This window comes from Sphaerodactylus townsendi, linkage group LG03 (assembly GCF_021028975.2).
Source record: "Sphaerodactylus townsendi isolate TG3544 linkage group LG03, MPM_Stown_v2.3, whole genome shotgun sequence".
Taxonomy (NCBI): Eukaryota; Metazoa; Chordata; class Lepidosauria; order Squamata; family Sphaerodactylidae; genus Sphaerodactylus; species Sphaerodactylus townsendi.
This window is the reverse complement of record NC_059427.1, coordinates 163,377,620-163,448,525: the sequence shown is the minus strand read 5'-3', so window position 1 is coordinate 163,448,525 and position 70,906 is coordinate 163,377,620. Positions and strand designations below refer to the sequence as shown.

At 47.4% G+C, this 70,906-nt stretch overlaps 3 protein-coding genes and 2 non-coding genes across 5 annotated transcripts in view; 3 read left to right on the top strand and 2 right to left on the bottom strand.

Annotated features, from left to right (window-relative positions):
• IMP4 (IMP U3 small nucleolar ribonucleoprotein 4) overlaps positions 1-1,542 on the bottom strand; it is a 19,656-nt gene extending 18,114 nt beyond the window's left edge. Inside the window, exon 1 of the mRNA XM_048491167.1 lies at positions 1,413-1,542. Within this exon, the coding sequence (XP_048347124.1) occupies positions 1,413-1,415 (3 nt within the window). The 5' untranslated portion in view covers positions 1,416-1,542. The remainder of the gene's footprint in view (positions 1-1,412) is intronic.
• A 1,797-nt stretch (positions 1,543-3,339) lies between these two features.
• CCDC115 (coiled-coil domain containing 115) lies at positions 3,340-21,038 on the top strand. Its single transcript, XM_048491168.1, has 6 exons — positions 3,340-3,457; positions 11,383-11,511; positions 12,427-12,530; positions 15,729-15,841; positions 18,914-19,075; positions 20,806-21,038. Exons 2-6 carry the CDS (start codon positions 11,383-11,385, stop codon positions 20,931-20,933), a joined length of 636 nt encoding a protein of 211 aa, XP_048347125.1. The 5' UTR covers positions 3,340-3,457; the 3' UTR covers positions 20,934-21,038.
• A 25,112-nt stretch (positions 21,039-46,150) lies between these two features.
• On the top strand, positions 46,151-46,222 carry TRNAE-UUC. Its single transcript has one exon. It is a non-coding gene; the product is annotated as a tRNA-Glu (tRNA).
• Positions 46,223-47,929: 1,707 nt separating this feature from the next.
• TRNAE-UUC lies at positions 47,930-48,001 on the bottom strand. Its single transcript has one exon. It is a non-coding gene; the product is annotated as a tRNA-Glu (tRNA).
• Positions 48,002-48,832: 831 nt separating this feature from the next.
• Positions 48,833-68,627, top strand: LOC125429644 (adiponectin receptor protein 1-like). Its single transcript, XM_048490934.1, is given in 9 exon segments — positions 48,833-48,917; positions 50,282-50,478; positions 52,498-52,656; positions 54,508-54,679; positions 57,463-57,649; positions 61,077-61,245; positions 61,248-61,266; positions 63,020-63,213; positions 66,091-68,627. Coding segments are annotated over 8 exon segments (1,128 nt in total). The 5' UTR covers positions 48,833-48,917; positions 50,282-50,379; the 3' UTR covers positions 66,220-68,627.
• Positions 68,628-70,906: the final 2,279 nt, after the last annotated feature.

Here is a 70,906-nt window from a genome sequence, read left to right as displayed (position 1 = left end):
ATTCGAGCAAACCAACCCACCACCTGAAGTCTGCTCAGAAGCCAGGAAACCACTTCTCCAATCAAGACATCTTTTGACACTGTCCACAACAGTAGATTTAGGCTGAAGATTCATTTTGAAAATGGAGCAAGCTTATTTTCTGCTGCTCCAGAGACTAGACAAGGAGTAATGGATTCAAGTTACAGGATAAGAGACTCCACCTAAACATTAGGAAGAATTTCCACACAGTCAGGGCTGTTCAACGGTGGGATACACTGCCTCGGAGGGTGGTGGAGTCTCTTTCTTTGGAGGTTTTTAAACAGCAGCTGGGTGGTCATCTGTCAGGCATGCTTTGATTGTATATTTCTACATGACAGGGGGTTGGACTGGATGGCCCTTGTGGTCTCTTCCAACTCTATGATTATCCTCTATCATTCTAAGCATAGTTCATTCATGCATTTCAAATGGGCTCCAATATGCCCAACCTTGTGACCAATTCTGGACACCCCATTTTGGATTTGTATCCTAGAAAAGGGAGGAAATTAAGAACATAAGAGCCCTCCTGGATCAGAACAGTAGTCCATCGAGTCACATGAAGCTGCTTGAATTCATTGAAGTCGGTATTGTCCACTGGTGGCAGTGGCTCTCAGGGAGAGCTCTTTCACATCCTCCACTGCCAGATTATTTAAACTAGGGGTGCTTGAAATTGAACCCAGAATCTGCCACATGCCAAGCAGATCACACTACGCCACGGCACCAAGTCCACCACACTGTCTCATATAGCAGCCAACCAGTTATTCTAGAGCAGAGGTCTGCAACCTGCGGCTCTTCAGATGTTCGTGGACTACAATCCCATCAACCCCTGCCAGCATGGCCAATTGGTCATACTGGCAGGGGCTGATGAGAACTGTAGTCCGTGAACATCTGGAGAGCCACAGATTGCAGACCCCTGTTCTAGAGGCCCAACAACAGGACACAAACAGGCCTTCCCCTGATGTTGCCTCCTGGCACTGGAATTCACAGGATAACTGCCTGTGAACATGGACGTTCCCTTTAGTCACCATGACTAGTAGCCACTGATGAACAAACCCTCTGGGAATCTGTCCAATCCCCTTTCCAAGTCATATATGGTTGCTGAATCCTTTTGGCAGTAAATCCCACAATCTCACAGGAACAGGAAGAAATTCAAAAGTTAAGGCACCCAACGGCCAACTTTAAAAAAAAAATCCCAATTTGTTCTGATCCATATACAACAACATCAATCAAGCTTTATGATAGTCATAGACCAGCATAAGGTCGATAAGATACAGACAATTGCAAAGATAAGACATACTGAAACAATAAATATGTTTTTAAAAGAATCTGCTGGGGTGGGGGGGGAGAGGAAATGGGGACCCAAGAAAGGTAATGGGATGAGTCGTTTAGCCCCTTACCATATTACCCCGAGACCACGCGAGCCTCCACCATGTGAGTTTGGTTTCCGCCTTTCTCCAGGATCTCGCTCCTCGTTGGCCTATAGGAGAAGAGGACGCGAGCGAAGGCGTAAAGGTCGGTTGAGGGTAATTTCTAATAAAGAGCGCCTGCGCAGTTGTTCTCAAAAGGCTGAGCGGGAAATTAATTAGACTTCCGGTTCCCGACTTCAGTGGCCAGGAAGCTTCAAGTGCGGGGGGAGAGCTTTGGCTCCTCTGTTCAAATACCTAGAGTTACAGGCTGCCTTCTTTTGCAGGGCTGTGAAATAATGGGGACAGGTGGACAAGGTCCGACCTAAGCGGACAAAGTTGTAGTCCCGCGTCTTGTTGCAAAATCAAAGGGTGGTTATATATAAAGTATATTTCATTTCATTTCACTTTATATTTATGTCCCAGCCATCCCCGAAGGGCTCAGGGTGGCTAACAACATCATAAACAGGTATGTGATTATACCAATATAACACTGATAAATTATATAGGACTAAAATAGAACCAGATTAATTATATCATATATAATTACATAATATAACCACCCCAACCTTTTTTCACTCGCCTACCCCCATATTAGCAAACCCATTGCATTTTTTTTTGCATGCCCCCAAACACTCTGGCATGTTCCCCAGGAAGTAGGCGTACCCCAGGTTGGGAACTACTAATTTCGTGCATTTCATCCCAGCTTTCTTTGAAGGAGTGGTGCGGGTGGCGTGCGCTCTGGCTTTTAGACTCACCACAACCCTGCGAAGTAAGTTAGGTTAAAGACAGAATGACTGGTACTCAGTAAGGTTTGTAGGATTTGAAACCAGACCTTCTGGTATCTAGTATGAATTGTCAATTTTCATCCCCCAAACAGAAAAGAAATAAAAACCATAGCAAACAGTGGTGATGAGTCTACCACTGTTTGTGACAGGTTTCCAAACACCTGAAATTTTGCCAATTCTCTGCACTAGCATAACAACCCAATGGATATAACCACGCTGGGTGTATTTAAATACTTGTATTTAACTTCTTCTTTGTTTGCCTTCCCAAGTGACCAGCATCCCAGTTCTCTTTTTCCTTCTGAACCTTGTTTTTCTATTGAATCATATGATTTTTTGGAAGGGGGACTTGACTCTTTCAAAGTGTGCGACCAAAGGAAGGATCTGAGTGTGAGTTTTACTGCATGTTTAAACATCAGTGCCACACGAGTACACAATTTAAGCATGAGAGACAGCGTGGTATAGTGTTTAAGAGTGGCGGACTCTAATCTGGAGAACCGGGTTTGATTTCCCACTATTTCACATGAGTGGCAGACTCTTATCTGGTGAACTGGATTTGTTTCCCTGCTCCTGCACATGAAGCTTGCTGGGGTGATCTTGGACCAGTCACAGTTCTATCAGAATTCTCTTACCCCTACCAACCCCACTAGGGGCCTGTTGTGGGGAGAGGAAGATAAGGGTTTGTAAACCGCTTTGCGACTCCTTAAGTAGAGAAAAGCAAAGTATAAATTCAAATATTCTTCTCTTTTTGCCCCGCATATAGCAGAGTCTATTAGAAGCCGGAAGTGTCTTATGTACTAATCTCTTGGTATACCTCTATGGAGTGAGGGACGCTTACAGATATTTGCAAAAAGTCGCAGGCCGACCTTATTCAAGATGGCCACCGCCGCTGCAGTGAAAGTAGCAGGCCGAGTTCTGCCCTTGACAAAGATGGTCGCCGCTGCAGTGAAAGTAGCAGGCCGAGTTCTGCCCTTGACAAAGATGGTTACCGCTAAGCGTTCTGAAATAGGGCAAAAGGACAGGCCAGTTTTCTGACGTCGCCTTCCCCAGTGAAGGATTATTGGTCAAAATAATGACTGTTGATTTTCGATTGGAGGTTGGGGAGAAAGAGGTGGGAGCAATTTGGTCGTGGGCGGGTCAGCTGAGGCCAGGAAGAAGTGAATCGGGAGAGGGAATTCAGAAGAGACACCGTGGAAAGGGGGAAGTTTTCCATGAGCTGAGCAGTTGAGGTTCACCAGTTTGCTTCTTAGTAAGGTATTGGGGGTAGCATTCTCAGGAGGGGGAGCTACTTATGCTATTTTATTTATTAAAAGCTCAGGTCAGGGCCACTGGAGAAAAATCCCCCCAAATGTAAAACCTTTATTAGGAATAACTTTTTAAAAATGGCCATTTGGGGGGATCCAACCCAGCAAAGTGGGGGAAGGGGGAAATAACTGCTGTTGTTGGTTGTAATGTTAATAGGAAAACCTGGGTAATATGTTTGTTGTGGTTCCGACCAGAATTTGCCTTGACCTGGATGGACCAGCATAGCCCAGTCACATCTTAGACGCTAACCAGGATTGTCCCCAGTCATTTCTTGGGTGGGAGACAGCAGAGGAAGTCCAGGGTTCCTAAGCAGAGGCAGACAATGAGAAACCACCATTGCTTTGAAAACCCTGCTCGGGCTGTGACTTGACAGTATTTCCCACAGCAACCAGCATAAAATAGCACAACGTGCAAGCTTTTTAGTTCTGCAAAACTTTTGCTTTAGGATAGATGTTAAAAGGGAGCTGCATCAGGGTATAGTGCTGCTGAATATGGAGGTTCTACCTCGTTATTACAGTTAAAAGCTGTTGGTTTACCTTTGATTAATTTGTCCAGTTTTTGTTTTAAAACCATCTTAAGGGACAGGCTGTTGCCACATCTAATAGTAGTGAATTTCACAGCTTAAATATGTGTTCTATGAAGTGGTATTTTTTTCTGTACTGACAATAGATCCAGGTTGGAAAATTCCTGTGAATATGGGGGTGGAATCTGGGGAAGGGAGGGACCTTGGTTAGTGTATAATGCCATGAAATCCACTCTCCAAAGCATCCTTTTTCTCCAGTGGAATTGAACTCTGTTGTCTGAAGATTAATGGTAATTCTAGGAAATCTTGAGATTTTACCTAAAGGTTGGCATCTGTAGGTGGGAAAACATGATCCTTAATATGGTTCCTGCATTTGGGAAGTTGAAGAGTAAAAATATGGGCAAACAATACTTTCGTTCTTTAAGGAATCAACTGGAGTGATTACAGAGCTAAAGAGAATACTATTCCTTTATATATATATATATATATAGTCTCTTCATCTTATGTGGCCCTTCACAGGTTAACATGTTATGGGACCTTGTGAACCAAATTCAGTTGGGGTGTGTAGTCATCCCCGCAGGGTCGTCGCTAAGGAATAGGCGAGACGCGGAGGAGGTTTCATCTGGTGGAGAGCGTCAGCAACAGGAAGCATGGAGTTTGCATTGATCCTGACAGCCTAACTCTCCCCATGCTGGTCTCGGGCACCTTTTTTTATTAGGAGTTTCATTGTAGAGCGTGTAAAGGGAGGGTTGGGTAGGGAGATGGCCGGGAGACCGGGAGGACCTGGAGATCATCATGTGATGCATGTGATCTCACCTGGCGCTACGTCTGTGGAGAGGGGAGCGTAAAGCGTCTGAGCTCTAATCCTCACCTGGGGGCAAGACCATTGTCCCTCACCAGTGGCCGGTGAAAGCCAGAACAGTTCATGACCCGTTGACTCATAGGGGATGAGGAGTGGGGGTCGTCTTGGTGCGACCAGCAAGCCAGTAGCGTGAGTCCGCTAGAAGAATCCCAACAGCTTCTACCACCCGGTGCTGCTGGGTCCAGCAGTGCATTACTTACATCTCCTCCTTTTTTTACATTTTAGAAAAAAAGGGGACAGCGAGGAAATGCTAGAGGCCGCATTTAAAAGGGACGCTTTTGTCTCCCTCACCATGCGTCTGGTCAAGCCTGACCAAGCTGCTTGTCAGTAACATTGATAGGAACTTGGCTGCAGGGGGTAAAGGGAAATTCGAGGGGAACTCTTCTTGCACACGTTACAGGCAATATTGAAGACACATTGAACAGAAAACAAGATCCGGAGCAACGAGGGCACACAATGTCCAATGCAGAGCTGCACAATAGCACTCAACTATCCTCCCCGGCAGCCAGCCGCCCAGAGTGGGCTGACCCACCAACAAGCAAACATCATAATTTCAAGATTAGATACAACTTCTTGCAGCTCCATTATACCTTCATATGAATCAATTGGGAATTATCAGAAAGATTAAAACAACACATATTATGTACATTCTCCTCACAACCCGGTGATGTAATAGCAACAATAAAGTAATCAATAAGCGTACCACGATTCAGGGGTCAGCTTGACAGAGGAACTCCTGCTGCTTTCGGAGGCCAGAGCTGCGTCCAGAGCAATGGAGGTAGAATTGATGGGCTTCGCAGAAGAGCACAGGCCAGCCCGACCAATAGTCTTGGTTATTTTAGTGAAACAAGTCCGGGGGGGCTCCCACAAGGCTGAGGAAGTTCTTGAGGGAGACAGGTGGCTCCGCTTCTTGGAGAGGCGACCCAGCTGGCTCGCTTCGACAAGGAGGGATCGAAAGGCAGAGCGAGCGGGCTGGCTGGCAAGGCCCGGGTCTCCTGGGAGTGGAGTCACAAGGTGTAGCAGAGAGTCCCGAGCAGACAGACGAAGGCGGAAATGCAGCAATAACAAATAACATAACTTCAAAAAGAATTAGGGCATGCAATAGAATTTAAACAATAAAACATGGCTAAACGATACATAGGCTGGATGATGTGTACTTGGAAGGGAAGGCAACCCGTGGTTGCATAATTGTCCAATGCATGGCTCTTGCTGTTTTGACTACCAGAAGCTACAGAAGGCGATAAGCGTATGCAGAGTCCATGGATTTCTACTCAAGAGCCGTATAGGGAGAGCTACTGATAGTCTTTAGCATTGCAGGTTCAGTGATTCTCACGAAAGCAAGGTTGTGAGAGAAGGCGTGGTTCCAACAATAATATCCGCCGCTGACTGAACAGCCGGAGAGTTCCGGCGCGGGTTAATCTATCAGGAGATGTTCCTGCAGCTTGCAATTTGAAGTTTCAGCCAGGGGGGGGCGGCAGAGAGGAGAGAGAATGGCGGCTGTAGATTGAGGAGCAGCTTACTACACAGCGTCAACCTTTGAGCCATACAGCTGGCCCAGGCTGCCATTCCCCCTAGAGGGGCAGCCAGGGTTCTGGCGATCCTCCGTGGAAAGAAATGGGTGTACTGGTTCCAGAGGAGTCCCTCTCCCATCTTGGCCCAGGCTGAGGGCAGTGATCGGGCTCTCTCAACAGGGCGCAAGCGGGGTCGGATCTCTTCCAGGGGAGGCCCACGCCCATCTCCGGGATGGGGGGGCTGGCCTGGCATGGCGAGAGCCCCTGGACTCCTGTATAGAAGAGAAAAAACAATGACGCGACGCTTAATGCCCCAGTGGGTTTTGCGCGGTACTGGCTGAGTTAATTCAATCTTATAGATGACAATGGAAGAGCCCGAAAGCCCTGAGTGGGGGGGGGGGGGCAGTATTTGGGCAATTTTGATAGAGAATAGAGAAGAGTACTTTGGATATGGTCTGCTGGATGCAGAGGATGGGAGACCTAGATTGGGTCAATAGGGGAGACTACTCCCCTTTCTTTCCGCTTGTTTTGGCCAAGCTTTCGTTAGAGCGCTTAGTTGGCTCCATTCCGGACAACGTATCACTTGCAACATTCAAGGAAATTGCTAAGAGATACAAGGCAGGGGAATTGCCGAAGAGAGCTTAGGAGAAGGGAGAGGCTCATATCCAGGTCTGATGTTTGTTTTGTAAAACGATCCCAATCACCGCCTAAGGTGTGTGGGGTTTTTTTTTTGCAAAGCAATCCTGGAACAATTCACAATTATAGTCAATATGATATCGTATTATAGCATCTATAGAGGAAAGATACAGGAGAAGATGCAAAGAAAACAGTTCCTGGGCTTGGAGGTTTGATCACAGGAGCAAATTGGAGAGGGGTTTGCAAAAAACCCTTTATCAGATCCCTAGATCTAGAATTGGTGGGGTCACGTCAGCCCATTAGAAAGAGGGAGGGTGTGTGTGTGCAGAAAGGGAAGGCAGGGGGGGGGGGGGGAAGGGGTTTGGAAGTCAGCTCTACCTTCCCCTCCCGGTAAAGGGGAGACTTGGGCTCTGCTTGAGCTCAAACCTTACCTTCACTAGCGTGAGGAGGCTGTGTGCAAGATAGGTGTGGCTGAGAGACCCCTTGGCACTGTGACCCAGCTAGCCAGGGAAGCTCAGCAGAGAATGTGGGAACATGAAAATGATTTTGGCTTCATATAAATGCAAGCTTATGCGCGCCAATGCTTGGCAGTGTAGGCTCAGATGAATGAAGGAAAAGAGTTCTCAAAGGAGAGGAGAGTTTGAGGAAAAGTTTTGAAGGTTTAAACTAAGATGGAGGCGTTCTTGAAGCAGGTCCCACTCGGGTATCCTGGGGAAACCGCACGACTGAGCTGTGTGTCCCGTTTAAAGTGAGATGCTGCTGTATAATGGTGCTAAACCTTCGCCAAGGCAAAGTGGCACACATAATCACCAGAAGGAGAGAAAACTTTAATTGAAGCACAAGAGTTATAGCTTAGAGAGCAATGGAAAAATCCCCCCATGAGGGAAAAACTTTAGGGGTCTCTTGAAAGGGGCAAGCATTATACCTGGAACATACATAGGCATACCAGAGCACATATAAAATGTAACGAGGAGGATTGCAACTCTGATTTGAGGATTTTTTGCTCTCTCTGAGAGTACTGACGAGTTTTGTTGCCACTCGGGAGCTTTGAGCTTAGAGGGCTTTGCACAGGCCTCAAGAGGGGCTATGAGATCTGGTTTGAACCTTACAGCTGGAGAGCTTGGCCAAGGGAGGCTTCTTCTTCTTGAAAGGATCTCCTGGCTTAAGGCCATTTGTGCGAGCATCTTCTCCCCTTTCCATGCCTCATTGTCCTGTAAGATTGGCTATGTGGGGCATTCTCCTGAGGAGGGCTCAAAGCGGCAGTCCTTCTTCCGTCAGCATTTCTTTCTGCTTACGCAATTCAGTGACTGTGGACTCTGCAGAGATTTTGAAATCGCGTGCCATTCTGGGAGCACCTAGGCCCAGGAGGCATGGTGACTTTGGAAGTAGAAGCTGCCAGTAGAGCAGGAGAGTATAGGCGTGGGGAGGGGAGCAACAGAGATTTAGGATTAAGCTGAACTTAGATTAGAACTCAGAGTGAGAGCATAGAGGCCAGGGGTGTTCCCAGGTGAACTTCTGGCGCAGTTTCTGCTGGATGTTTGTCCATACTTGGATGCCGTGGGATGGCTCCCTGGTGCATGGGAATTACCGATGACACCCTGGGATGATGAACAACTCCCTGTTCAAGCGGCGAAGCTTTTGGCAAGACCAGCCTAATGGTCTCCATCGCGGGGATGGGATCACTATACTGAGCTGGAGCAGCTGGCAGATCTCATGGGGGAGCTCCGGGAAGGGGGGGCTTGAGAGTGCGGATCTTGGACTTCCGGGCACAGGGGGGGAGATGTTCCGAGGCTGAGACCTCCCTCAGCCCGAGACATTGGGAGAGGCCTCCCGGACCCTAGACTTTCCTGGGGGGGCCCTCCTGGGGAGAGACCCTCACCTCCGTCCAGGGTTGTAGGCCCCTGCACCCGGGAACAAGCCTACAATTCCTCAGGAAATGTCCTGGCTTGCCGCGAATTGAAACACTTCGTCCTCCGGGGCTGCCTCATGGCAGTGTAGCCCAGGAGGCGGCGATTCTAGAAGGCTGGGCTTGATGGGCTTTTAAAGCATCCGGTGACTCATCCTGGCAAGCTTTGAGCATGTCGGCCAGCCTTTCGGGGAGTTCCCTTCCCTAGGACCTGTGATAAGGCTTATGACACTCCAGCTGAGGCGTTCTCCCAAGTTGGCAAGCGCTTTAAGGAGTTAAGCCTGGGCCTCCTGGGCCTCTGTCAACACACCTGTTCTCTTTGAGGGCCTCCTGGAGCCCGTTCTACAAAACTCAGCATAGAGGTCCTTTTGAGGCTTCTGCCGGGTGCTAAGAAAAACTTTGCAGGTTGGCTGTCCGGGTATTGGGGACTTTCAAAAAACGCCTTATGTAGAGCGCCATTCAGAGGCGCACCGTAAGGGTGGGCCACCGGGCAGGACGAGTCTTTGATTGTTGGGGTTACTGGAAGGCATCCGAAGCCATACCAAAGCGTAGAAGGCTGTTGTGTGAAGAAGCGCCGCCCGGCTGCCTGCCCTGCTAAAAGCATTGCTGGCGAACTTCGCTCGCCCAGATCACAAATTGTGCAGGGCTCAGGAGGGCATCGCGAGAAGTTGTATCTTCCAGTGCGTCGGAACCATTAAGTGATTCCTGTGACCGCCTTCTAGCATGCCTTCTCATATGGGGGCTGGTGACTCCCCTACGTCCCTTGCACCCGGCTTATGCGAACTCGAGTGAGGATGTTGTAGCTTAAAGGGAGGCGATACTTATGCCTAGAGCAACCGACCCGCCCGAATGGCCACCATCGACGCCTCCCCTCGGTATCTGTATTGAAATGGGCCGGAAGGGGCAATAATGCAAGAATCTACCGGACATCGCTCTCTCCGTCAGGGTTTCTTCTTTCTTCCTGCAGATCGTCATTGGCTAATACGCTTCAAGCAGGAGTTTTGAAACCAGCGCCATTAATACGATATGGCGCTGACCGAGATGCAGTGGCTTCTGAGAGAAAATGAAAGGCGAACAAGCAGGGAGGCGGCTGAGCAGCGGAGAGGATTTGAAATGGGTACGAAGGAGTTAGGGGGGGCAGAAGGAGGACAGGCGTCCAATTTAGCCGGATAGAAAGAAATTCCGGGTTGAAAATTGAAGGTGAAAGATCGAAAAGGAGGCTGACCCGCCCATAGCAAGGGGAGCCACCATAGGTCTGCAGGCTGATGGCGACAAAACATTGCTGTCTCCGCGTCCTGTAGCATGCAGTGACATCGGGCGCCACAGGCTCTGTCGCGAAAGAAGTGCGCCCGGGATAAGCTTTCCCAGTCAACAAGATTCAATGTCCCCCCCCCTCTGGGTACCATGGACACTCGAGCTTCAATCTCCTCAACCAATTTTACGCGAGCTCCCTTCTCTTTACTGGGGACTCCTGCCGCATTTCGCTAACAGCTTTCCCAGTTCGGGTCAACGCGTCTTGCTTGTCATATAAGTCTCTGCTTTTGCAAGCTCCCATACTCATCCGGTGTTCCGGGCCCGGACAGAGAGTGTCCTAGGATCAGCGTGTCTCTCCTGATCGCTGCGCCGATGATCAGAGGACAAGGCTGGCTACCGAAACGGTGGTCCCTGGATGCTTGCCGATCCAGCCCGGACTTCGGTATCAGCGTGACCCTTCCCAGGCTTAATTTGCGAGCAGGGTGGAGGAGTTCGAGGATTCCCGAGGGTTTGAAGCACCAGCTTTCAGTCATCCCCGCAGGGGTCGCCGCTACGCGAAATAGCGCAGGACGCTTGGAGGAGGGTTCTCATCTGGTAAGAGAGAAAGCGTCGCCAGCTTAACAGGAAGCCTTGGGATTGCGTGATCCCTGACAACTCTCCCTGTGCTGAGTCCTCTGGCACCTTTTATTAGGAGTTTCATTGTGAAGTGTAAAGGGAGGTGGGTAGGGGAGATGAGCGTGGGAGATCAGGGAGACCTGGAGACTCATCATGTGATGCATGTGATGATCTCCTGCCTACAGCTCTACGTCTACGTCTTGATGAGAGGAGCCGTGAAGCCGCTCTGGAAGCCTAATCCTCACCTGGGGGCAAGACCATTGTCCCTGCGCCCGGTGGCTGAGCCAGACAGTTCATGACCCGCACCTCATAGGGGATGTGAGAGGTAGGGGAGTGCGAGATGTCTCGACCAGCAGCAAAGAGCCGTGGAGTCCGCGATGGCGTCCCAACGTTCTACCACGGTGCTGCTGGGTCAGCAGTGCATTACTACAGGGTGGAGCATAGGCAGAAGGCACAGTGAGGAGGCCAACATTGTGTGTGTGAGTGGTTATAAACGTGGGCCTCTTCTACAGGGCAGTAGGATGGGTGTGAACAAATGGAATTACCCATATTTTGTTTTCATTCCAGATGGCTCCAGCTGAGGACAGGGGACCACGTCAAGTATGCGAGGAGTTGGACCAGACCATCCTTCACCTTTTTGATGTTCTGGAGTCCCTCCAAACCAAGAGGGAATCTTTTAACTGCTTGGTGGAACAGGTGACACCTTGGTTTGGGGAGCTGCCAAGCACTTCTGTACTGTGGGATCCCATTATTCTCACCATAGTGCATTTCCACTGTGGCTTATGGATACCTGGCACAGAAACTGCCTTTTTAACACCTTCTTCCCTTACAAAGTTTTAGGAGAATAGTTCATAAGAACATAAGAACAAGCCAGCTGGATCAGACCAGAGTCCATCTAGTCCAGCACTCTGCTACTCGCAGTGGCCTACCAGGTGCCATTGGGAGCTCACATGCAGGATGTGAAAGCAATGGCCTTCTGCGGCTGTTGCTCCCGAGCACCTGGACTGTTAAGGCATTTGCAATCTCAGATCAAAGAGGATCAAGAGTTCCTAAGAGCTAGACACAGACTCTTTGCAAATGTAGCCAGCACAGAATGGCAAATCAAATCAACTTTAATGAGTATGGTCTTAGACCAGCAATATAACTATAATACATAACCACGACACACAGTTAAAACATTCATCAAATGAATTGCAATGTTTCCAAAGTACAAAAACAACCATGATAAAACAGTTATGCCCCTTTATGATGGGACACTTGCCCACTTGTTTACAACGAGGCTGTGTTTTTGGCAAGCAAATGAACAGAATTTTGCCACAGCACCGGACATATTAGGGTCCTTATGCTCAAGCATAACTTTGGTCAGTAAAAAATCTATATCAGTTGTGTGAGTTTGCGTAAACCCAGTTAGCAGGGGGGAAACGTTGGCTCATTCCGCACATGCAAAATAATGCACTTTCAAACTGCTTTCAGTGCTCTTTGAAGCTGTGCAGAATGGCAAAATCCACTTGCAAACAGTTGTGAAAGTGGTTTGAAAATGCATTATTTTGCGTGTGCGGAAGGGGCCGTAGATAGCCTTATCTCTAACTTTGTCTGTTTCTTCACTCTCAGGGTTGGTTCTCCCTCTCCAAGTCACGTTATGCCATGGGTAGCAAGTCTGTCTCTGCTCTGCAGTATGGACCTCAGATGGCACCCCTGGTGCGAGTGAACACGAGGTGAGAAGGCAGCGAGGGCCAGATCGAGCCCAGATGTGTGAATTACGTGGGAAGTGAAAAGTGAATAAGAGAAACCAGAACTGAGAGTTATATGTAGAGACTTGGGAACCATTAATAATCATCCTGAAAACAAGGTACCCTTGTAGATCACCTTCAGGTTTTAAATTGCAGGCAGTTGGGGGGGAAAGTTAGAAATTATATTTTGTATAGTTTGAATAGGTAAATTAAATAATGCCACACTAAAAGTATTTTTGGCATCTTTTTTTCTGTATTTTATGAGATTTTGTTTTTTGAAATTTCCAGTATATGAAGAGAATTAGAAATGGATTTTATTTTCTCTTTGCTGATAATTTCTCAGCAGCTGTGGAATATTTACTGAACGATCTGTTTTTGGACAATGGTTGGGAGATCATGTTATTTCAGAGCAAAAAATGTATAACTGTGGATACTACATTGTTGGCACGTATTAGTATGTATACCATGTAGGATTTTCTTTTATTTTGTGTTTAATAAAGATGTTCATGGCTTTAAAAATAAGTGAATAAGAGAGAGAACTACTTGAAGTTCTTGAGAAGAACGACGTTCTAAAAAGTGATAGATGTACCAAACTGTTAGGACTGAATGGTTTCTGCTTCCCTCTGGACTGATACTAACATAAATGGCTGGGGGCCTGGAGCTGATCTAACCTATTTCTTGTTTAGCACTTGGGACAATTTTGGATAAGAAGAAGAAGACTTTATTTACAGTCAGTGACCAGATATATTACAAATCTCCAAAATATCTACAACAAAACAAGAATGCAGATCTCTCTCCCATGGGGATGGGGCGGTATAAAAAACTGAAAAATAAATAAATAAATATTCCAGCACTATCCATCTAAATATCATTATACTTTGTAAACACACCAAACAGCATAAAAATACTAAACAAAACAAAAATATCTGAAGGGGATACCATATTCAGATCATTTTTTTCTTTTTCATAATGAATAGACAGAATTTTGCTACCCATTTAGTAATATTCTCCTTATCTTGTAATAGTTTTTCACAACAAACTTTATCAGAACAATATCTCATCTTGTGTAGTAGATGTGACAGGCATTTTTTCCTTGCCTCCTCATAAAGGGGACACTTTAATAACGTATGCCCTATAGTTTCTACAGAATTCAGAGAGCAAGAACATAACCTTGCAGCATAAGGTATCTTTTGATATTTCCCTTCTAAGACAGCAGAAGGTAAATGTGCACTTCTTGCAAGAGTAAAAGCTCTCCTTAGATCTTTGTTATCCAGATAAGTTAAATAAGGAGCAGGGGCAGTGATATATTTCTGTGTATAGTATGGAGGACAATCTGAATATCTTGCCAGATCAGACTGTCGTGATACATCTTTGATTCTTTGGGTAAGTTCACTTTTAAAATGATCCCAATTTTTGATCATATGGTTGTTATATGGAAAATTTGGGATAGGCTTGTGGTGATTTCTGTAGTTCTATGAAAGAACAGAGATGGTACAGAATGGACTGAATTCAGCCTCTTAGAGAATACGCAGTCAGATGATGCCAGACCCACTAAGCGAATAGTTTGCGGGCATCCCTCTGTCAATGCATGCGAGATCAGACCTTACACACTGTGACTGCACACAGCTTTCCACTCTTTTTCTTTTAAAATTTTGTAGAGCCCAGCCTGATGAAGAGTTCTGGTGAGCTCAATAGCTCAAACCACCTTTTATGTCTGTTTTTTAGTTGGTGCTAATAAAAAGGTTTTCATCAGATCTCAGAAGCTATGCTTGGTTGGCCCCGATCAATATTTGGATGTGAGACCACTAAGAAGCTCAAGGATTGCCATGTGGAGGCAGGCAGTGGCAAAATACCCCTAAACACCTCTCAGTGTGAAAACTTTACAAGGTGTCAGGACTGAGCCTGTCAGTGCCAAATGGCAGGGTGAGGTGGTTTACCATCCTTTGATGTGGGGCGAAAGTCTTGCGCCTCCGCCTGGGGTATCCTGGACACAGATCTTACCAAGGAAGGTGTGAACTGTTCCCAGGCTTGCAATGCTTTGTAGTAAATGCTTTGTAGTTTGTAGAGGGGGGGTTTGAATCTGCGGGAGGGGGCAACCGAATATAGGTAGTGTTAATTAAAAGACTTTAGAACAAATGTACAGTTTCTGTGATTTTCAGATCCGAGGTCTGACACAAGGTCACCGTAAGTCTACAACTCACCATTTTCCACCACAAATTCCACCATGTGCTTTGTTTTTCTTGTTTATGTTTGATTGGACTGGAGCTAATTCCCCATGTTAATCCAAACGTATGTTTGTGTGTTTCTGGAGTGTGGTAACAGCATTTTGACTGGAACTGGAGCTGCTCCAGAGCCAACCTATGCAGAGTTACACCACTCTATCGCGAGAAATTGGAAAAGTGAAGAACTTCCAAAGATAACGGATTGCACTAACAAGATGATAGAATGTATGGGATACGATAAACTGTCAACGATAGTTAAAAATGGAATGATAGATTATTTTGTTAATGATTGGAAACCATTATTGGAATATATGGATAAAATGGAAAGACAATCAGAAATTCTAAGTTTATGTAAATGTTAAAGGAAAATTAGAAGATTAATGATATTAATGATATACCCCCCAGTTTATGTTATAAGAAAGAAATGTATATATATGGTTTAGAAGTTTGGTAAGATGAATAATAATAGCTAAATATGGGAAGTGATTATATTTGTGTTATGAAATGTACTTATAAGAGAAGTAATATAATAGGTAAGATATAAAAGTAGAAAATATTACTTAGAACATAGTAATTTTTAGATTTGGAAAGTTGTGATAACGTGTTTTTGTTTTTTGTTTATTTGATGGTTTTATGTGTGTGATGTCATAAATGTTTTGTTAAATGTCAAATAATTTTTAAAGAAACCTAATAAAGATCAATTAAAAAAAGAGTTACACCACTCTAAGTCCTGTTGACTTCAATGGGCTCAGTTGGGAATAACTCTGCTTAAGGATGGTTTTCCAGATTCTTTAATCACTTAGTGACGTCGTCACACTGAAAATGGTCATGGAATTATTCCACGTTGTCTGCTCTGTATTGTTAGCTAAAATGGTGACTTCCCTACCACTTCAAGCTCAAGGATGAGCTATTGCTGCAGTATATGATCAGTCTCTCATCTGAGTTTCTCTGCTCAATCCAGACAGAAGGAAGACAGTCAGGTGGAGTTTCATGCGGTCTTGGAAGCTGCAGATGTTTCAAAGCCAAAGGCTGAAAATGCAGATGTTGTTGAAGAAATCGGCCCCAGCGACCAAGGTGAAGAAACAAAGTTTTTAAGGCCTTCTGGTCAGGAGAATTAGGAAATGTAGGTTGGAATTTGAGGGAGCAATGGTGGACCAGCCCATGCCATCCAGCCATCTCATCTTTCCCTGCTGTTTCTCCCATTGCTACCTTGTCTGCCTGTTCACTCACAGTGTCACCAATAGCTCTCTCTGCAGTGGTACTTCAGTCGCCCTCCCTCCTTCCCTGCCTTTGTTTGTTTATCAAGTTGCCAAGCAACTCTAAAAGTACCAGCTGAAGTCTCATAGCCCTACAAGCAGTGGTGGGATTCAGCCGGTTCGCACCACTTCAGCAGAACCGGTGGTTAAAATGGTGCTCGTAAACAACCAGTTGTTAAATTTGAATCCCACCGCTGGAACCAGTTGTTAAATTATTTGAACCCCACCACTGCCTACAAGATTTGATCTTTTCACTCTGTAAGGGAAAGTTCAAAAATTCCTGTCCCCACCCCCACCCCGTTCAGACTTTCATTCAAACCCGGAGGCTGTCTCTGTAGAAAAACCTCCTCAATCTGTACATGGCCCTGATCTGTTACATCTCTCCCACTGGAGTAATGAAAAAAGCAATTTGTATACAGTTTAGAACGGCATAGCAGTATAATCTTAACACAGATAACAGCTAGCCTTGAAGTATTACAAGGCCAGTTACCTATCTAGAATCTAGAAATTGCTTTTTTCATTTCTCCAGTGGAAGAGATGTAATAATTTTTCCAAAACATCTGGTTATTGTGTTGTAAAATTATTTTGGTTACTTATAAGTACATTGCTACTCCAGTGGGAGACACAATTTTTGAAGTATTTATTGTAGCCTGGTTGGTACAAGTTTTCTTCTTTTCACTTTGGTTGTGTACCTTCCCCTTTTGCATAGCATGGAAGAATGGCAATTGGGGCCATGCTGGCAGGGGCTGATGGAAATTGCTGTCCATGAACATCTGGAGTGCCATAGGTTGGCCATCCCTGATTTACTAGAACATGGCTGATAACCATTACATTCTAGTTACATCTGCTCTTTAGATCCAATCATCAGCCCTACTTTCCACATGCTCTACAGAATATCCGTCTTCCATTTGGTTAACCCACATTGAAGAAAAAAATTAAAACAATCGTGATATCTTTGGAGCATCTGAATATGGCATCTGAAACATCAGCATATGAAATAATAAAATGCAGGCTGTTTGGTATAGAACAACAGGAACTCATTTGTGCCGCTAAGATAATCTGTTCCCCATCTGTTTGGGGATCCTTTTAATCTGTTTGGGGATCCTTTTAAGTTTGGGGTCTCTAGCCCCATACATCTACCACTGAACTGTCCCACAGTAGCAAACAACTTTTATGTGAGCTAGATTTAATGCTCTACTCTCAGCCATACTGTATAAGTTTCAAAAAGTTCCTTATTCAGCTAGGCTTTGCCCCTGCAGACTTAAAAAGAAGAGTTTGGATTTGTACTGCCCCCTCTTCTCTGCTGTAAGGAGACTTTAAGGGGCTTACAAACTCATTTCCTCTCTTCTTCCCACAACAGACATCTTGTGAGGTAGATGGGGCTGAAAGAGTTCCAAAGAACTGAGTAGTTCAAGGTCACCCAGCAGGCTTCATGTGGAGGAGCAGAGAAACAAATCCCGTTCACCAGATACTGCTATGTGGAAGAGTGGGGAATCAAACCCGGTTCTCCAGATTAGAGTCCATCTCTTAGCCACTGCACTACGCTGGCATCACAGCACAAGATCTACCGTATTTAGTGTATACTTTTTCATTATCCTTCCTAATAGCCAGGCTAAATTTTTGAACCCTTTCCAGAAGAAAAGGGCAATCGGATAAAGCTAGAACATTATTTCTTTTGGCAAATTGGAATCCATGAATAGAATTGGTCGCAAAGTTCCTGCTACATGCTAGGAGACTTCAACAGCTTATTTCACTGGAGTGCTGTGTGGTTTCCGGGCTGTATGGCCATGTTGTAGCAGCATTCTCTCCTGATGATCCTCTTCAGAGGATCTGAAGATGCCAGCCACAGATGCAGGCGAAACGTCAGGAGAGAATGCTGCTACAACACGGCCATACAGCCCAGAAACCACACAGCACCCCAGTGATTCCGGCCGTGAAAGCCTTCAACAATGGTTATTTCACCTTTGAAATTTTATTGATTTAAATATCTTTTGTTTATGTATTCTATTTATGTATTCTTTTTTTATATGCCAATAAAAGTTTTGTTGTTAAACCCATGCACAGCAGCGTCCTACAGTAGAATTCATGAAAAAAAAATCTAGGAGCAGCAGTGGCGTAGGAGGTTAAGAGCTCGTGTATCTAATCTGGAGGAACCGGGTTTGATTCCCAGCTCTGCCGCCTGGGCTGTGGAGGCTTATCTGGGGAATTCAGATTAGCCTGTACACTCCCACACACGCCAGCTGGGTGACCTTGGGCTAGTCACAGCTTCTCGGAGCCCTCTCAGCCCCACCCACCTCACAGGGTGTTTGTTGTGAGGGGGGAAGGGCAAGGAGATTGTAAGCCCCTTTGAGTCTCCTGCAGGAGAGAAAGGGGGGATATAAATCCAAACTCTTCTTCTTCTTCTTCTAAGTAAAGAATGAGCATACAAGATGAAACAAAAGAGTTGTAAACTTTGAACTGCATTTTTTAACACTGAATTTTTTCCTTTCCTTTTTGAAATAAGCTTTTAATGCTAATGGGAAATAAACTTTGGTTGATTAAAATTTAATATTTTTCTTAATATTTTAAGTTAACAATTTTATTGACACTTTTCTAGTCACTTTAACTAAGCAATTCATTACATTTTCTGTACCCCTTTTTTTTTTGCATAAGGATGTTAAAAGTGGGCCCTGAAAGATTTGGCTTTGACTAAGCACTGGTCTCTTCTGCAACTTGGAGTCTCCAAGACACTGGAGTACATTTCCCTGACCTTTCTGGAACAATACTGCTTCTTAGTTCAGAGGTTCTGACGGTGTAGAAATATTTGCGTGAACGACCACCAATTTTGAAACAGGAGTGCTGCATCTCTCCTCAAGCTGCCTATACTTAAGATATTCTTTTCATATTTCAGTTTTACGACAGCGAAAGGGTCTAGGGAAAACAGAGGCTCCGATCCGTCCTCCGGAGGACATCTCTCAACCTGCGGAGAAGTTAGAGAAGCAAGATCCACTAACGTGGTTTGGTATCCTTGTGCCCCAGAGTCTGCGGCAGGCGCAAAAGACCTTCAAAGAAGGTGAGGGAAACAAGAGGGGGTTTTTCCCACTGCATCCAGCCTCATCCCCCCCTTCTCCTTCCCAGACCTACCATGCCCCCTCCCCTTGAGCTAAGAAAAGACTTGTGCTAAGAAAAGACTTCTTCGGTCTAAGAAAGTGGGCATTTGTATCACAGGACCATTTAACTGTTCCTCAGACAGCCAGTCGAGCGCATAGCAGTCGGATTATTGGGGTAAGACCCGGGAGGCTTGGATTCAAATCCCTACTCTGCTATACTTGGTGAGCATGGGCCTCTCTCTCTCTCTCTCTCTCTCTCTCTCTCTCTCTCTCTCTCTCTCAACCTAACTCTCAGGGTTGCTACTGTGCAGATAAAGTGGAGTAGAGGAGAACAATGTGGTAAACTACTTTGAGTTTCCACTGTGGAGAAAAACAGTGTATAGATAGCTAAATAAAACGAATGTCAATATCTCTGTGGAGAAGCCGCCACTATAAGTGTTGAGCAGAGGCAGAGCGCTCACGGGGACACGTGGGAGCCTCCGTCGGCTGAAGGAGCAGCCTGGCTGGGCCACCAAGGGGCGGCCCGCAGCAGGCTCCACGGCAGGCTCCCACTGGCTAAGGTAAGTGGGGGGTGGGGCAGCTGGAGCAGGTGTTGCCCTGGGTGCCATCCTCTCCCCCGCCCCCCCCCCCCCCAATGCCTCTGGTGTTAAGCTGTGTTGGAAGCCAGAAAATGCTACAATAGTACATCAGGACTTTCTTTTTTGCTGCCAAGACAAATCTGACTTACGGTGACCCCTGGTGGGGTTTTTGAGGCAAGAGACGTTCAGAGATGGTTTGCCATTACCCACTCTTCCACATGAGCGGTGGACTCTTATCTAGTGAACTGGGTTTGTTTTCCCTGCTCCTCCGCCTGAAGCCTGCCGACCTTGGGCTGGTCACAGCTCTCTTCAAACTCTCTCAGTCCCACCTACCTCACAAGGTGCCTGTTGTGGGTAGAGGAAGGGAAAGGAGTTTTTAAACTGCTTTGAGACTCCTTACAGGAGAGAAAAGTGGGTTATACAAACCAACTCTTCTATCTAAATACTTGCAAGGGCCAACCTGGTTCAGCTTCTGAGATCTGACAAAACCAGGCTAACCCGGGCTATCCAGCCCAGGGGACATTAAGACTATAGGGATGGGTCAAAGATTCACAGTGCAATGCAGACCTGGGCATTATACAGCCCGCGGGCCACATCTGGCCCGCCGGATGACCCTAACTGGCCCCCCTGCCGTGCTGGGGAGCGAGGCACCTTTGAAAGCCCCGCAGAAGCCGGTTGCCTTGGCTGCCGGCTTCTGCGTGGCTTTCAAAAGCTCCTCGTCCCCCTGCCTTTTGGCCCGGCCCTCCACAATATTTTCTGTTTCTTATGCGGCCCCATGGAAAAAATAATTGCCCACCCCTGGTGTAATGCATGGTTGGGCAATGCTGGTACTCAATCAAAAGCTGCCATTGGCAGCAGATAGGGACTCCACTCTGTCCTTGCATCACTTTGGCAAAAGTCCCTTATGCCAGATGGTGGCAGTCAATTCCCTGTAATGCAAGAAGTGCCAGTAAGAAGAGCCGTCTGGGGACTCTTCCCGACTGGATGTCCTCTCCATAAACAAACTGGTTTCTGTTCACCAGAGGGGCAAGTTTCCAGGATCCTATTTCCTGGCCTTTTTCAATTCTAGAGGGATGCAACATTTACTCCAGCCTGCCTCTCTCTCCCCCTCCCAGGAATACACTTGGCTGCAGAAATTGCCTCGATGCAAAGTGAACTTGAGGCCACTCGACGACAGTACCGTGCCTTGCTGGAGGAAAAGCAACGACTCTTAGCCAGAGAGAATATTCAGGACCAGCCATAACTCCCTCACCGTTGAAACGCAGCTGGTGGCCCATATTTATTGGTTGCGTCTCTTTATCTGTACATAATGTTTTGATTAATAAACAAGGACCAATATTAGTGGAAAGCTTGTCAAGTCGAGATGTTTTGTGTCTGGGTTTTGAAAAGGCAGCGTCACTGAAAAATGTAGTCCAGGGTCTGTGGTTTTTAGTCATAGAATTAAAAAGTTGTAACGGCTCCTACAGATCATTCAGTCCAACCCACTGGACAATACAGGATAACCTGTAGTGATGGCGAACCTTTTTGAGACCGAGTGCCCAAACTTCAACCCAAAACTCACTTATTTATCGTGGTAGTCAGTGGCTTTGCTTTGAAGCAACCATGCAATGCTTCGAATGGGTGAATCACGACCCTAGGAGGATTTATTCAGAAGCAAGCCCCATTGCCAGTAACCAAGCTTACTCTCAGGTAAAGGATCGTGCTTTAATTCTTCCCATGAAAATCAGTGGGATTTTACAGCACTTAACACGGTTACCTACATTGCTTCCCCAAAACTAGGTCTGAGGTTTAATGCTAATAATCTCCCTAAAATAATTACATTATTATCACACTGGGGGCCTAGCAGGGGGAGGGGTGCGGGGGGAGAGGGAAGCAAAACTTTTACTTTCTGAAACCCAATAAACCTCCCCACCACAAAATAGAAGTAAAAAGACAGTCAAGGAAGGCAATCCTAAGCAAGAATGCTGTGCGAGGGGTGGGATAACTTCAGGAAAGCTAAATTTGTGGAGCAGTTATCTGATCTGCGTTTTTTCCTTCACATGTCAACCCAGCACTTCACTTAACACAAAAATGCAACAGGAACAGAAAAATAAAAGCATGGAGAATATTTTGAAATGGACCTCTCTGTCCCATATTTCTGTCCCAGAGCCCTTAGAGGATGGGGCGGTATATAAATATAATAAATAAATAAATATTTGCCTCTGTCAGAATGGCCCTAATTCTGACAAAGGGGGCGGGGAAGGGATGCTCAGGGTGGTAAGGGATGCTCCTCTCCCTTTCCTGCCAGTTGGTTGGGGCCTGGTTTAGCTCAAATCTTTACCGGTGTGAAATGCCTTTTGTCTTTTGTACATTTGCTTTGATCCTGTGGGAATGGGATTGGCATTGCGAGCCTAGGGACCTTGCAAGATCTCTCCTCCCCGCCCTGGACTCCCAGGCACTAAAAGCCCCATCACTCTCTCTTCCAGGGGAGGGGGCCCATTAACAAACAGTTCACTCCAATCAGGGTGAGCGCCTGAATCCCACCACTGTGCCTGCTCTGCTATTAGCAGACGCACTCCTCCCCATGGAAGCCCCTCACCCGGACTTCTGCTTTTTAATCCTACCCCCAAAGTTTTAGTTTGGTCCCAAAAGTTAACATGCCAAGAAAAGCATGCCAGCCTCCAGTCTCCCAAGCTTTGTGGGGAAGGGGGGTACTTGTGGGGCAGTAGATGGTACATACAGCAGATCAGGTTGACTCAAGAGGACCTCCCTGAAGCTCAGCCCCAGCCGGCAGAGAGCCTTGTGCACGGCCAGGATGTGCAGCATGACTCCCAATGCGTTTGCTGACAGCCGCCTCTGGCTGGGCAAGGAGGAGATCATGACATGCGTGCCCACAGAGAGGGCTCTGAGTGCCGCCTTGGGCACCCGTGCCATAGGTTTACCATCACAGACCTAAAGCATCCCTCATAAGTGGTCATCCAGTCTCTGGTGAAAAACCATCAAGGAAAGAGAACCCTTCCCATAGTGTGGGAGCTAGCATAGTGTAGTGGTTAAGAGCAGGTGGACTCTAACCTGGAGAACCAGGTTTGATTCCCCTCTCCTCCACATGAGTGGAAGGCTCTTATCTAGTGAACCAGATTTGTTTTTCCACTCTTACATTCCTGCTGGGTGACCTTGGGCCAGTCCCAGGGCTCTGAGAACTCTCTCAGCCCCACCTCCCTCACAAGGTGTCTGTTGTGGGAAGAAGAGAGGAAAGGAGTTTGTAAGCCTCTTTGACTACTTAACAGGAGAGAAAGGGGGGATATAAATCCAAACCCTTCTTCTTGACACCATCTCTGGGCAACTAGTTCCACCTCTGAAACACCCTTTTTGTTGAAAAGTTAAAAAGTTCTTCCTCATGTCTCACCGATATCTTTCACCCATAATTTAAACCCATTATTGCAAGTCCTGTTCTCCACCACCACCAACTGGGACAGCATGCCAAAGGGCAGGATGAGACCCAACAGCAATTTATAAAAGTCTTGGAGTGAGGTGGTATTTTTTTCCCTTGTGTGTCCATTAGCTCTTTTCTGTAATGTTTTGGAGCAGGTGAAAATTGTATGATCCTGTTGCTTTTGTAAGTTGCTTACACGTACAATATATTTTCAAATTGTATGGAACAGATAGCATCCAATGATGTTTTAACCTACAAATACAAAGACTCCAGGTGTGGTAACCTTCCTGAAACTGAGTGGGGGTAGACCTGCCCAGTAATCTGAATAGGAATCTATCTATATATATAAAAATCTATCAGTGCGTTGTTCTGCTGACAGGTAATCTCCCAAACTACTGGACCGATTGCTTTGAAATTTTCACACAATGTCGCATTCATGCGCGGCCAGGTTTCCATACTGTTTCCACACCTCCTGTTGTATACATGTCACAACTGTGCCCGTTATTGTGTACATGCCACACCTGTGACAGTTGGAACCACAGTTCTGTTCCGCAACAGCGCCATCTGCTGGCTGTCAAAGCAACACCCTCTGATACAAGGAAAACAACCATGCCTTCCTTGAAAACCGCTGCCATCTGGAGTAAAATGGATGGGGTCCGCCATCTGGACATGGCCCACCCACCCTAGCGGAGGAAGGGGAAGGTGAGGGAGGGTCCGGGGGTTTGCTGGACTAAACGCTCTGAAATTTGAACACAACATAGCCCATGCCTCCCAGCATGTTTTCAGCTACATATTTCGCCTGCAAGGGAAGGGAGTGAAAGGGACAGGATCAGCCACCTGGACATAGCCCACCCACCCTAGCAGAGGATGAGGAACTTTAGGGAGGGTCGGGGTGGGTTGCCATGCAAGGGAACGGGAGAGAGGGAGGGGAACAAGGGGCCCCTTGCCCCTCCCCTCCCTTGCAAGCATTGTGCAATGACACATGTTCAAACAGTTCGCTTCCCCTTTTCTTTCTTTTCCACTTCACCAGACTTAGCCACAGCAACGTGTGGCCAGGCCCGCTAGTTCTATATAAGTACACAGCTTGGTAGCCACATTTTCTCCCCTTCTACCCAAGGGCCAATGCCTATATGGAGGCATAACCAGGAAAGAGATACAGGCCCACACTTGAGAAGGACTTGCCAAACAATTAATTAAGCCAACATGGTGTAGTGGTTAAGTGCGATGGACTCTAATCTGGAGAACCAGGTTTGATTCCTGACTCCTCCACATGAGCAGTGGACTCTCATCTGGTGAAATGGATTTGTTTTCCTGCTCCTACATATGAAGCCTGCTGAGTGCCCCTGGCCAAATCACAGTTCTCTCAGAACTCTCTCAGCCCCACCTACCTCATGAGGTATCTGTTGTAAGGAGAAGAAGGGAAAGGAATTTGTAAGCCGCCTTGAGTTTCCTTACAGGAGAGAAAGACAGGGTATAAATCAAAACTCTTCTTTAGCATCTTCCCCAAGTCCTTGTCTGTTAGCCTTTGTTGGGTTATTCACAGTGCTCAGATTGGGATCTAAAGCTGGTCATGGGGAAGAACCAGGGACGTAGGTATAGATTTTTTAGGGGGGGGGTTCGGGGGTAGGGCCACACCCATACCCGCCCCAGGGCATGGCCACTCCTCCCCAAGCCCCGCCCCTGGCCTAGCGCTTATAAAAGCAGCTCTCTGAGGTCGGGGATGGCAGACTCCCCTGCCCTGGCCTCCCCTGCCCCTCCCCTCTGGGCTGAGGCATAGAGGGAAAATGGAGCCTGGTGCAAAATCTGAGTTTTGCGTGCCCCCGCCCCCCGGGGCAGCCGCTGTGATGCAGGAATCCACCCCCAAACAGCATCACTTTCAATGGTGTTTAAACAAGATCCACCTTAAAGGGAGAATCTGGGGTCCCTTTGTTAAGCAACACTTGGAAAGAATTTCGATGCTGTTTGGGGTGGATTATCCCCACCCTGAAACAGCATCACTTTCAATGTGGCGTGAGTGGTTAAGAGCAGGTGCATTCTAATCTGGAGGAACCGGGTTTGATTCCCTGCTCTGCCACTTGAGCGTGGAGGCTTATCTGGGGAATTCAAATTAGCCTGTGCACTCCCACTCACGCCAGCTGAGTGACCTTGGGGTAGTCACAGCTTTTCGGAGCTCTCTCAGCCCCACCTACCTCACAGGGTGTTTGTTGTGAGGGAGCAAGGGCAAGGAGATTGTAAGCCCCTTTGAGTCTCCTACAGGAGAGAAAGTGGGATATAAATCCAAACTCTTCTTCTTCTTCTAAACTGGGGACCTCAGATTCTCCCTTTAAACCCATACCGAAGGGGGTGGATTTAAAAGGAGAATCTGAGGGAGACATTTGGGGGTGCCTGCTGTCAGGGGTGCCCAATGGGTTAAGCTAGAAGCACTTCAAACTTTCAGTGGGTATCTTTAGGAGTCTCTCCTAGCTTGATACCACCCAGATTCAGTGAAGTTTTGGTTCAGGGGATCCAAAGTTATGGACCCTCCAAAAGTGTGGTAGGCCTCATCTTCTCTATTATTAGTTCCCATTGGAAACAATGGGGATAGGGGCACCCCAGCTTTGGGAGTCCTTAGGCTTTGGACTCCCTGGACCAAACTTCACAAAACCTAGGTGGTATCAATAAGAGACTCTCCCGATGATCCCTCCCAGGTTTGGTGAAGTTTGGTTCAGGATGTCCAAAGTTATGGACCCTCAAAGATGTAGCCTTCATCTTCTATTAGCTCCCATTGAAAACAATGGAGGATGGGGCACTCCCTCTGGAAGTCCATAGCTTTGGACCCCCTGGACCAAACTTCACAAAACCTGGGTGGTATCAGTAAGAGACTCTCCTGACAATGCATCCCAGGTTTGATGAAGTTTGGTTCAGGGGGTCCAAAGTTATGGACCCTCAAAGGTGTAGTCCCCATCTTCTATTAGTTCCCATTGGAAACAATGGAGGATGGGGGCACCCCTTTTGGGAGTCCATAACTTTGGACCCCCTGAACCAAACCTCACCAAACCCGGGTAGTATCATGAGGAGAGTCCCCAAACAATCTCTGAAAGTTTGGTGCTGCTAGCCCAAACAATGCACCCCCTGTAGGCCAAAAACCGAAAAAGCACTAAAACGTTTTAAAAATCCACAAACGGGTGGGCGGAGCTTTGGACATGAATGGGGGGGGTCAAACCCGAGAACCCCCCCCCTTACCTACGTGCATGGGAAGAACCCACCCACCCCCGGATTCAGCTGGCACAAGACTGGCTGGCAAAGGACAAGAGATGATGCAGGGTGTTGTGTGATTTCTGGGCTGTATGGCCGTGTTCTAGTAGCATTCTCTCCTGACGTTTCGCCTGCATCTGTGGCTGGCATCTTCAAAGGATCTGATCAGAGCATCAGATCCTCTGAGGATGCCAGCCACAGATGGAGGCGAAACCTCAGGAGAAAATGCTACTAGAACACGGCCATACAGCCCGGAAACCACACAACACCGCAGTGATTCCGGCCGTGAAAGCCTTCGACAGAGGATGCATCGATTCAATTTATTTGCTACCTCCTCTGCAAGGCTCTGGAAGGTTTACGGTGTCATAAAAAGATCCCATCTGCATTAATAACTTTGGTAAATATTACTTCCCTGAAAACCATCTAAATTTCCCAGCTGGTGCTACAGGGAACCCCAGGCTGCTCATAACAGATAACTGAATATTATTTCGAAACAGAAAGGCCCTGCTGTGGTGCAACATGTAGGATAGTGGGGTCAAATGATCCTTGAATAGGCCTCTTTTTGTCATGCTCTCGAACGTGGAAATAACAGAGACCGTAGGCAAGTCCTAAAGCAGTTTATTTCTACAACGCGTAGAGTAAAAAAGAAAGCTGAATCTAAGGCTCATTCTGCACATGCAGAATAATGCACTTTCAAACTGCTTTCAATGCTCTTTGAAGCTATGCGGAATGGCAAAATTCACTTGCAAACAGTTGTGAAAGTGGTTTGAAAACGCATTATTTTGCGTGTGCGGAAGGGGCCTTATTTAGCTTCCCAGCTTAGATTCAGAGATTATATCCTTCAATCCCCCCCCCCCCATTTGTCCTACCCCAAATGTGTCTTTACAAATTCTACAGCATTAGCACTACAGAGCTTCAAAGGATCTGGGAACCTTTCACACCTTCTTTGCAAGCACTGCAGCCATGGTAGTGAGGTTGCCAAGGAAGGGAAGGGGAAGGGAGGAAAAGCTATGTTACCTACAGGAAAACATTTGCAATTCCCACACAGCAAGACATCTAGGCCCTGACAGGCATGGACCTGACACTTTTCAGACTTGTAGTCTGTGCTCGTTCCGCACATGCAGAATAATGCACTTTCAAACTGCTTTCAGTGCTCTTTGAAGCTGTGCGGAATAGCAAAATCCACTTGCAAACAGTTGTGAAAGTGGTTTGAAAACACATTATTTTGTGTGTGCGGAAGGGGCCACATGTGCTTTGTTTCAGTCTCAGTCTATAACCGGGTTCCTCCAGTGTAGCAATCCCTTGACGTTTTTAACTCTTGAATAGCTCTCTGTACACATCTCTCACCCAGTTCATGCATGCCTCTGTATGTACATTCTTATCCTAAGAGAGAGATTTGTGTGGGAGGAGGTAAGAGTATGGACTCTCTTTTACTGAAGAGTATATATTTCCACAAGACAGGAAGTCTTGAACTATCCTGACAGTGGAAGAGTTCAGCATCGTGGCTGGTCTTTAGAGAAACTACCGCAGCATTTGGTACAGTCTGGCCTACCAGCTACTGCTCCTTAATATTCTTTCCTTAATATTCTCCTTAATATTCTTTCCTGTCCTGTTCCTGAACAGATAATGCGTATGCAGCTTTGCTGCTGAACTAATTTTTACTTCAGTGCATTGTCGAAGGCTTTCACGGCCAGATTCAACTGGTTGTGGTGGGTTTTCTGGGCTGTGGGGCCGTGGTCTGGTAGATCTTGTTCCTAACATTTCGCTTGTATCTGTGGCTGGCATCGTCAGAGGTGTATCACAGAGAGAAGTCTGTTAGAGAGAAGTCTGTTACACACTAGACACAGTGTGTAACAGTTTTCTCTCTGTGATACACCTCTGACGATGCCAGCCACAGATGCAGGCAAAATGTTAGGAACAAGATCTACCAGACCACGGCCACGCAGCCCAGAAAACACACAACAACCAACTAATTTTTACTTCATTTGTGTGCCTGGGTTTGCGTACCGCTTTGAGGAGCGTAACTACAAGAATGATGGATGCACTGAAGATAGATGTCTGTGGTTCTGAACTACTCAGATGCACTGGTCCTGTCTTGACTGTCCCTGATTTTAAACAGACGCTTGCCTAATGCATCCTATGCACATTGGGGTAGTGATATCTAGGTTAGACTACTGCAATGCACTCTTCACGGGGCTGTCCTGGAATGTTTGGAAATAAGATTCAATACAGAATGCTGCAGTTGTGAGTGCAGACTGGTAATACCTAGGTTTGATTACTGCAATGCATTCTACATGGGGTTGCCCTAGAAGACTGTTTGGAAATAATATTCAATACAGAATGCTGCCGCTGGAGGGTGGACTGAAGTGGGTTGCAGGGACCATGTTACTTCCGTCTTCATGCACTGGCAGAAAACAGAGAGAGAGATCCAAAGTTTTGATGCCACTCATCCAGTCTCAGATGGTGGGGCACCCAAAGCATGGCATCCAACGATGACCAAAGAGGACAGATAGGTTCATATGGGAGAAGGTGCTCCTTAAGATATGTTGGCCCCAAGTTGTGCTGGGCTTTAAAGGGCAATACAAGCACCTTGAATGGAACCCAGAAGCAAACTGGAAGCCAGTGTAGATGGAACAAGATTCTTTTGTTTCATTTGGCATACCCCCCAATAACACCAGCCCTCTTCTCTGGATCTGATGTTGTGTGCACTTATAAGTTTTTATTGAGCAACTTTATACATTATTTTAAAAGTGTTTTTTAAATCTTTAACAGCCAAATCCAGAGGGTCGAGGCCAAAACAGCTTTAGAGAGTTGTGGAGGGCTATGCCAGTCTTTGTACCCTCTGCCGTTGTAAGGGGCACCTCCACTAGGAGAGAGGGCACAGACACTGGCATCTCGGAACTCCATGGCAGCATCTGGGAGCTCCGTGGGCCAGGGCATTCCTGAGGGTGGAGCTGACTTTAGTTAGTTTCCATCCAGGCTTTGGAACTGAGAGCCCTGTGGCCCATGGCTCGGAGTTATGCCATTCGAAAAGGTGACATAACTCCATTTTGGACTATGGGGGGCTTTTAAGGTGGCTAGGGGATTTTTCTTTGTTGCTGCCTCCCCATGCTGCCTGAAAGCCCTCTAGAGGTGGTGCGGCGGCACAGTAGCGGCACCATCCCTGGCTGCCTCAGCCCTGTGGATTGGGCTGTAAATATTTTGTTTGTTTGTTTGTTTGTTTATTCGATTTTTATACTGCCCGATCCCCAAAGGGCTCCGGGTGGTGAACGACGCAATTCAAACAACAAGCAGGAGCAGGTCATACAATACATAGGCTCCATCCCATAATCATCAATAAAATAACCTAAAAACTCATATAAAACATCGAATAACAGTTAATACAGAAATAGACAAGAGGCGTCCAGAAACCCCAATTTTAAAACCTACCCCCAAAAGGGGGGAACGGTGGGCCCCTCAATATGAGGGGAGCCTTGATGTAACAGCACCAAGGCAAAGAGCAGTAAGGGGGCACCATATCAGCGGCTGGACACTCCAAAGGCCCAGTGGAACAGCACAGTCTTACAGGCCTTGCGGAACTTGCCAAGGTCCCGCAGGGCCCGGACAGCTGGAGGAAGGGTGTTCCACCAGGCCGGGGCCAGTGCTGTAAAGGTCCTGGCCCATGTGGAGGCCAGCCGCATCATTGAGGGGCCGGGAACCACCAGCAGATTGGCCTCTGCTGAATGCAGAGGCCGAGTAGGGACATATGGGGTAATGCGGTCCCGAAGATACGAAGGTCCCAGGCCGCGTAATTCATATTCACTGCCTTGGGAGACCCTATTTGGATGTAAAGATGGCATGAAAACTTTTACAACAATAATAACCTCCAGGCTAGACTACTACAACTGCAACTCACTCTACATGGGTCTGTCCTTGAGGCTGATCTGGAAGTTAAAGCGGGTTCAACATGTGGCTTTCAGGATCCTCACAGGACCAACAGCGAGGGAGCATACGACGCCCATCCTATGCCAGCGGCACTTGTTGCCAGTCGAATCCCAGGTTACGTTCACGGTGTTTTGACTTTTAAGGCTCTGAGCGGTCTTGGACCCCCATGCCTTCAGAACTGCATCTCCCCATATTGCAGAATAACCAATAAGCGATGAATCAGGATAACCGCGCAAATAAGTACTTTGATATTGTACTGATTCATCGCTTATATTGCGGACGCCCTATTGGTCACTCCAAAGACGTTCTTATTGGTTATCCTGCATAGTCCTAGGATGTTGTATTTGTACACTTTATAGCATGTTGATGTTATGTATAGGATAAGAGTACTGTATTTGATGAGCATGTCTATTGTCTATTTCACTTGGTATATGTTTGAATTACACTAATATATATTGCAGTGTAGTAGTGCATCACGTTGTTTTCTCTTTTTATATTTCAAGAAGCCACGAGGCAAGCAGCGAACTTTTGTGCTCATGTGTATCAAGTTCGCACTAAGCTAGCTATATGTGATCTTGAGATTGTGCTTAACTTTCTGTCAAATTTTTAATTTAAAATTGTTTGTACTGTGTAGGTTTTATTAATACTGTATATTAGAACTAGAGGTGACTGGTTTAATTTTAGTAATCATAATTATGGGATTTGTATTTGCATCTATGACTGGTCTATGACTGCAATTTAATCAACTAAAACTGAACAAGAAGCAAAAGAAAGAAGATTTGTCTCCATCTATTTTGTACAATGGTTTAAAAAGGTATAGGTTGTTCAGTCAGAAATATTTTAAGAAGGGCTCTTCAATTAGGATTTATCAATAAAAATCTTGGCTTCTGCCATAACCGATGATCTTCGCAACGTTTAAAAATGGCTTGCTATTACACAGGGACAATAACGTTCAAGGACTGAACAATTCTGTGAAAATAAAGCAAGTCGGCTTTGTGTTTCTACAAGAAAGAGAACCGCAGGACGGCAGGAGGCGGAGAAGCAGCCAGATTCAAAGAGTAGCACAATGCTGGGAACTCATTAAAAATTGAGGATTGGCCAACTGCATTGCAAGATATTGTATTCAGTGGGAAGAAGAGGAGGTCAGATGAAAGAAGGCATGGCCTATTCTTTGGAACAGCAACACCTAAGAGAGAACATTTATGCTTGCTACGGCGTGAGCAGAAAACGAATATCAAATCATATTTTAGGTGAAGAATTTTTCCGTGGCCTGATAGAAGATGATGCAATATTATGAGCTTGTTTTTAATTATATCTGTACCTTTCCTCTCCATAAGCCAGGAGAGAGGAGTAACCGTCACTTCACTGAATGGCAGTCAATTAAAATAGAATCATCCAGATTCTATCATCTTTCAAGCCAAAATGCTACATAAAATTCTTCTGTTCACAAAATCCAAACAAAGAATATTTTTGGTACGCTGATCAGACATTCAGAATCTGGTCAGTGCCCTTTGGACAAAGACCACAGAAAGGTGGTGTGTAAAGTGCAGAATTAATCACACCAGTTTCCCGTGGGAACTTGAGGTACTTTTGACTTTTGGGCTGACTTTTCCACAAGAAACTTTTTTAGAGGTAAAACAGACAAAGGCTCATTCCGCACATGCAGAATAATGCACTTTCAAACTGCTTTCAGTGCTCTTTGAAGCTGTGCGGAATAGCAAAAGCCACTTGCAAACAGTTGTGAAAGTGGTTTGAAAACGCATTATTTTGCATGTGCGGAAGGGGCCAAAGAGCAAATATGGCTGCCAATTGGCCATGCTGGCAGGGGCTGATGGGAATTGTAGTCCAGCACATCTGGAGCACCATAGGTTGGTTACCCCTACCATAGAGTCTACCCTCCAAAGCAGCTATTTTCTCCAGGGGTACTGATCTGTGTTGCCTGGTGGTTGTTTGTATTTCTGGGAGATCTCAAAGTCTCGCCTGGAGGTTGGCAACCTAAGAGAAAGCCAATTACTTTCCAGTGCCTTTCAAAACTGCTTTACTATTAGGAACTGTAAATGAACCTCAAACAGCAATTGTATCGGATGCCTATGAATCAAAGAATAGGGAGAACTGAAAACTCACAACAATGGAAGCCCAACTAAACCGGAGAGAAACAGGCCAGACAGGGTGGGAATTCTCTATCTCCCTCCCTCCCTCCTTCCCTCCCTACACATTGTGTGCGTGCGTGTGTTCAAATTCAGTCAGTGCTTTGAATAGAACATTTTGCTTTTTATGACTGTTATCTCAATCAAAATCCCATGGCTGTATAAAGTTAACAGCAAAATGCTCCTCGTAAAGTATTTATTGTCTTTCAATTTTATTTATTGTCAAACCTCTGCGCTATTTTACACCCCATCTTTACAGCAGAACCCTACCAAAAGGAAGTAATGGAGTCCCAAATCCCCAGAAGACGTCGATGATAAAAGATAGTTTACAGATCTGCAGGTGTGGGTGAGTTATCAACGTCTACACTGGGGACTACGGAGGCAGCCATGCATTATAAATATGTAAGCACTTATGTGACGTGGAGTTCTTCCTCTCAAAAAGGAGCTCAGAGACCAGCTATTATTTATTATGTAGATTTTTATTCTTCTGTTCTTGCAAGGAGATCGGACCGGACCGTATTCATCATTCTTCCCCTCTTCATTCTGTTCTCACAACAACCCTGCGAGTTAGGCGATGCTGAAAGAGAATGACCAGCCCGAAGTCACCCAGGAAGCTTCCGTAGGAGAGTGAGGATTTGAACCTGAGCTTGCCAGATTCTAGTATAAACACAACATCACGCTATTGTACTTCTCCCATGAAGCCAAAGGAAATGGCAAAACAGACTGTATCATTTCAGACTGCAGATAGAAGATCACAGCTATGCATGTTCCTTTATGGGGGGAAAAACTCCCCTCAATTAGAAAACTAGCATAGCGGGCAGGGGGGTGGGGTGTCTTCTATCTCCTCTTTGTTGTCTGTGTAGTTTCCCCAGCAGGAAATGGCTCCTCTGGAGGGTGAACTCTATGACATTATACCCGGCTGAGGTTATCTCTCCCCAAACCCTGCCCTCTCCAAGTTTTGTCCCCAAATCTCCAGGCATTTCTCAACCCGTTTTACTGTCCCCTCATTTCAACCACAGTTACCCTGTTTCCCCAAATATAAGACATCCCTGGAAAATAAGACGTAGTAGAGGTTTTGCTGAAGTGTGAAATATAAGGCATCCCCCAAAAGTAAGACGTAGCAAAGTTTTTGTTTGGAAGCATGCCCGACGAACAGAACACAGAAAAATAAGACATCCCCTGAAAATAAGACATAGCGCATCTTTGGGAGCAAAAATTAATATAAGACACTGTCTTATTTTTGGGGAAACACGGTATGAATCTGGCCCAGTCAGCAAAGCCCAGATTAAAGTGTGTTCAAGGGTGTTTAAATCAAGGCAACTTTTAAAAACATTCACTTCCTGGTTGGGGGGGGGAGAGAGAAAGATCCAGGGCGTTTTCGCACACACTGTTTGTTGCAGATCTGGCATGTGAGGTCGTCGCAGTATCACACATCTGTTTGCACACACTTAAGCCGAAATGTGTCCCGACCCCCTTTTTGTGCCACATTCCAGCCGTTGTTCCACATTTTTCCTGTCGCTCGATACTTGTGCAACTTTTTGGGAAAACGCAGTTTCCCCCCACAATTTGGTGCCTAGTTGCGAAAACAAAAGTGGAGCGAAAGTGGATCAGGCGGCAGCGAGGGTTTACCAGCGTGGTGGATCGAGATTTGATCCATCCAATGGGAGTGCTTGACGGGGCATTCTGGCTGCGCACGCCAGACATTCCTTTGTTCCTTTTGCATCTCACCTCCGACTTCCGATACCGTTCGGTCGTGCAATGCGCAAATTTGCAGCTCACGACCCACCGAGGCCGCGTGGCCCGTCTGCCGCGGTGATATTGGCTCCAGCACGGTGACTTCGTCAGCTCGTCGCTCCTGCCCCGTTACCGCTGGTGCAACGTTTAGAAGATTCTCCGCTTAACGGGATGGGAGGAAACTCCGAAGCGCACAAGCAATGCGGCCGCCATTTACCGGGTAAGAGGTCCGGGTAGAGCAAGTATCATGGCGGACGGAGGAGACGTAAAGGACCTCATTGCCGTGTGGGGGGAAGAGGAAGTTCAGCGCTTCGCTGAAGTCCACCTACCGCAACTTGGACGTGTTTGAGAGGGTGGCGAGGAGTTCAAATAAAGCGCCGGTGAAAGGGGCGGTGTTAGACAACAGGACGCCCGCTGAGTGCAGGACCGAATTACGGCAAAGACTTTGACAAGGGACTTTAAGCGGATACACCAGCACAACAGCACTTCAGGGAATGGGCCTCGGACGATGCCCTTCTATGAGGAGCTCGAGCAGATGTTGGGGGGGGGACAGGCACCCGATCAACCTCCCCGCATCAGCTCATGGCTGCGACATGAGTGCTTGTCGTCAATACACGCTTCTGCAGACGCCTTTGCCGCTGTAGGGATTCCACCCAGCTGCTTTGGGAGCAGAGAGACTTGGAGACCATAGACACGTAGACCCCTGCAGGTTTCCACCCCATCGCCTACATCCCAGGGCAGGCAGGTGCGAGTTTTCCTGTACCTCTGCCTGATACCCCCGGGTGCAGCGCCTTGCTCTGTTGTGCCTCTCTTGTGATGGGGGCACTCCAGACTGTGCACGCTTCACTTCTGGGTTGGTTTAAATGTGGTCCCCGCTCAGTCCTATTTCTCTGTAAGGCGCGGATGTGCTGGGGAAAGCATTGCTTGCATTCCTGCTGTCGCTGTTGATGCACAGTGCTGTGGACTACAGAATTGAATCCTCAATTGTCCCCTCTCTCCTCTTTGGTCGACGTTTCTGCACGCAGCTACTGAACTTTTACGCTTTTCGCCAACAGTGTCTACCTCTGAAATCAGCAATTCTCCAGAGGACGATGCCACGCAGATCCCTATGTCGCAGATGAGTGGTGAGTTCATTGGCTGTTTAACCTGCTGGTGTAAGGCCATGCTTTGTGGTGTTCCCACGACATCCCTCCATCACAGTGCGCCAAAAGTGGGGACGGGTTAAGGGACAGAGCTGTTCATGATGGAATTTTCCCCAAAACAACAGTACACTTTCAATGGTTTCCTGCCAGGGGAGTGATGCAGGGAGCAATGTTCCCTCACAGGCTTGGCGGGCAGGTGCCTACTCAACACACTCCGCGCCACGCAGCCTTACCCTTCAATGTGTGCCAGGGGGTGTGGGCAGGTGGACCAGTCACAAAGAGCTGAAGTGGAACTTTGCCTATGCATCACTGTGTGCGCTTGTGAGCAGAGGAGATGGACAGAGGAGTTCCACATCATCATGTTCCACGTGGCTTTGGCCTTGCTCTGCCAGCACTGAGATGTGTTTGCTTTTTGCAACATTTGCATCCTTCTCAGACATGCCAGTTTTTGGTGTGGGGAGGGGTGGGGGGTTCTGATTTGCTGACCTGTGTGCAAACCAGATCATTTTTCAGGAAATGCTGGTGTGGGAGCATTGTTTGAAGCAGCGGTCTTGGAACTCTGGCCAGACATATGTTCACACAGTGCGGCTCAAGGGAGCTTGGCCACCTTGCAAAGCTTGATGGTGGTTTTCTGTCTGCCGTGGTGTACATGAGCATCTTGATGGCCGTGGCTTGAAGACCCATGGTTTACCGCCAACACGGGCAGTGTGTCACGCTTTTGGAAGAAATCATGTGAGGCCACCACAATAGGGATGCCTCTTAGCCATTGCATGTTAGTGCTGCGTGTCTGCGCCCTGCCAGGGTGGTGTGCTGCTTTAACGATAGTGCGCCAAATACCCTGCAGCACTCAGCACTCACAGCACAATGCGTTAGTGATTGTCCAAAAGGAAGAACAGTGATGAGCGCGACCTCATGTTCTTTCTCCTTCATGGCAGCTCTCTTTGCAGACACCTCTGGTGACATGAATGATGTCCTTGACCATCCTATTGCTGGGTGTTCCGGTGCAAATGAAGGTGCGTTGAAACACAAACCCCAACCCCACCCCTGCGATTTTTGTGGTAGGCACTCTGAGAGCATCGGACAACCACTCCATTGCAAGAACAGAGAAGACACCATGCCGCAAAAGTAGAATAGAATAGAATAGAATAGAATAGAATAGAATAGAATCTTTATTGGCCAAGTGTGATTGGACACACAAGGAATTTGTCTCCGGTGCATATGCTCTCAGTGTACATAAAAGAAAAATACATTTGTCAAGAATCATAAGGTACAACACTTAATGATTGTCATATAGGTCTAGTAAGCATCAGGAAACAATCAATAGTAATGAAAACATAAAATGTAAAATCATGAAATAAAATGAATGAAATGTCAGCACAGGCTATAGTCATACAGTCATAAGTGGGAGGAGATAGATAATAGGAATAATGAAAAAAGTAGTGCAGTAATTATATAATAAATATATAATAAATAGTTTGACATTATCGAGGGAATTATTTGTTTAGCAGAGTGATGGCATTCGGGAAAAAACTGTTCTTATGTCTAGTTGTCTTGGTGTGCAGTGCTCTGTAGCGACGTTTAGAGGGTAAGAGTTGAAACAGTTTATGTCCAGGATGCGAGGGGTCAGTAAATATTTTCACAGCCCTTTTTTGACCCGTGCAATATACAGGTCCTCAATGGAAGGCAGGTTAGCAGCAATTGTTTTTTCTGCAGTTCTGATTATTCTCTGAAGTCTGTGTCGATCTTGTTGGGTTGCAGAACCAAACCACACAGTTATAGAGGTGCAGATGACAGACTCAATGATTCCTCTGTAGAACTGTATCAGCAGCTCCTTGGGCAGTTTGAGCTTCCTGAGTTGGCGCAGAAAGAACATTCTTTGTTGTGCTTTTTTTGATGACATTTTTGATGTTAGGTGACCATTTTAGGTCATGAGATATGATGGAGCCTAGAAATTTAAAGGTCTCTACTGTTGATACTGTGTTGTCTAATATTGTGAGAGGAGGTAGGATGGGAGGGTTTCTCCTGAAATCTACCACCATTTCTACGGTTTTAAGTGTGTTCAGTTCTAGATTGTTCCAGTGGCACCACGAGGCTAGTTGTTCAACCTCCCGTCTGTATGCGGTTTCATCGTTGTCTCGAATGAGACCAATCACTGTTGTATCATCTGCAAATTTCAGTATTTTAACAGATGGATCGTTTGAGATGCAGTCATTGGTATACAGAGAGAAGAGAAGTGGTGAAAGTACACAGCCTTGGGGGGCCCCTGTGCTCATTTTACAGGTGTCTGATGTAATTTTTCCTAGCTTCACCTGCTGTTTCCTATCTGTTAGGAAGCTTGTGATCCACTTACAAATATGCCCAGGTACTGCTAGCTGATTTAGTGAGCTGCTCATTACTCGTGCCCGTTCAGCTCTCACTGCTTGAGTCTCAATGTGAATGCTAGGGGTTCTGATTCAGCTTCTCTGCAAACCCTGGGATGCCTATGCAGATCTGCTCATGTGCTCAACAAGAAAGTGTGTCTCCCTCCATGCGAGCCTAGGGTAGATGACAGTGGATTCATAAAAGTTCCTTCCATAACCTGGCTATTAATTTTGCTTCTTCTCACAACAATGTCCCCTTACAGGCTCCACACCCATGCCCATGATGGAACTGACTTCACCAGAGCGGAGAATGACTGCTGACAGGCGGCGTGTGCGGCGTGTTGGAGTGCTCGCTGACTTTGCGAAGGCCATGGTGGAGCAGGGGAGAGGTCGAGGCAATGGAGACGGGGAGAGGCGCCGAGGATAGGCGGGGAAAGAGGGAGGTGGCGTCATTCATGCAGAGCAGCGCCAGAGCAAAACAGTGAGCTGTCATCAGCTGGAGAGCTGGCCATACCCGAGCAGGGGAATGACATTATGCAGGAGACCTTGGATCGGCTTTGCTGCAAGCGCATGGGCTCCTCGGATGGCAAGGGTGCTGGGGGGTTCATTGAAGCCTCTGCTCCTGAGGTCAGCATCACACACCTTGCCTGCCCCAGCGTTTCAGCAGTGCCTGCCCGACTTGTGCAATTGCTGGCCCAGCTGCAAATCTCAGTGGAGATCGCGGCAGAGGTGACTTATCCCACTCTGGCCGAGGGACACCGACTTGGAGTCCTGTGTGGGCGCCTGGCGCCCCTCCCATCACAGGTTGAGGAGCTCATGATGGTTGGGAGACCTCCTGAGCTGTGCTGCACTCAGGTGGCTTGCCAAGAATCACAGCCAATGCACAAACGCGTTGAGGAAGCCCCAAAGCCAGAATGGACCTGTGAGGACCCTCCAGTTCCCCCTGTTATTTCTTTGTCTGCCACCACCACGGGCAACCCCCCCTTCTATTACATAGGTTAGCAAGCGATGTGCGTTTAGGCATCAGAGTTTTATTTGTTTTATATTTTAGAAAACGCTACACATCCGTGCCCTCTCTGGTAGGTTGCCAGGAGAGGATGGTCATGGAAAGCAGAAAATCCTCTGCTTTGCAGAGATGTAACAAGCAAGCGACCCACCCCCCCGTTGTTTTCTCTGTCTGCCACCACCACGGCAAAAACCCACCCCTGCTTTTACATAGGTTAGTGGTGTGCGTTTAAGCATCAGAGTTCAATTTGTTTTATATTTTATGAAACGTTACACATGCCTGTCCTCTCTGGTCGGGTTGCCAGGGAGAGGATGGTCATGGAAAGCAGACAATCCTCTGCTTTGCAGAGATGTAACCAACAAGCGACCACCCACCCACCCCGTTGTTTTCTCTCTGTCTGCCACCACCACGGCAAAAAACCCACCCCTGCTTTTACATAGGTTAGTGGTGTGCGTTTAAGCATCAGAGTTCAATTTGTTTATATCATATTTAGCGTTACACATGCAAGTCCTCTCTGGTGGGTTGCCAGGAGAGGATGGTCATGAAAACAGACAATCCTCTGCTTTGCAGAGATGTAACAATAAGCGACCCACCCCGTTGTTTTCTCTGTCTGCCACCACGTATTTGCCGCGCAAAACCCACCACCCTGCTTTTACATAGGTTAGTGGTGTGCGTTTAAGCATCAGAGTTCAATTTGTTTTATATTTTATGAAACGTTACACATGCCTGTCCTCTCTGGTCGGTTGCCAGGAGAGGATGGTCATAAACAGAAAATCCTCTGCTTTGCAGAGATGTAACCAACAAGCGATAATAAACCATGTGCCCAAGCATTTGTGAAAATTGCAATTGCCTTTATTGTGTGAGTTAAGCAATGCATTAACAGTTAAGACAACTGAGGGGCACGGGAGATGGGTTAGGGAGTTTGAACTTGTTCGCTGGATGCCGCGCCATGTGGTTTGCCTGCCTTCTCTGCAGCCCTCCGCTTTTCCAGGAGCCTCCTGGCAGCCCCCTTCCTCCTGTTCATCCACTTCTCAACCACAGCCAGCCTGCGCTCCAGATCCTTGTCTGAAGAGTGTGGAAGATATAACACAGTGAAAAATTTAGATGAGGCAAGGCGCGGGGTCTGGTTCCTGCAGCTTGTGTCCACATCTCCCCCCCCCCCTTCAGAGCTTGCCAGTACCGCAAGCCATCCCGCTCCATGAAGATAAATCTGCTGCCGCAAGCCGCTTCCCCCCCCTCCCCCCGGTTAACTATACTCACAGTTGGCATCCAGCGATGGCTCTGTCTGAGTGCCAACTGCATCGATGTTGTGGTTTCTGATGCCAGAGCGCCCTGCCGTGGTCAGAGCCCCTCTGTGTCCCCAGACATTCCTTGGAAACATGGAGAGATTGCAGAGCCAGTTAGCATTTGAAGATGCTGGACACAACTCTCTCAGTAACAAGGGCAACGTTGGTATCCCGCGGCAACACCGTTCCCAAAGAACATGGCACTCTGTGACAAGTAGGCTTACCCTCATCCTCACTGCACTGCACCTGGGTGGCCCCCTCGCTCCTCTCCTCCTTGGTTTTGGTGGGGGGCAAAGCTGCTCCTGAAGGAAATAGGGGGATGCATGGCTTTAAGCTCCAGATAGCAACATAAATCTAATTTTTAAAATTGCGCCCTCTCCCACATTCAACAGTGCTCCTCCTGTCAGTGTGTGCAGCGGAAATGCACTGTCAAACACCTGCCACGGTTGTTGGGAAATGCATTGCATGCGCGTATGTGTGCTTGAGTGGCAGCTGTTGGACAGTGAATTTCATAAACTCTCCCTCTCCCACCCTCATTGAACTGCAGGCCAGAATGTAGGCCTCCCATCAGACAAGGGTAGGCGTTGCAAACTGCATGCAAGTTCCCCTATTTCTTAACTTTCTTAAGTTTGTAAAGTTCTTTTTCAGTTTTTAAAGTTTGGCTTAGACTCCACACATCAACTTTCTCAATTTCATGGCAGCCTCAACCCTGCATGGTGGGGCAGGGAATATGGCGGCTCTTCAATGTGTCCGCTGTTGGTTAAAGAGTGTAACCTTTCTGCGTTGATGGAAAACCTTTGGCCTTAATGCAAGCTACAGGAGAGGAAGAGGCGCCTGAAACACTCACGTCACAAATGTCTTTGCTCCCACCATGATTTCAATGCATGCTTTGCAGCTGGACTATAAGGCCAGACAGAGAGTATGCGTAATGCGGGAGGGAGATAAACGGCGCTCACATGCCTGCTTTAATTTGCATGAGTAGGGAAGTGGTAAGGGAAGAGCAGAAAGAGTGTGCCCTCCGGCCCCCTTCCTCTACTGCAGCATGCTCAAAGGGCATCACATTCCCCTCTCACTTGCCCACCCTCAGAATACTTCACTTGGCGTGGCTGGATCAGACACAGCCATTAAATGCTGGGGGTGGCCAAGGTAAACACAGCAATTCCATTTGGGCTTGTTCATGAGAACCTGAATTGAAAAGGTAAGGCTTCACATCACCAGCTGCACACGTTGGGGGGGGGGGGTGCACCACGGCCCGGGAGTGGTCTGGCTGTTACCCTCCAAAGCCACCGCTGCTGAGTGTTCATTGCTACCTGCAATTTGCTCGTTCACCAAATCACTCCTCTAAGCGTTGTGCTCAAGCAGGCCCATTGCCGCAGAGTGCTCTGTAACACTAAAGTAGAAGTCACACTCCTACAAGCTAAACTCAAAATCTCACTGCACATGCAACGCATCTTTGAAATTGCATTTATCTTAAAGCTGCATATGTCCCATACTGAAACGAAGTTTCCTGATGAGTGCTGGTGCAAGATTGGTTGGCTCACAGTGGTGCTCAGATTAAAGCTAGCAGGTGCATTTGAAACCAGAAACTGGTTTGTCTCTGCCAGAGCATGCTGTGGAAAATCACCAAACTCACCCCCCTTCATTTCCGATGTCTGCTCGGGACCACCAGCCTTCAGCCAAGCCTCGCGCATGAGGGAGTAGTGCTTTGGCCTCCCAGCGACGCTTGGTTCTCCACTGCAGGCCGCTCTCAGCTTTAAGAACTCTTTTTTGAGCGCTTTCCATTTGTTCTGGATCTGAGTTGGGCTCCTGTTGTGTCCTCTCCTTGCCATGGCCTTGCTGAGGCCAGAGTAGATTTTCCTGTTGGGAGCCTTACCGCTCCCCACCAGGTTGGCGCCACCCCCCTGCTGATTACGGCCAGTATCATCCCCCCCCCCTCCTCTTCAGACCAGTTCACACCTCAAGAGGACGACATATCGACCATTAAGTGAGGGCGATAGAAGTGCGAGAGGGGGATGGGCCAACAAACCCTTTGCGCAAACGCCTTTGAAGGGCAGCCTAGTGAGCTAACGGGAAAACGAGGTGGCGTTGCATGGATAACCCGGAACTTCCTGTCCGTCATGCCTCCAGCGGACAAGCGTGAAACTGCTGTTAAGTGCTCCCAGCAAACAAGCATCCGTGCGTTACGCAACGGGAATGCAGGCAGTGTCCTATGAACTTCCAGTGCACAGCCTTTACTTAAGGCCTCAATGTTCCCAGACATAACCATTGATAATACAATTTCCCGCCCGCGTTTATAGGTCAGGGCTGTCATGATCCCATCGCGGAGCTTTGGCAGGGAGCATTGAATTCCAGGAGATATTGCCCCCCCCCCCTGCCCGCACAAACCACCGCATCTGTTTTTCACGCCTCCCAAAGGTTGCACCGTGCCCCCACTAATCAACTCATGAAACAATTCCTTTAGCAATTGAAAGGTGGTTCACCTGGATGCTCTCTCCCAGTGTGATGGAGAGGGGGGGAGATGTGTGGTAGAATTGAGAGACCGCAGGCATGTAAGTTTGGTTTATCAGTAAAAAAACTTTATTATGGCAAAACAAATACACATTTTGCACATCAGCGCACACACCAGTGGTACGAGACATGAACGGATGCCCATTCAACGAGGAGACTACTGCTGCACAGGGCGGTTGCAGTAGAGGTAGGTGGCCAGGGCATTCCTCACCGCCTTCCCCCTTGCCAGATGCTGATCCTCAGAGTAGGACCCCTCACCCTGCTCAATTATGATGGGCTGCTGCTCTTCCATCTGAGTTAGCAGGGGGCCAGCCCGCCATTCACTCTCCGGAGAGTCCTGATCTTCCGCTTCGCATAGGTTGTGTAGAACAACACAAGTGGCAACCAGGGAATTAACCCTCTCCACCCTTATGGGCAACTTGTGCCACAGGCACTTCCACCTCCCCTTTAATCGCCCAAAGGCACTCTCCACAACACATCTGGCCCTGCTCATTCTTCTGTTGTATAGAGCTCTATCGGCGTTGCGTGGATGAAGGAATGGCTTTACAAGCCACGCACCTCCAGGGGAATGCGCCATCCGCCAAAATCAACGGTGGGACAGCCACGCCGTGAATGGACAATACAGGGTTAACTGGGAAGAAGGCACCCCTGTCCATGGCCTGTGTGAAATGGCAACCTCTGAAAATGTGCGCGTCGTGGCTTCTACCGGGGTGACCAATGTCCACCTCAAAGAAGCATCCTTTGTCATCACAAACAGCCATAAGAACAATTGAGGCCACCCTCTTCCTGTTGATGTAGTCCGCAGGGGCGTCCGATGGGTTTAGAATCTGTATGTGGCACCCATCAATTGCTCCGACGCACTGTGGGAAGCCTATTTTGGCAAATCCACGCATAACCTGGAGGTTGTTTGGAAAAAACAGACAGTTAGTTTCATGGCGCCATTGCTCTGTGTCTCTGAAGAGCGGCAGCGTGAGGCACATGAGTGTGCTATGGGACGACTCAGCGAGCATGCCCCTTGCTATGGGCGCCACTCTCCTCAGCAGAGATCCTGCTCTGAAGTTTCTTCATTTCCTCTCTTCTCTATTTTTAAAACAGAAAAGGCAGGAGGGCCAATTGGCTGAATGGCCCTCCCTGGATTAAAATCTGGGCCCGTCCTGGTACCGCAGCACTGCCAGTACAGGCCCCAGTTTAAAAAGATGCTGCCGCACCAAATTCACACATAAACCTGCCTGGGTTGTGGTTGCCCAGTGCCTGGCAGCTGTATCAATACAGTGTGCAATGCCAGGCGCTTAGCCGAAACCGCCCCTTAAGGAGTGGTTTCAGAGGGCGGCATTTCCCCAAGATACTCAAATGCAACAACAAATTCTTAACGCCATATCTGCATCAACCCCTGCGATCACGGTGAGTATATCTGCCCCAGGGTGGAACCCTCCCCAGCCCTTCCTCCCAAAGACAGACCCCAGAATGTTCAACTTTTTTGCCCTCTCTGACCTGAGCGCACCCCACAGCTCCCTTTTTCTTCCAAAATTAGATATGCATACCCACAATTCCTGGACGGTCCGCTCTGGGCTCGGAACCTCGCAAAGACGCATCCCGATGACGTTGTTGAAGCCTACCCACCACGGGAGTCGCCTGCCCTTCGTACCCCCCGTCCATTTCCGAATAAAATAAAGAAAGGGGAACAGGTGTCCCCCACTGCCCGGCCTTTGTCTAATCAAACTCCAGAAAATTCGAACCTGTACCTCAGGCCCACCAGACCCAAGAGACACGCACCCAAAAAGTGAGAGTGTGAACGACTGGTAGCACTATCAAACCCACTGTCAGCCTACCTTCTCCACTGGATCCGCAAACCGGACAACCCTCTTGAACAGGATGTTCTTCATGGCTTCACAGAATTCATGGACAGCCTCGAAAGCGGTGGTGGTGCCCACTCTAAACTGCTGCCGCACCTCCCTGAAGGAGTTGGGACTGGCCAGATACCAGATGGCCATCCCCACTCGCATCTCCACGGGCAACGCCGCCCGCATGCGTGTGTCTTGGCGCCTCAATGCTGGTGCTAGGCTGTCCACGATCCTCTGGAACGTTCTTCTGCTCATGCGGAAGTTCTTCATCCATTCCTCATTGTTCCATGATGACCACACGCAGTTATACCACCAGTCCCTGCTACGGTGCAGGTACACCCAGAAGCGGCGCGGTGTTGGGGCGGCGGCCAAGGCAACCCAACGGCGAGACCCGCGCGCCCTGCGCCCACTGACCGGCGATAGTGCAGAAGTCTGCGGCAAACTATCATGCACAGCCATGGCGTGCATGAAGGCTTGCGCTGCAGACACGACCCTCGCCCAGTGGCACAGCAGCGTCACAACCAGAAGAAGCAGCTCTGTCTCCTCTGTGTCAGGAGGCATTGCGAGCTGATGGCTTTCCATCTGATTTTAGGCACACAAAGCAGTTCTGTAGCCAAAGCGAGGCACAACTGGTGAGGTAGCAATACCTCGGCTCCTTGGTAACGCGAGAACTCGAGGCTATGATATGAAATGGCGACGAGATCACGTCTCAATCAACGCGAGACGTATCGAGCTAACGGCGGCCAATCAGGGGCTTCATCCGCCCATGTCACGTCCTCACGTGACAACGAGGCAACGCCCTCACGGGTGACGCAAGGAACGTTTAGACCACCCCCGGACCCCCCCCCCGGACTGCGCGCCAGCCAATCAGATTCGTCGTTTGCACCGCATTCCTGTGAGGTGCAAAAACACGGGACTCGCGAAGCAAGCGGAAGATGCGTGACTACAGGGCCATGTGCAAATGCCATCGAGCGACGAAACTACATTAAAAAGGCAAGGAATCAATGCGGTTCGCTTTTATTCTGGAATATATATATATATAAACCTTTAATGGCATAATTAAAACAGCAACAATATACCAGAAAAATGGCGACCTCAGTGTAATGATACAATCTCCAGTACAGTTATAACCGTTTGCTGATGACAGAGCACAAAAAGTTAGCCAGCGCTTCCAATACACTTGCAGAACCACAATCCAACATTTTATTCTGGAATAAAAAGTGTGTGCGAAAACGCCCCCAGTGTGTTTTCTCTTGCTGAGACAAAGCATGTGTTTTCCTACCAATGGTTTAATTCTTTGATTAATGGTTTTGACTGGTTCTTTAAAGACTGGAATAATGTTCAGTGAATGGTGAGGGGGAAGGCAAAGTGAGAGAAGGACAGATATAGATCTTTAATGGATTTGCCAACCTCCAGCTGGGATCTGGAGATCTCCAAGAATTACAACTGATCTCTAGATGACAGGGACCAGTTCCTCTGGAGAAAATGGCTGCTTTGGGAAGTGGACTGTATGGTATTATACCCCATTGAAGTCCCTCCCCACCCTATAATCTGTGTTCTCAGGCAACATCCCCACATCTCCAGGAATTTGCGAGCCCAAAGTTGGCAATCCTGAATTAGGAAAAGGGTGCAAGTATCCTCTGATAAATGCTGGATTTAACTATGATTTAACCAGGAGGAGCAGCTGATGTACAAAGGTGAGCAGGGCAGGTTGTCTTGGGAACAACCTGCACAGATTAGAAACAGCAGTGTGGCTAACAAAAAGATTCTCAGCACAAGAAAAGCCAACGCTTCATTGAATGAGGGTGTGATTCTCTAACCTGCTTTCGATAGACTCAGTTCAAACGCAAGAATCTCCCAGCTCTTTCCCATATGGTCTAGCGGTTAGGATTCCTGGTTTTCACCCAGGCGGCCCGGGTTCGACTCCCGGTATGGGAAAAACAGCTGTTTTTATGTTCTGGGAGTTAGGATGCAATAATGTATTCTGGAAAAATGAGTAGCAGCCTAGTAGCCGTGTTAACTGTTTTCCCCAAAAAAAGTGAACGAGAAAGAAAATGTTAGGTCAGGAAGTTGTGTTTTGCATCTGTGATTCCACCATGAATGTGACTCCGGTTTACCACACTTTCCCACCTCCTACCGAGCTCTTAAGAGGCTCATCCACGACTTCATGTGGAAGGAGACAGAAGAGGGGGGGGAACTCGTTTTTCTGTTTTGCATGACCTTGAGATGGGGGGGTGGGGTTGCTATAAAGCAAAGTGAAATTCCACAAAGAGGAGCAAGAATTCTCGCTATCAGGGCATAAATGTGCTTCTCTTATTCCCCGGCAAGGATCCTGGCCCATGAGTTTCGACATGCGCGAATCCCTTGAATTGTGTTAATGTTTTGGGGGAAGTAACTTTTATTCCTGCCAGGAAATTTAAAAGACCAGCACTTTCTTGTTCTTCCTCTAGATGGCAGACTTGAGCTACTTCGTGCTATATGGGGGAGTGGGAGGGTAAGGGTGTAATTCTTTTGCAAATGGATGGCTCAGTTTCGAATGCAAGTAATAATAATAAAAAAGCTAAAGGCTCTTCCACTCCTCTCCCAGATTCTTCATGGTTGTGTGGAATAAGTATGAACAAAAAGAGGAGGCATATAGGTGGTCACTGCAAACACACTTTGGGACCGGAAATCTTAGAATGAGCAGAAAGGTCCAAGTTTAGAGAGTGGAAACTGGTTCCAGGGTTTGTTCAATTTGGGAACGACTAAGAAGAAGAAGAAGAAGAGTTTGGATTTATATCCCCCCTTTCTCTCCTGCAGGAGACTCAAAGGGGTTTACAATCTCCTTGCCCTTCCCCCGCCCCACAAACACCGTGAGGTAGGTGGGGCTGAGAGAGCTCTGAGAAGCTGTGACTAGCCCAAGGTCACCCAGCTGGCGTGTGTGGGAGTGTACAGGCTAATCTGAATTCCCCAGAGAAGCCTCCACAGCTCAGGCAGCAGAGCTGGGAATCAAACCCGGTTCCTCCAGATTATATACATGAGCTCTTAACCTCCTACGCCACTACTGCTCCTGAGAAGGTTTTGGAACCACCAACTGCAACTCCCTCTTCCTCTTCGATATTTTTCACTCCTACCATTGACATGTTTGATGAAATTAATTGAATGAATGAATGAATGAATGAATGAATGAATGAATGAATGAATGAATGAATGAATGAAATGGGGTCATAAAGTTCCATCCGGTGAGTTCGTAGGGAATTCTACTGTGTGGGATGAAAATGCAATTTCTTTGAATGCCCATAGGAGGCGGTAGTAAACTGCTTCACATGAAATTGGTTTGCCTAGAGACAGTAGATGCTTCATGTCTTTTTCCATATGGTCCAGTGATTAGTATTCCTGGTTTTCACCCAAGCTGCCCAGGGTTCGACTACCAGTATGGGAAAAGGTTGTCTTTTTGTTTTAAAAATGAGAATTTGTTCCATTTCCTAGGGAGCCAAGTGATCCGTGTCACTCAAAAGCTGCCCCTTTGAGGGGGGAAAAAGAAAAATCTACCTAGGTTTGGAACACACCACTGACATTTCCTTCTTTCTGTCCGGTCGGTATAGTTGTGCGGACAGCCAGCTTCACTGAAGCCAGGAAATCCTGAAACTTACAAAAGCTCTACTGTTCCCATACCGGGAGTCGAACCCGGGCCGCCTGGGTGAAAACCAGGAATCCTAACCGCTAGACCATATGGGAACTCTTGTAAAGAGACCTTCCTAATTGGCACTCATCTCAAGCAATCGTTTGCCACCTTGTGGCTGCAAAGAGAACTGAGGTTTTGCAAATCCACACCACAGTCCTTTGCACCAGCTCTCCTCTCCCTCTCACAGGCTGCAGGGCCTGCACGAGTCCACGTCTGCACAGCAGAGCTCCCATTCCCCTCTGCGCCTGCAAACCTGTCCCCGGGTCTTCACAATTGCTTGCATCACTGGGTAGGAAAGGCCTGCAATATACACCACTGCCATTACTGCATACACAAGTTGTCGAGAAACGTTCACTGGCACACAGCATCCCCGTGAATGGGCTTTGTGAGTGATGCAGAACATTATTATCATTTTGTATTCGTTTCATCAGATGGCATGGGTTGGTGAACGCTCTTAGTCTGGTTTCTCGGTTCTGTCTGGCTTGGCTTCAGGTAGTATACCTCCAACATAGCTCTCAATGTCATCAAAGCATGCAAGCCCCTTCCCCACGACCAGGGGGTGTCGTCGTCGTCATCATCATCATCATCATCATTTTGCAAGGCTTCAATCAGGACGGGTTGCCTCCTCTCCCGCACTGGTCCATGCCCAGCCTACTTAACCCTCTCCGCAGGACCCATCCCACGCACTGAATGCATCCCTCGTTAAGCGTTGCTGTGGCAACAGTGGGAGGAGGAGGATTCCAGGGCTGGACGGAAGCATTCTCTCTTGGCTTTGGAACGCTGGACCAATCCCCGCGGCAGGGGATGCTCTCCTTGCAGCAGGAAGTGATCCCAATCTGATTGGCAGGAAACGAGGCCTATCAGGAAGGGAGGCGGGGCTTGCAAGGGGACCAGGGTCCTGATGCTGCTGCCAGGGATCTTGGGTGAGAGAAATGATGAAAGGACTGGGCGAGTAGAAAGGAAGGGAAGGTAATGGAGGCATGAGGCGTGGAAAGGGGAGGGCTGGGCTAGAAATATGAGGTGGCTCTCAGGGGGGTGATGGAGCTAGAGGGGCATTTTCAGGGGTTGCAGAGGAGAAGGAAGGAGTCTGGAGATATCCAGGGGCTGGCTTGGAGGGGGTTGTTGATGTGATGTTACAGGGACGGGTGCAGAAGAATGTGACCGCGCATGCAGCGAACTCTTGACCACTTATTGTCCGCTTGCCACACTACGCATGTAACCAAGCAAGAAGCGGGCAGCATGGTTTTATCACACGTTATCGGCCGTTCAGCAGTTTAAGGGGAAAGAGGCACAGTAGAGCTCTACTGAACATGCAGCTGGATTCCACAAACCACTGGCTGTCCACATGGTTACATGGGCTCGTGGGTCAAGTTTCAAACAGGGATGGGTTGTCAGTGTCAATGGGAATGGAAGTGAGAAAGTATTGGGTAGAATGAAGCAGGCAGTCTGTTAGTAGATGTAGGAATGAAAGCAGAAGGCATGGAGACTGGGAAGGATGGAGAGAAGAGAGTTCCTTATCCTGGGACCAGAACACACCTGACTATTGGTGAAGCACTGCTGTCTGTGTGGATTATGAGGTAGAAGGGACAAGGTGTAGATGCTCAGTGGCGTAGGAGGTTAAGAGCTCGTGTATCTAATCTGGAGGAACCGGGTTTGATTCCCAGCTCTGCCGCCTGAGCTGTGGAGGCTTATCTGGGGAATTCAGATTAGCCTGTACACTCCCACACATGCCAGCTGGGTGACCTTGGGCTAGTCACAGCTTCTCGGAGCTCTCTCAGCCCCACCTACCTCACAGGGTGTTTGTTGTGAGGGGGGAAGGGCAAGGAGATTGTCAGCCCCTTTGAGTCTCCTGCAGGAGAGAAAGGGGGGATATAAATCCAAACTCCTCCTCCTCCTCCTCCTCCTCCTCCTCCTCCTCCTCTTCTTCTTCTTCTTCTCCTCCTCCTCCTCCTCCTCCTCCTCCTCCTTCTCCTCCTCCTCCTCCTCCTCCTTCTCCTCCTCCTCATTTTGGGGAAGTGATGAGACTATCATGGAGGGACAAAATGTTGCCAGTTCATGGTCCCATGGGGGGCCATAGAGGTGATTTTTGGGTTTGCAGCAGCTGCAGAATTATCCACTGGGGTCCAGCGATCAGTTCAGGATTTGGGGATTCATCCAGTGGGTGGGATTCAAACAATTCAACAACCGTTTCCGGTGGTGGGATTCAAATAATTTTAACAACTGGTTGTTGGCAAGCACTATTTTAACAACCGGCTCTGCTGAAGTGGTGCAAACCTGCTGACTCCCACCATTGGCATCCCTTTCCCCACTCCATCCCCTCTGCTTTTCCACAGAGACAGTGGGCACGATGGGGCTGGTGGCTCACAGAGGGAACTGAGCCTCTGCCCGTGAAGAGGCTTCAACTCTGCAACCCCCTTCCCCCGCTGCCATCATGAAGAGCCTGAAGGAGAGGGCCAGATGGTGTGTTGGGTACCAGGAGGAGGAGGCCATGGAAGAAATGAGACCTTTGCTGCAGGAAGACAGCAGCCAGGTGAGTGCAACGGAGACGTGGTCCTTGGTCCTCTTTCTCAGGCACAATACCTGAAATTCCAGGTCTTGTGACAGAGACAGGATTTCCACTGAGTTCCTAACAAACAAGTCCATATGGATTCTGGGAAGGCAGCCTCCGTCACAGGAGGCATCTTTCACTCTTCTGTGCTGATTTTGACTGCCTCCTCCCAGCCCCAGTTTCATTGTTCCCTCTCCTGATGATCTGTAACTTGTAAAAAAAAAAAGTGGTCGTGGTGTATTAGACCAGCATCCATCTGGACTCCCAACAATGGATAGCTACATTTCTCTGGAAGTTCATAAGCAAAGTACAATGACCATACAGGTGGTCATAAGAACATAAGAACAAGCCAGCTGGATCAGACCAGAGTCCATCTAGTCCAGCTCTCTGCTACTCGCAGTGGCCCACCTTTGGGAGCTCACGTGCAGGAGGTGAAAGCAAGGGCCTTCTGCTGCTGCTGCTCCTGAGCACCTGGTCTGCTAAGGCATTTGCAATCTGAGATCAAGGAGGATCAAGATTGGTAGCCATAGATCAACTCATTGTTCTTGGTCCTTGTTCTTGGTCCTTGTTCTTGGTGCTCAGCATCTCATGCACCAAGGTATCATCACTTTGAACACATGGGTTCCTTTTAGCTGTCTTGTCAAGTAGCCATTGTCCACCACAAAGTGGTCTAATTCCTTTTTTTTTATATCCAAGCCATAACTTTCTGGAGAGTTGAAGCAAGCTCTGAGAAGGAAGTTATGATCACGCTTTTCTCCCCACCACACTTTTTAGGCATAGAATCATAGAATTGGAAGAGACCACAAGGGCAATCAAGTCCAACCCTTTGCCTTGCAAAGTACCCTTGATAGATGGCCATCCAGCCTCTGTTTAAAAGCCTCCAAAGAAGGAGACTCCACCACACTCTGAGGCAGCTCATTCAACTGCCGAACAGCCCTGACTGTCAGGAAGTTCTTCCTAATGTTCAGGTGGAATCTCTTTTCCTGCACTTTGAATCCATTACTCCTTGTCCAAGTCCCGTAGTGTCGAATCTACAGCACTCCAGATGTTCGTGGACTACAATTCCCATCAGCCCCTGTCAGTATGGTCAATTGGCAGGAGCTGATGGGAATTGTAGTCCATGAACATCTGGAGTGCCATAGGTTCGCCACTACTGTGACCTAGTCTCTGCAGTTCAAGGAGCCTCAATCTGGATGGCCCAGGATAGCCTGAGCTCCTCAGATCTCAGAAGCTAAGCAGGGTCAACTCTGGTTAGTATTTGGATGGGGCGGGACATGAAGGATGTCCAGAGAACCAGGCAATGGCAAAACCACCTCTAAACAAGTCTTGCCTTGAAACCCCCATAGAGTCACCATAAGTCAGCTGGGATTTCAGCAAAAAGAAAGGAGAAGATTCTGAATTATCTTTAGGATAATTATATTAGGAGCAGCAGTGGTGTAGGAGGTTAAGAGCTCGTGTATCTAATCTGGAGGAACCGGGTTTGATTCCCAGCTCTGCTGCCTGAGCTGTGGAGGCTTATCTGGGGAATTCAGATTAGCCTGTACACTCCCACACACGCCAGCTGGGTGACCTTGGGCTAGTCACAGCTTCTCGGAGCTCTCTCAGCCCCACCCACCTCACAGGGTGTTTGTTGTGAGGGGGGGGAGGGCAAGGAGATTGTCAGCCCCTTTGAGTCTCCTGCAGGAGAGAAAGGGGAGATATAAATCCAAACTCTTCTTCTTCTTCTTCTTCTTCTTCTTCTTTTCTTTTTCTTTTTCTTCTTTTTCTTCTTCTTCTTCTTTTTCTTCTTCTTCTTCTGCTTCTGCTTCTGCTTCTGCTTCTTCTTCTTCTGCTTCTGCTTCTGCTTCTGCTTCTTCTTCTTCAGATGCCAACAGCCATTTTTAGAACTGTGTGTCAAAGAGTGGGAAAGCCCTAGATTTTATTCCACACCTTCTCACTTACCTATTCCTGTTTGGTTGTCCTCCTCTGACCTGCCTCATTCTCTTGTATGGTCTCTTCCAGGATGGCGTTGAGATGGGTGTCGAGCCCACAGGTTGGGGTTCTGATGACCCTGAGCTGGAAGAAGAGGAGGCAGCAGGTGACCCGGATCCTGTTCGGGTCCTGATGCTCCCGATTCAGGCTCATCACGCCATGGAGAAGATGGAAGAGTTTGTCTTGAAGGTGGGTGAAATATTTCGGAAGCCCTGTCACAAAGCAAGGATTCCTGGCTAACCCATTTCCCTTTGTTTCTTCCCTTGGGGCTACTGTTCCACTACCTTTCCTTCTGCAAGGAGCTCCAGCCCAATGAAAACGGAGGCTGCTCGTATGTCACAAGGGTGCCCTAAGTAGCTGGCATTGTGACTTCACCAATCGCTCACTGTCCCCTTCACCCCCACTCCAACTTCACCAGGCCGGGAAGACCGACGGTCACTCGCGCCTGGGAGAAAGTCTGCATCAAAACAGCGTGTGAATTCTTCTCGGGGAAGAGGGTGTCCTCTCTGCCATGACAACCCGGGCTGAACCAGCTCCAGGGCTGGTTCGCAGAGGGGCAAGCCCATCAGTTTGTTTCACCTGGAACCAGGGAGAACACCAGCCGCAAACCTGGAAACAACCCGGTCCCACTTCCCAGAACCGCAGCTCCGTGCCCTGCCTGGGTCCCCTGAGGGCCTATACCTAAGAGGGATCATGGGTAGGAGAGCGGAGGCCAAAATAGAGACCATTGCTGTTGTAACAGATGCCGGAGCTTTACAAGAGGACTCCTACCAGATTCGGGCAAGTGAGACTGTTGTGGAGGGAGCAGGGAGGGAAGGGTTAACGTCGCGGTGAGAGCCATTTGTTGACGATCCCTAGAGTTGCCAACCTCCAGGTGAGTCCTGGAATTCTAACTCCCGGAATTATAACTGATCCCCAACAGGGCCAGATTAAGACCTTTAGCGGCCCTAAGCACTGAAAAGGTTATGGTGCCCCTGTGCTGTATAGTACTGTATATGTAATCTATATATATATAAATCTATCAGTGCATTTTTCTGTTGACAGGTAATCTCCCAACCTACTGGACCGATTGCTTTGAAATTTTCACACAATGTCGCATTCGTGTGCGGCCTGGTTTCCATACTGTTTCCACACCTCCTGTTGTGTACATGTCACAACTGTGCCAGTTATTGGGTACATGTCACACCTGTGACAGTTGGAATCACAGTTCTGTTCCGCAACAGCGCCATCTGCTGGCGGTCAAAGCAAAACACCCTCTGATACAAACAAGTCAGATGCATACTCTTTTTTGAGTTGCAGGGGTGACAAGTATTTGACTCTGGGTACTGTGTAAAGTGGACAATAAAGTAAAATATGGTCTACTCTATAGAGTCAACACAATTCCCTTTGCATATGCATAGCCTTTGGCTGTAAGGGGTTTTAGTGAATCTCCCTGTTGATACGGCTGATGGAAGGGCATTGCAACAGGCCAACATCATTGCTCTACGGAGCCTGGGCACGGTTATCTGGTGCAGGTATTGAGCCCCCTTATTACCAATGTAGGTGATACCTAGAGCTAAAGGAGAACAAGTCCTGGAAGCCTTTTCGAGTAGGATCTGATGTTCCTGGTCAAACAGCCTTCTCTTCAGAAGTTGAAAAGTCTCTTTAGATGGTAGCATGGCCAGATAATCCAAAGAATAGCCTAATTTGATAATTTTTGTTTCTATAATGGCTACTTAAAAGTTGCACTGAAAAGGGGTTATATTTTATGTTACATTAAGGCTGCATCCATATATCACAATCTACTGCACTCTTATTATGCTGTTAGCAATCATCTGAAACTCGATTGGCTGGTCCGCACAGGAGAATCCAGCTAAATAACTGCTATAGCTCATCCAGTTGAATAACTGTTGTAGCTCAACAGCAATACAGGCATCTAGTGATGTGCAGATGCAACCCAAGTCCCAATGTATTGACTGTGATCTCAGCACAGAAGACACAACTGGACTCTTGCGAGCTGATCAGAGTCTTGCTTTCTAGCCTCTTTTTCCTCCTCCCCAGGTTTGGGAGGGCCGCTGGCGAGTCATGCCATACGACGTCCTGCCTGATTGGCTGAAGGACAACGACTTCCTCTTGCATGGACATCGGCCGCCCATGCCCTCATTCCGTGCCTGTTTCCGCAGCATCTTCCGCCTCCACACTGAGACCGGCAACATCTGGACACACCTCCTTGGTCAGTCATAGCGAGTGACTTGTGTTGTACTGCCACATATAGCAAAGAAGGGGGTGGGTGCAGAGGTGGGATCCAGCAGGTTCTCACCAGTTCCCGAGAGTGGGTTACTAATTATTGGTGTGTGCCGAGAGGGGGTTACTAATTGGGTCTGCTTTTCCGTTAGAAATCCCATTAGGTCCAAAAATCATAAAGTCCTGTTGTTTCCTATGTGGCTGGTTAAGGTAGAAAATGGGATAATTCTCCCTGTTGGGCTGTTTTAAAAACATGTTTGAGAAATATGGTAAAGTTCCTTGTTTAAGGAAAGTATCCTTCTTTTGATTTCTAGAAACAAAATTAAGTATTTGAAAGTATGAAGTATTTGACAGGCAGTCAATTAGAGGAGAAGTAGTTGTTTCTGCTGGCAGTAGACGATAGGACTTGCTAGAATGAGTTGAAATTATGGACAGAAAGATACCAGCTGGAAATTAGGAACGTTTTTTTTACAGTAAGACTTCTTTACAGTAACAGAGAAATTATTAATGCCCCGCCCCCGGAATGCCCCGCTCCGCCCCAGTCGTGCCCCGCCCAGCCCCATTGGCGCTGCGCCACTGTTTGAATCCCACCACCATGGGAACCGGTTACTACAATTTTTGGATCCCACCACTGGGTGGGTGGGGAAAGGGGTTAATCTGGATTAGCTGTCCGACGTGGTGTAGCATTTAAGAGCGGTGGATCCTAATCTGGAGAACCAGGTTTGACTCCCAACTCCTCCACATGAGTGGCAGTGAACCAAATTTCCCCCCCACTCCTCTACATGAAGCCTACTGCATGACCATGGGCCAGTCACAGTTCTTTCAGAACTCTCTCAGCCCAACCTTCCTCACAAGGTGTCTATTGTGGGGAGGACAAGGGAAGGAGATTGTAAACTGCTTTAAGACTCTTTACAGTTGAGAAGAGCGGGGTATAAAACCAACTCTTCTTTTCTCCCTCCAAAAATTACGCCGAATGGATTCTTTTATTATTTGTTATTCTCTTCATTTGCAAAGCCCCATCCCTCATCATTTACTTATTTATTTAATTCATTTCTACCCTGCCTTTCTCTCCAGTAAGGATCCAAAGCCCCACCAGAGGGTGTTTGTTGTGAGGGGGGGAAGGGTAAGGAGATTGTCAGCCCCTTTGAGTCTCCTGTGGGAGAGAAAGAGGGGATATAAATCCAACTCTTCTTCTTCTTCAAAGCAGCCCATCATTTTCCTCTCTTGCATTTTATCCCCACAACAACTCTGTGAGGTAGAATCATAGAATCATAGAGTTGGAAGAGACCCCAAGAGCCATCAAGTCCAAGCCCCTGCAATGCAGGAACACACAATCAAAGCACTCCTGACAGGTGGCCATCCAGCCTCTCTTTAAAAACCTCCAAAGAGGGAGTATGTTAGGCTGAGGGAATGTGACTGGCCTAAGGTCACTCAGTGAGCATCCGTGGGGCAAGTGGGGATTCAAACTTAGGTCTTCTAAGAAGCAGCAGTGGCGTAGTGGTTATGAGCAGGTGCATTCTAATCTGGAGGAACCGGGTTTGATTCCCCGCTGTGCGGCTTGAGCTGTGGAGGCTTTTCTGGGGAATTCAGATTAGCCTGTGCTCTCCAAAACAGGCCAGCTGGGTGACCTTGGGCTAGTCACAGTTCTTTGGAGTTCTCTCAGCCCCACCACAGGGTGTTTGTTGTGAGGGGGGAAGGGCAAGGAGATTGTAAGCCCCTTTGAGTCTCCTATAGGAGAAAAAGGGGGATATAAATCCAAACTCCTCCTCTTCCTCTTCCTCTTCTTCTTCTTTTTCATACTAGTCAGCCACTCTTAATCTCTACACCACAGTAACTCATCAAGTTGGGGATAGGTCCTTTTTGCGTTCAGAGGAAGAAAAAGTTTCCTCACCTGCCTTTTCTTCCCTACAAGATAAAACTGTCAACTGAACTGTTTTGCCCCACACTGGGGGAAATGTGCAGGTATCCATATTCCCCCCCCCCCCCCCCCCGTTGTGGATTGAAACAGTCCACGAGTTACTTTTCCCAGTGAGAAAATGGCAGGGAAAGAAATTATTAAAATGTCCTTTCCCTTCCTCCCCCCCATCTCCATGAAGCAATTCTGACCATTGAATTTGGAAAAAGAAAAAAAAGTGGCTAAAAACAGACATGGAAGAAATTATACTCAGTACTTACGTTCATATGTTTAGATGCATGCATGTTAGAGATCAGGTAGATCTTCTCCTTTCACACAGACGCAGGCATGCACACGCACACAAAGGCCGAACTGCCAGAGACTAGACAGGGTCTGCAACCTGTGGCTCTCCAAATGTTCACGCTGGCAGGGGCTGATGGGAATTGTAGTCCATGAACATCTGGAGAGCCGCAGGTTGCAGACCCCTGAAGGAGGGAGTCAAGCCCAGACAAATGGCAATAGGTGCAACACGTGCTAATAAAATGGCGGTAGAAAGGGCTATCAAGTCATAGTTCAAGAAACAAATAGACGATAGCCATTCCCTCGCCGGCCTAGGAAACTGTGGACTTCATCAGTAGTTTCCCATAGTAACTAAGACTGACCCGGCTTAGCTTCCAAGATTTGATGAGATCAGGTTAGCCAGGGCCATTCCAGGTCAGGAAACATGAACAAAACAGGGACAGGAATGTACCAGGCAAAGGGACCAAGGAACAGAGACTTTCTAGATCAGTTGAAATATATGGTTTGTCTGGACATATTTACAGAATCAAACAACTAGTGATCTGTCGGTATTTTTCCTATCTCGTCACTCTTCCCAGGTTTCCTGTTCTTCCTGGTCTTGGGTATCGGTTACATGTTCAGCCCCAACATGAACTATGTGGCCCCGATTCAGGAGCGGGTGGTCTTTGGCATGTTCTTCTTGGGAGCCATTCTTTGCCTCTGCTTCTCCTGGCTATTCCACACTGTCTACTGCCATTCCGAGAAGGTCTCCCGCACATTCTCCAAGTGAGTATGCTCTTTCCCCACCCCAGCCTCAATCTATCTATCTGTCTGTCTATCTGTCTGTCTGTCTGTCTGTCTGTCTGTCTGTCTGTCTGTCTGTCTGTCTGTCATCTATCTATCTATCTATCTATCTATCTATCTATCTATCTATCTATCTATCTATCTATCTATCTATCTATCTATCTATCTATCTATCTATCTATCTATCTATCTATCTATCTATCTATCTATCTATCTATCTATCTATCTCATTTATAAACCGCCCATCCCCGAAGGGCTCTGGGTGGTGTACACAAGGCCAGGCACAATATCATATACGATTGGCCAAACAACAATACACAGAGTAAATAAGTTAAAACAAGTTAAAACAATTTACAAAATTCATAAAATAAGCAGCATCAATACAATATATATACCAGTAAGATTATAAAAATATGAAAGTATGAAAGTATGGCACCCAAACCCAGGCCAGGCCGGGGGTGTGTGTGTAGCAGTGTAGGTTAGATGTTATATTGGGCGTGCCAATGATGGGATGGCACGCAACACAATCTACCCACTCACCCCTGCAGCCTGGTAAAAAAGGCAAATGCGGCTCCCCCCCCCCCAGTGCTAAAAGTCACAAAAGATGCATCTCTATCAGATCAAAATGGGATAGTCTCTCAGCTCAGAGTGACATTTTTAAAGTTAATCATGGACGTGACTGGTAATCATCATACAGATTTCTTTTTTTTTACATAATACTTTTTATTAATTTCCTTCTGTAAAAAACACACTGAACATAAAACATACATGAAACCACTGAAACACATAAGACGTCAACAAATATTAACATGTAACAAGTAACAAATGACCCACATTTACAGTTACCCAAACATAATCTATCCTACCCCAACTACCCATAACAATAACACATAATTCAATACATCTAAATCAAATCAGTTACTTCACTATTCTTTGGTAATTTATTGTTTAGCTTTATTAAACTTAAATATCTATACTATACTACCTTGTTTTTCATGTCATAATTTTAATATTTAACCTACAAATATACCTTGTATTTCATAATACTATATGTCCTTCATATTTTAATTTAAATAAATTTCTCTTCTTATCTAGGCCCTTTCAGTATCCCATAATCATGATTTTAACCCTTTTATTGTGATGTAACTGCCCAATACTTATTGCTTTGGACTTCCCCTCTAAAGTAACTGAATCCATGTTTATTTTTCCCTTAATACAATTAATTCTATGATACAACTTTTTTGCAGATTAACTTATTGCAAAATGTAAACCATTTCATATTATATATTCTTCAATCATTTTCTCCTTTGAAGTCTTTTCTAGATATATAATAAGCTTCCCCCAAGTTTTCAGAAACTTTTCTCGTGGGAGTTCTTTCAATCTCGTCGATAATCTGTCCGTATTTAGGTATTCTATAACTTGGGTCATCCATTCTTCTTTTGTTGGTGAAGCTTCATCCTTCCATACTTTGGCTATCCTCATCCTCGCAGCTGTAGATTTCTGTACTGATGCCATTCAAATTGTGGCACCAAAGATCGTGGAATCCCTCCAATGAGCAAGAGCAGGGAAACCCTGATGTTTCCTTCTTGATTTGGGGTTTCTGCTCCTTCCGGGTCATGTCCATCAAAAGCCAAGATAGAAGGTTGCCTTTTAGTGGGGGGATTTAGCCAGAGGTGGGATCCAGCAGGTTCTCACCAGTTCCCAAGAGTGGGTTACTAATTATTTGTGTGTGCCGAGAGGGGGTTACTAATTGGGTCCACTTTTCCATCTCCACGCCCTCGCCTCCCTGAGAGGCATCCTGCCTTTGAACGTGAAGGTTCCATATAGCAATTGTGACTAATAATGTAACTCCCTGAACTGGGTTAATCCCTTTCAGGTACTGCAATTCATGGATTCTCAGCCTTTCGTACCTTTTATCTCACCAGTCTGTATCAAAGAACTTGTGTGTTTCACCATTGCTGTGTTCAGATTTGTGAGTTGAGGCATTTTCTATAATGTGATGATGATTTAGAAATGACCTGGTACAAAAAAATGTTGGGGGTCATGGTGGGGTGGCTGCCCATGGGGGGGCATCCAAGGTTTTGCCCAGGGCTCAGGTTTGCCTAGGTACGCCTCTGCCCCCTTTGCTGAGGGGGGGCTGGCGAGGGAACCTGTTACTAAAATTTTTGGATCCCACCACTGGATTTAGCCCTATGCCAGCCGTCGATCCCTGCAAGGAGTGGGGGAGGCGGGGAGAGGTCTGCCCACTAAAGGGGTTTTTTAAACCAATAAAGGCAACCTTCAATCACGGCTTTGATGGAGAAGCAACTTGGAAGTGGGGACAGGCAAGCACGCAAGCCATGCAGTAGGCAGTGGGGCACCTCCTCACGCTTAAACAAGGAAACATGAGGAGACCCCACTGCAAAGGCACTGTGGGGCTAGGAGCATTGTAGAAACATGTGACCCCCCCTTGTCCCCGTGGGTGGTACTCCCCTGATAAGTAGTTACTTATATCTTAATCCCCTCAAGACAAAGCTCATTCATCATTTCTTGAAGAGGTACAATTAAATTTTCTTCCACGCATCTGTAATATTCTGGGGTGAAACCATCAGGTCCTGGAGCTTTTCCCTTTTTTAGCTTTTTTACAGCCTGTGTTAATTTGTAGATCGACATACTTCTGTTCAAAATATCTGTGTTCGTCTGTAAATTTCTGGTTCTTGGGATTTCAATTTCTGCACCAGCCACCAGACTGCACTGGGTATCTCCCAGATGCTTAAGAACATAGGAACAAGCCTGAAGATCAGACCAGAGTCCATCTAGTCTAGCTCTCTGCTACTCGCAGTGGCCCACCAGGTGCCTTTGGGAGCTCACATGCAGGATGTGGAAGCAAGGGCCTTCTGCTGCTGCTGCTCCCGAGCACCTGGTCTGCTACGGCATTTGCAATCTCAGATCAAGGAGAATCAAGATTGGCAGCCATAGATCGACTTCTCCTCCATAAATCTGTCCAAGCCCTTTTTAAAGCTATCCAGGTTAGTGGCCATCACCACCTCCTGTGGCAGCATATTCCAAACACCGATCACACGTTGAGTGAAAAAATGTTTCCTTTTATTAGTCCTAATTCTTCCCCCCAGCATTTTCAATGGGTGCCCCTGGTTCTAGCATTGTGAGAAAGAGAGAAAAAATTCTCTCTGTCAACATTTTCTACCCCATGCATAATTTTACAGACTTCAATCATATCCCCCCTCAGACGTCGCCTCTCCAAACTAAAGGCCCTCCAAACTAAAGATGGATATACTTCTGTTCAAAATATCTCTGTGTTCCTCTGTAAATTTCTGGTTCTTGGGATTTCCATTTCTGCGCCAGCCACCAGACTACACTGGGTATCTCCCAAATGCTTAATCTGGATTTCTGTCGGGTGTGTTTCTTGCAGACTGGATTACTCTGGCATTGCTCTGCTGACCATGGGCAGCTTCGTCCCCTGGCTGTATTACTCCTTCTACTGCTCGCCACAACCCCGCCTCATCTACCTCATCATCATCTGCGTGCTGGGCATCACAGCCATCATGGTTTTCAAGAGGGACTACCTCGCTACCTCAAGTAGTACCGAAATAACCGGGCAGGTAACCGTATTACGGTGTAAATATTTGAAAGTTGCTGTCACGAGTAGGCTGCTTTCCCAACCTGAATGCTCACATAAAGAGCTGCAAGGATGAGTTGTGATCTAGGCTGGTTCAGATCTGGTCTCAGCCAGAGGTTCAATTGCCAGCTGAGTTGGGAAATCCCCATTTTGAGGGTAGAGCCTGGGGTTTGGGAAGGGAGGTATAATATGGTAGAGTTCACTGTCCAAAGCAGCCATTTTCTCCAGGGAAACTGATTTCTGTCATCTGGAGAGCAGTTATAGTTCTGGGAGACCTCCAGGTGCCATGTGGAGGAAAATGGATCCCGGTGCAAAATCTGAGTTTTGCTCCCCCCCACTGCTCAGGTTCGTTTGCGTTTTTTGTATTTTTAGTGTTTTTTCAGTTTTTGGCCTGCAGAGGGTGCTGTTTTTAGGCCAGGAGCATCAACATTTCAGGGTATCGTTAGGAGACTATCCTGATGATGCCACCCAGGTTTGGTGAAGTTTGGTTGAGGGGGTCCAAAGTTATGGACTCTCAAAGGTGAAGCCCCCATCTCCTATTAGCTCCCATTGGAAACAATACAAACAATTTTAAAAATACAAAAAACAAACCTGAAATTTTTGCTGCCCCCCCCCCAGGTGCGAGCCCGGTGCGACGCACACCCCCAGATCCCCTTGTAGCTACGCCTCTGATAGCAGCATGGCCATAACAGGAATGCAGCCGCCATTTAAAGTCATTTCAAAATTCCTTGAAGACCTGATCCTGACTGGGCTCACAACAGGGGGCTCTTGTTCTGCCCTGCCATCATTTCAAGCAGGGTATTAGCCATTTCAGTACCTAACACAATGCAGGGGGTGGGAATAAGAGGTCCTTGGCCGGCCACGTTGCAGACCTGAGCAGGATTGGGTCCTAATGGCACTTTTAAATCGCCTTAAAATTGCAGTGGGATCCCTGCGGAAATGCCGTCACATCAAGTTTGGTTCCCTCATAAGGTTCGTTTGCTGTCTTTTCTGTGGCTTCCTGGTCATTTCTGTGTGCTTTCTTGGACCACTTTTGATCCAGTTTGAGAAAACCCGCCGGGAACGACAGTGACTTAGGCCCTTTCCCCACTTACCTTCAGCCCCGCGCTACTCTCCTCAAGTAGCACGGGGTCCAGCTGCACTCCCCACTTCAGGGGCAGCGAGAACGCAACCGCCCCGATGCTGCCTCTCTCGCGCCCCCTCGACACGCGTAATTCCTGCCGCCTTTTGAAATGGCTCCTTTTGACAACCCTGCGCAGAGCGCGGGTACGTGGGGAAGCCAGGGCGCGTGCCAGGAATTGCGCGCTCCGGGAATTGCCCGCAGCAACCCTCGGGCAAAGGTGAGTGGGGAAAGGGCCAAAGGGAGGGGAACTGCATGTGGGACATGAACTGCCTGCGTGCCCCCTCCTGCTCCCTCCTGCCCCTGACATGCCCCGTCCCTGACACGCACACGCCCCCGACACGTGACTGCAATGGCAGCGCCCAAGGCAAGCAATCTCAGATGTCCCCACTGCAGCTCCACCTCTGGGGAACCATGAAGGAACCATGGAAAGACAACTAGCCAAAAATTGTGAAGAAACGCCCAATGCAGTTCACTGACCAGACTGAGGGACAGCCTCTGTGTGAAAAGTTGTCCTAATTCACTAGTGAGAAGTCACTTTGCACGAACTCAGAGATGCCGTCTCCTTTATTATAGGCAACATCACTCAGCGATTCCTCTTTCTTTTTTGGGACAGGAGTCTTTCTAGGCCTTGGGCTGAGTGGGTTGGTGCCCACCCTCCATTTCATGATCGCTGAGGGATTCATCAAGGCCACGACAGTTGGACAGATTGGCTGGCTCTTCCTCATGGCTGTCCTCTACATCTTGGGGGTGGCCCTGTATGCGGCCCGCATCCCTGAACGCTTCTTTCCAGGGAAGTGTGACATATGGGTACGTATTGTTGCAACAGAGATGCCTGCGTCTGAGGGTTTAAGAGTGTGGGAGAACCTGGGCATCTCAGCTTCGAGAAAGTGGTGACATCCTCTCCCAGAAAGGACAGGGAAGGCTCCGTTTGCACACAGGAACGGCTTGAAGAAAAGGCAGGGGCCGTGTGCGGCAAAGACTATTTCGTGGGATTTCCTTTTATCTGGAGGGATGGACAGTTTGTGTCTTAACAGTTTTATGACAGAAGGCTGGTCAGTTGGTCTGGCTTTCCCTCGGGACAGAAACTCAGCAATGGGGAAAATTTCATCTCTATTGTTCTGTTACGAAGCTGTTAAGAGTAGTGGACTCTAATCTGGAGAACCAGGTTTGATTCTCACAGCTCTAATCCGGTGAACCAGGTTAGTTTTTTCCATTCCTCTACAACAGTGGTGGCGAACCTATGGCATGGGTGCCAGAGGTGGCACTCAGAGTGCCCCCCCACACACACACACATCTAGGCTGGCCTGGGCCGCTGGGCTTGATTATTAGCATTAAACCTAAGACCTCATTTTGGGGAAGCAGTGTAGGTAACCCTGTTAAGCGCTGTTAAACCCCACTGATTTTCATGCGAAGAACTAAAGCGCAGTCCTTTACCTGGGAGTAAGCTCGGTTGCTGGCAATGTGGCTTGCTTCTGAGTAAACACTCCTAGGGTCGTGATTCACCCATTGGAAGAGTTGCACGGTTGCTTCAAAGCAAAGCCACCGACTACCACCAAGCTTACTCCTGAATAACGCGCGCCTCGGAGCCAACCGTTTTTTCTAAACTACAATCTCAGTATTCAGGTTAAATTGCCGCGTTGGCACTTTGCGATAAATAAGTGGGTTTTGGGTTGCAGTTTGGGCACTCGGCCTCGAAAAGGTTCGCCATCACTGCTCTACAAGAAGCCTTGTGAATGACCTCTCTCCAAACCCTCTCAGCCTCACCTACCTCACAAGGTGCTGTTGTGGGGAAGGGAAGGCCATTGTAAGCCACCCTGAGACTCCCGAAAACCAAACCTTCTTCTGCTATCCATTTTCTCCACCCCACACATAATGTTATAAATCTCTATCATTCCTCCCACTGCTTTCCTCATAGAAAATGTCCGCCAACCCCTTAATCATCTTGAATCAAATCCAGTAGCAACTTCAGGACCAACAAGATTTGGGAGGTATGAGTTTTTGAGAGTCAAGGTTCTTTTCATCAGATACCTCTTGAAAGCTCATACCCTGAAAATCTGGTTGGTTTCGAAGGTGAACTCAAATCTTTATGGAGATTAGCACAGCTACACTCTGGCCCCTTCCGCACACGCAAAATAATGCGCTTTCAAACCACTTTCACAACTGTTTGCAAGTGGATTTTGCTATTCTGCACAGCTTCAAAGAGCACTGAAAGCAGTTTGAAAGTGCATTATTCTGCATGTGCGGAATGAGCCTCTGAATCTACCTTAATCATCTTTGTTGGTCTCTTCTGCATTTTTTAAAAACCAGTTTGACTCTGTATGGAAATATATGTTCGGTAGCTTAACTAATCTACGGCCTGTTTCCCACATGACACCAAAAAGTTTGCAGAACGTTTGCAAAACATTTTTGCGCAGCCTTGAAAACGTTTTGAAAACATTTCAGGCAAAAGGTTGTAAGGCTGAAAAATAAACCGCTTTGGGGTAAAAACGCTGCAGAACTCCATGGAGGAAATGTTTAATTTCCTCCCTCAAAATTTTAAATTTTGGTCGTACAAAAAGGGACTATGTTGTGTTGTGCTTGTGATAGCAAAGGCTCTGACTTATGGTAGCTTGGTCAAGCTAGTATGTCTTCAGGTACTATCTAGGCCCGTAGTGGCGAATCTTTGGCACTCCAGATGTCATGGACTACAATTCCCATCAGCCCCTGCCAGCATAGCCAATTGTAGTCCATGACATCTGGAGTGCCAAAGGTTCGCCACCACTGATCTAGGCAATACAGTGTTTATAGCAGTGGTGGGATCCAAAAATTTTAATAACAGGTTCCGATGGTGGTGGGATTCAAACAGTGGCGCCGCTGCACACACGCACCTCCAGTCCCTATTGGGCAGGGAGGTTGCTTTAGTAACCCCTTCTCGGCACTCAGAAAAAATTAGTAACCACTTCTAGAGAAGTAGTGAGAACTGGTTGGATCCCACCTCTGGTTTATAGGGAGACCCAATTTAGATCAAGACCATAGCATGCACCAAGAGTTGAAACATTCCCTGCTGCCTATACCATTTTTCTGAACTCAGATGAGTCTCAGGGAGTTGTTGTTTGCCCCAGAGGAGAAACTTATGTGTGTAGCCCACTAGCGTTCATACCCAGAACAGACACAGGTTGGAACTGTAAACAGCTTTAGAATATTTAGATTCTCAGGAAGCAAAGCAGTTTGTAGTCCAATTTCTGCTAAGGAAAGGAAAGCAGTCAATTTTACTCAGGTGGTGGCTAAGGAATTGGAAGAGGTCACAGAAGACAGAGCTAAGCAGTGGAGCAGCAGTGGCGTAGGAGGTTAAGAGCTCATGTATCTAATCTGGAGGAACCGGGTTTGATTCCCAGCTCTGCCGCCTGAACTGTGGAGGCTTATCTGGGGAATTCAGACTAGCCTGTACACTCCCACACACGCCAGCTGGGTGACCTTGGGCTAGTCACAGCTTCTTGGAGCTCTCCTGCAGGAGAGAAAGGGGGATATAAATCCAAACTCTTCTTCTTCTTCTAAGGGATGGGCGGATCAAAGGTCAAGAGACTGAAGGAATTGAGGGAAGGGGATGATCTGGGAGGAGGCTCTGAACAGCACATGGAGCTTTGGATGTAGCACTGGGCATCTAGAGTCTTGGGTTCGAATCCTGTCTTTTTCTTCTCCCTCCAGTTCCACTCCCACCAGATCTTCCACGTGCTGGTGGTAGCGGCAGCCTGCGTCCATCTACATGGCGTCTCCCAGCTGCAGGCGTTCCGCTCCTCCCTTGGGGGCAGCTGTACCGAGAACACTGTGCTCTGATCCCTGGCAAGGTTAAACTGATGACCTCCTCCCTCCGGGGTCAGGACCACCAATCACCTTGCACACTTGACTCAAGATGGACCAAGAGGGCAGGGCCTCTAAAAGGCACAGCGCTCGTCTGCGGGTGGGGTTTCCCCCTTCTATTTCTTTCCTTTTAAACAAATCTCTGTTGTGTCCCAGGTATTTTCTGGGGACCCCCGTCCTCCTTACGTCCAACTTCACGGCGATCTATTTTTGTAGGTGTGAGTTGTCGAAAGGTGTATTTTAGCTGGGATGGGACACCAAAGGAAGGAACAACTGCAGAAGTGAAGCGGGCCCTTGAAGTGGCTTAAGAACATCCGTGTCCCAATATTTGAAAGAGAGAGACGGATGCATGTGGGCTAAGGCCATGAATTTTAAAAACTTTGTGGAGGGGCCCGGTTGGTAGCATAGACGGCCCTCTGTGTTTGATCTGTCCCTAGGGAATATTGTCTCTTTCAGAGCGCTTGCTTTGCAATGGATACTGAGAAGTGGTCTGTACTGTACTCAAGGGTATCCCAGCACCTTTGCACTGAGAGATGGGATCTAGTAGATAAGGCAGGGGAAAGAGTAGAATCTAGGAAGACTCTGGTCCCCAGTTCTTGCCCTGCCACAAACAGCAGAGGTCTGTCTAGATGAAACTGGGACTTCTGGGTTCTCTCTGGAATCTAAGCTCCAGTAGCACATTTAGGGAGAATTAAATCAAGACAGCTAGCTCCCTTCCTCGCCCCCCCCCCCCCCCCACCCCAACCCCCAACGTTCCTTAGGGATCCAGGTCAGGCAAAGCAAAGCAAAAACAAACAAACAACAAACGTGAGAACTGTTAATTGTTCCCACCTTGGCACAGTGAGTGTAACAAAAAGGACTAGGGCAGGGATGGATGTAGCCCATGGGTCAGCAGTTACCCAGTACTAATCCAAGAGATCTGTGGGTCTACTTATGTGCATTGGAAGGGTCTGAAGCCAAGCCTTTGGGGGCACGGATACTTTTGAACGAAGAGGATTACGCAGTCCGTTCATTCAGCACTTTAAAAAGCTGGGAAATTGCGTAGTTCATGTACGCGGCCAAGGAAGATAGGGATAAGATACCGTTTTTACCCATGAAGTGGGGTGGGGAACAGTCACAGCCAGGGGCCAGAGACCGACACTAGGATCAGAATCCTTTCACCAGCAATTTAATAGACTAAAAACTGGCTGTTGTAATCCAGATCCCAGGCAGTTTGTTTCAGGATAGAATTTAGTACTCCCTGGCAGAAAAAGCCGGAGGCTACTCAACCATCAGGTGAAGAGTGGTGTCAGGGCCAGTCTTAATTTAGGAACAGGTGTGCCCCACCCAAATCTGTCATCTTGGTGGTTCCCCCAGAATCTTCCACATCTAGTTTTACCATTTTGGAGCTCATTCCCCTCCTCAAATACTTGACTGACTGTATATTGAAGGGTCATTACCCCGTCCGCCCTGTTCTCTTCCAGTTCTATCCTGTTATCTCTCCCACGTTTCATTATTTCTTTGGGGAAGGAGAAGTGAGCTGGAGTCATGAACCAGAGTCAAATGAGAGACCATAATAATGGAAAAGCGCACTCTTTATCTTGCATGGGCTTCCCCCTCTCTTCAAAGAACAAAACTTGGAGGGGCTCTCGGATCTGTCTTGGATCGAAAAGTCTCATGGGAATATCAGCTGCTGAGCTGGAAAGAGGATCGTTCTCAGGCGCCACAACAGGAAAAAAGCGGCAAGCTTGATATTTTGGCTCTTTGGAGTTGCAGAGCCTCTTCAAGCGGAGCCAGGCTCTGCCGTCCTTCCATGCCAGCAGAGTCAGTGCCTCAAACCTCTATGATAAAACACACATCCAAGGCCAAGTTGCAGCTACCGTGAGGCTCTTTCTATGTCCTGCTCTGCGCAGATCGTTTTTACATGAACTGAAGGTGCGACGGATTCAAGATGCTCGGCAAAAACCTAAGGGATCTGGGAACAGTAGCTGTAACTCTCAGGTTCTGTTTCTTTTGCAAGTGGGTGGGAAAGGTACGAGGATTGGCAAGACCACCTTGTCGATGTCCGTCGCGTGTGTCTCTGACCCTCTGTATCGAACTGTCTTGGGAAACAGCGGTACGTAATTGTAAGTGTCCCCGATTCTTTCTTCGGCATGTCCCACTGGCACTTTATTGTGGTGATTCTAGCCAGCACTGAGGGGGAAAAGAAGATGACGACGACTCTCCAGTGCCATGGCCCACTGAGGTACCGGTGGGCCCAGAATTTTCTGCCGCAAGGAAAACAGCCTAGATCAGGGGTCTGCAACCTGCGGCTCCGGAGCCGCATGCGGCTCTTTCAGCCTTATACTGCGGCTCCACCTGGCCTGGAGGTCAGAGGGTAGGGTGGGCGTGTCCCTCCAGCCCTCCAGAACAACGCTGGAAGGAAAGGTGAGTGGAGGGACCGAACCAGAGGTGGCCCCGCTCTCCGGCTCAGTAGATCTTCAGAGCCATGGAAAACGGTCCAAATGGCTCTTTGGGTGGTAAAGGTTGCCGACCCCTGGCCTAGATGGTAGGGCTTCCGCCGGGAAGCCATTAAATATACCATAGCATTGTTAGTGAACTAAAACAATTTCTCCTTTTGAGGTGATCTTTGCATCTGCGGGGGTGGGGTGGGGGTGGCGGCTGGGATTTGGACCAAGGGAGCAGGGATCTCATTGGCCAGAAAGCCTGTACAACTTGTGACCCACAACACGCCTCACCAGCTGCATATTGTGATTTTCAAGGCTTGACAGTTCCTCTTCCCTTTTAGCAGTCTCGGGTGGTGAACTGAAACGGGTTCCTGGAGTTACTAGCGAGCCACCATTACACAGTGGTAGGTGGGGTGGGGTTAGTTTACTAGGAAGTGGATGTGGCTGCAGCTTCCCTGATCATCCACGTGTGTCCAAAGGTCTTTTTTCAATTTTTTTTCCACAATCGGGGTTTCTTTTTCTGCTTCTCCCCGTCCCTACTGGCTCTGACCTTCGTCTGGTCTTTTGCCCGTGTGAATGAATCTGCTATAAATTCACAGCTGACATCAGAGCAAGATTGGGGAAAGGGTTTCCCAGGGATCAGTGGGCCAAATCCCCCCATTTTGTTCCCAGATGTTGGAGAGTGGAGCTTCAACCCCTGGGCTCCATTCCACTCGGGAGATCAAGTAACTTTGAACAGGGACGACGAATATTCAGCACACCAGAAAAGCAAACTCTCTTGCCGCCCTCTAATGGGAGGTTTTGAGGAGCCAGGTGACCACTTTTCCACCAGACAGTTTGCTCCAAAGCGGGATACCTGCACAGCCATTGAAACCTAGTTGCTTTGTACATAATAAAACTGCGGGTCTCTTTGTGAACGGTTCTTGAAGTACATCACATCCTAACATAACCTGCTCCAAAAAAACTCCACAAACCTCCCCCTCCCCCATTCCTACCTCTCCACCCCTCCCTTTGTGAAAAGCGCAGAGGAGCGCCTTTGTTTTTAAGAGTTTGGTTATTTTTCTACTGGCCATTGTGATAAAAATTCTTAGAAGCCAGAACCTTTCAAAAAATGAAGAAAGATGTAAAAAATAAAGTGTAATATTAATAATTATAATATTTAAAAAAATAAAACATTGTTTCCCTAAATTCAGTCTGGCTAAGTCTGATTCTTTGACATTGTTTGGTCCAACAGCTATAATAGCTACATGGAACCTCCATGAACAGGAGCAGGGTAACCCTGAGTAACATGGGTTGAGGCCAACAATAAGAGCAACTTTAATGCTCTGGTTGTGAGAATCCAGAAGCGCCTGACTGGTTGTTTCCAGAAATAAAGTGGTGTGCTAAATTGATCTGGTTCTGATCCGACAAGGTGATATTTATGTCCTTATTCACAGCGGACCTTTCTGTATAACCAAAATAAAACATTTTGAGGCAGGAAATAAAATGTTTCCTTCACAGAGTTCCGCATGGTTTTTCCCCCTTTACATTTTAACAATGTTTTATTTCCAGCCTCAAAATATTTTAAATGAATCCTCTTTTATTATTCTTGAGTCTGAAACATTTTCAAAACATTTTCCTTTGCTGTGTGGTCAAACAGGAAACGTTTTATTTTGCCCGCCTGAATTTGCTCCATACCCCCTCTTCTGTTCTGCTACTTTTAAAAAATATATATATGTTTATTAACCATTTCAATCATTACAATAAACACATTAAATTCTATACGATCAAATCAGCATATCATAATGTACAATATGTAAAGTTAATACTTATATGAAATATACATATGAATATAAAAATTATAAATGCATTAGCTTGAACAAATTTGAAACGTAGATCAAAAGAAGGAGTGTTATCTTGCTATTTAAAAAACAAACAGAAAAAAAACAAAAAACACCAAGTCCAATATTCCATAAATATACACTTTATAAATGTCGACAACATTTCACAAACCAATTATATTCCCTTATTTATTTAAATATTTTATTAACAAGCCCCAAGTTTTATTAATTTTTTTGGGATTGTTTCTTATTTTCCAAGTCAGTCTGTCAATAGACATTATGGATGTTATTTTCTGTTCTGCTACTTTTGATTCTCTGGCTGTCTACCATTTTCTGCAGTTTCCTAAACATGTTTTCTCATCTGACATCACGGCTGTCTGCCATTCTCTTCCTCAATGTACAGTAATACATTCATTA

Coding starts and splice junctions, on each gene's coding strand:
- CCDC115 (XM_048491168.1), top strand. CDS start 11,383: ATGGCTCCAGCTGAGGACAGGGGACCACGTCAAGTATGCGAGGAGTTG. Junction 11,512..12,426: donor TTAACTGCTTGGTGGAACAG/GTGACACCTTGG, acceptor CTTCACTCTCAG/GGTTGGTTCTCCCTCTCCAA. Junction 15,842..18,913: donor AATCGGCCCCAGCGACCAAG/GTGAAGAAACAA, acceptor TTCATATTTCAG/TTTTACGACAGCGAAAGGGT.